Genomic DNA, 72089 nt, shown 5'->3' with positions numbered 1-72089 from the left:
CTAGTGGGCGGAGACAGTTTGTCAGACGACCCCCAAACACTGAATTCAAGCCACAGTACACTGTGAAGACAGTGAAGCATGGTGGTGCAAGCATCATGATATGGGGATGTTGCTCATACTACGGTGTTGGGCCTATTTATCGCATACCAGGGATCATGGATCAGTTTGAATACATCAGAATACTTGAAGAGGTCATGCTGCCTTATGCTGAAGAGGAAATGCCCTTGAAATGGTGTTCCAACAAGACAACGACCCCAAACACACCAGTAAACGTGCAACATCTTGGTTCCAGACCAACAAGATGGACGTTATGGAGTGGCCAGCCCAATCCCCGGATCTTAATCCAATAGAAAACTTGTGGGGTGACATCAAAAATGCAGTTTCTGAGGCAAAACCAAGAAATAGAGAAGAACTGTGGAATGTGGTCCAATCATCCTGGGCTGGAATACCTGATCACAGGGGCCAGAAGTTGGGTGACTCCATGCAACACAGATGTACAGCAGTTCTCAGAAACAGTGCGACTACAACCAAATATTCATGAAGTCATTCAAAGGAAAGCAAAATCTTCAAACATTTCTCAGTTTATATAGTGAATGTTTGAGTTTGTAAAGAAGAATACAAACACTGCCATTTTTTGAACCGTCTAATATTCACTTTTCTTCAATTTTTTTAGAGGAACAACACAAATTTGATGTATTTTTCTTCATGTTTTGATTTGGAATAGAATGTGTCGTGTTCCCAATGCATTTGTGTGATGGAAATAAAAGCTATTAGAAGGATTTTCAGCTTTAGTCACTTTTTTCAACACACTGCTATTATTTTGAACAAAACTGTATATATATATATCTTAGATTGTAAGCTCCCAGGATCAGGGCCCTCCTATCCCTCTTGTATTGAACTGTATTGTTGCTGTATTGTCTCCCGTTATATTGTAAAGCGCTGAGCAAACTGTTGGCCCTATATAAATCCTGTATAATAATAATAATAATAATAATAAATTCCTCCCTGCTCCCATTTACATCTAAACTCCTCGAGCGCCTAGTCTACACCCGCCTATGCTCTCACCTCAACGACAACAACCTCCTCGATCCCCTACAGTCCGGCTTCCGTCCCCTACACTCCACCGAAACTGCCTTACTCAAACTCTCCAACGACCTGCTAACCGCCAAAGCTAATGGCCACTATTCAGTGCTCCTACTCCTTGACCTCTCTGCGGCCTTCGACACAGTCGACCACCCCCTCCTCCTCAAAAAACTACACTCCCTCGGCCTCAGAGATTCTGCTCTCTCCTGGCTCTCATCCTACCTGTCACAACGCTCCTTCAGCGTTACCTATAATGCTACCACCTCCCCCTCACTCCCCCTCTCTGTTGGGGTCCCTCAAGGCTCTGTCCTCGGGCCCCTTCTCTTCTCCATCTATACCTCCTCCCTTGGCCAACTCATACACTCTCACGGCTTCAACTATCACCTCTATGCTGACGACACACAAATCTATCTCTCAACCCCCCACCTCACCCCCTCGGTCTCCGCCCGAATCACACACCTACTGAGCGACATATCAGACTGGATGTCGCTCCACTTCCTTAAATTGAACCTCTCCAAAACCGAGTTTCTTGTCTTCCCCCCAGCCCGGACACCACCCCCCATTGATTTCTCCATCACATCCAACAACGCTACCATCAAACCCGCCCCGCAGGCCAGAGTACTGGGTGTCATTCTGGACTCCAACCTATCCTTCCAGCCCCAAGTCCAATCTTTAACAAACTCGTGCAGACTCCACCTCCGCAACATCGCCAAAATCCGCACGTTCCTAACCCCAGAAACCACTAAACAGCTCATCCACTCCCTCATCATATCACGACTCGACTACTGCAACTCCCTCCTCACTGGCCTGCCTCGCCGCTGGCTATCCCCTCTTCAGTCCATCCTGAACACGGCTGCCAGACTCATTCACCTTTCCAACCGCTCTGTCTCCGCCACCCCCCTCTGCCAATCCCTCCACTGGCTTCCGATTGCGCAACGGATCAAATTCAAAATCCTAACGCTGACGTACAAAGCTGTCCACCATACTGCCCCGAACTACATCACTGACCTAATATCCAAGTACCGCCCAACACGCACACTCCGCTCCTCACAAGACCTCCTTCTCTCTAGTTCCCTGGTCTCCTCCTCCCATGCCCGCCTCCAGGACTTCTCCAGGGTGTCACCCATCCTCTGGAACTCCCTGCCCCAACCCATCAGATTATCACCTACTCTCCTCTCCTTTAGGCGCACCCTGAAAACCCATCTCTTCAGGGAAGCCTACCCCACCCCCTGCTAACTTGCCGACCTCCTCCACTCTTCCAACCACTCCATCCCCCACAGCTATCTCCTCCTGTGCCACCACCCCCTCCCTCCTAGATTGTAAGCTCGAAAGAGCAGGGCCCTCGATCCCCTCATGTTTTGCATTGTATTGGTATTGTTCTGTCACATGTTCTGTCTCCCTTTGTAATGTACAGCGCTGAGCGAACTATTGGCGCTTTATAAATACTGTATAATAATAATAATAATAATAATAAATTCTGTATAATAATAATAATATATAAATCCTGTATAATAATAATAATAATAATAATAAATTCTGTATAATAATAATAATATATAAATCCTGTATAATAATAATAATATATAAATCCTGTATAATAATAATAATAATAATAATAATAATAAATTCTGTATAATAATAATAATATATAAATCCTGTATAATAATAATAATAATAATAATAATAAATTCTGTATAATAATAATAATATATAAATCCTGTATAATAATAATAATATATAAATCCTGTATAATAATAATAATATATAAATCCTGTATAATATAATAATATATAAATCCTGTATAATAATAATAATATATAAATCCTGTATAATAATAATATATATTTTTTTTTAATGTTTGCAAGATTTTAAACGAAAATGTGCAAACTCCATGCAGGATGGAACCCTGTCCTGGCCAAGCCTGATAGGTACCTGTTAACCACTGAGCCACTGCCTGGTTAAAATATTGAACCCAAGTGGTTCCGTCGTACCCGTTCATCCAGAAGAACAGAATAAAACCCGTCAGTACAAGCTGAGCTGTGTCAGCAATGCATTTGTGGTCGGCGGTTTGTGATGCACCAGATTCTGACCTCAAGGTACGGCTTTTGCAAGGAATAAGATGTCTATTTTCTACAGAAGGTTGAAGTAGGTGAATGGAAATCGCAATTTGCTTTAAAATGAGGGCAAAAAGTTGCCAATTCTGCAAGAATTTTAGTTCGATGGTTTGCCTCTGTTCTAAACGCACGATCTACAGTATCATAATATCTAATCATTAGGGTTCTACGGTTGTCTCTCTCAGCCCGGGTTCACATACATGCGGTGCGGTACATCACATGTGATTCGCACAGGAACCGCACCGCATTCCTGTACCAATCACATGCGATTTGTGTGCGGTGCGATTGGAGTCGTACATCTTATATGGCTCTAATTGCACTGCACCAGAAACAAGCAGGACCCTTTTTTGTGTCCGCACTAGAATCGGATCGCACGGTTATTCACACCTATGTGATCCGATTCTGCTCATCGCACTGCGTTTTGCAGACCGCTTTTGGGGTGTTGTTAACACACCCGCCGCGGTTCACATGAACGGGGTGCGATTCTGATGCGGTGCGGAATTGGCACAGAAAACACTGCAAATTCTGCACCGCATCAGTGTGAACCCGGGCTGACCATAGAAGGGCCCATTCACAACCGTTCCGTTAGAAAACGCACATTCCTTTTCCTTAACCTCTTCACGCCGGCCGCATGCAAATGTGCGGCCTCCCGGCGTCTGGGCCTAGACACTGAGCGGCCGCACATTTTCGCTGTATTAAAAAAGGACATATGTGCCGAGCGCGCGCTCCCAGCACACATGTCCGGTACTCACGGAAAGGTCCCGATCTCCTCTTTCAATCGGGACCTTTCCCGATCATGTGACCGCCATGGCGGCGCATCACGGCAGTCACATGTCCCTGAACTCCGCCCCGCCTCCTGAAACTCTTAAAGGGCCAGGAGGTGCCGGCATGAAGGGGTTAAAATGCATTTTCGGCACATTTTTAATGCATGGCATAGGAAGCTTTTTAGGGGGGTGAAGAGGCGACACACAGGGGGTTGATTTACGAAAGGCAAATAGACTGAGCACTTTGCAAGTGCAGTTGCTCCAGAGATTAGTAAATGAGAAGCTCTGCTGACTTCTATCATCCAATCACGTGCAAGCAGAAATACAGTTTTTTTTTTTTATTTTCCTTGCACCTGATTGGGTATTCTTTGTAAAGTGAAGCTTCCCTCCATTTACTAAGCTCTGGAGCAACCGCACTTGCAAAGTGCGCAGTTTATTTGGTTTTAGTAAATCAACCACAATGTCTACTCACTACCTGCCCACATGGAAGAAAAATATATTTTAATATATTTTAAAAATATTCTTCCCAAATATATTGACATATATTTGAAATACTACACTTCTGGCCATATTCAATATATATTAAAAAATATATATATATATATATATATATATAAATAAAAATATATATATATATAATGTATATATATTTATATATATATATATATATATACTGCATGTTGGAGTGCGTTTTTTTTATATTACAAAATATATAAAAAAAATATTTTTTTAAATATATATTTTTTCAATATATTCTTCAGGATTTTTTTAACATATAAAAAAGTAATTTTAACATATGTTTTCACATATATTTGTAAATGCATGGCAAAAAAATGTAGATTAAAATGTACTCTTACAGACATACAGTATATTGTAAAATGTATTTTTTAAAAATATTTTTCATATATTTGTAATATATAAAAAAAGCATTTCAACATACAATATACAGTCATGGCCGAAATTGTTGGCACCCTTGATATTTCTCCAGGAAATCATGTATTTCTCACGAAACGTATTGCATTAACACATGTTTTGCTATACACATGTTTATTCCCTTTGTGTGTATTGGGACAAAACAAAAAAAGGGAGGAAAGAAAGCAAATTCGACATAATGTCACACAAACCTCCAAAAATGGGCTGGACAAAAGTATTGGCACCCTTTCACAACTGCGGATAAATAAGAATGTTACAAGCATGTGATGCTCCTGTAAACTCACCTGGGGCAAGTAACAGGTGTGGGCAATATAGAAATCACACCTGAAAGCAGATAAAAAGGAGAGACGTTCACTTAACCTTTGCATTGTGTGTCTGTCTGTGCCACACTAAGCATGGACAACAGAAAGAGGAGACGAGAACTGTCTGAGGACCTGAGAACCAAAATTGTGGCAAAATATCAACAATCTCAAGGTTACAAGTCCATCTCCAGAGAACTAGATTTGCCTTTGTCCACAGTGCGCAACATTATCAAGAAGTTTGCAACCCATGGCACTGTAGCTAATCTCCCTGGTCGTGGACGGATGAGGAAAATTGATGAAAGATTGCAACGCAGAATAGTCCGGATGGTGGATAAGCAGCCCCAAACATGTTCCAAAGACATTCAAGCTGTCCTGCAGGCTCAGGGAGCATCAGTGTCAGCGCGAACTATCCGTCGACATTTAAATGAAATGAAACGCTATGGCAGGAGACCCAGGAGGACCCCACTGCTGACACAGAGACATAAAAAAGCAAGACTACAGTTTGCCAAAATGTACTTGAGTAAGCCAAAAGCCTTCTGGGAAAACGTCTTGTGGACAGATGAGACCAAGATAGAGCTTTTCGGTAAAGCACATCATTCTACTGTTTACCGAAAACGGAATGAGGCCTACAAAGAACAAAACACAGTACCTACGGTAAAATATGGTGGAGGTTCAATGATGTTTTGGGGTTGTTTTGCTGCCTCTGGCACTGGGTGCCTTGACTGTGTGCAAGGCATCATGAAATCTGAGGATTACCAAAGGATTTTGGGTCGCACTGTAGGGCCCAGTGTCAGAAAGCTGGGTTTGCGTCCAAGATCCTGGGTCTTCCAGCAGGACAATGACCCCAAACATACGTCAAAAAGCACTCAGAAATGGATGGCAAAGAAGCGCTGGAGAGTTCTGAAGTGGCCAGCAATGAGCCCAGATCTAAATCCCATTGAACACCTGTGGAGAGATCTTAAAATTGCTGTTGGGAAAAGGTGTCCTTCCAATAAGAGAGACCTGGAGCTGTTTGCAAAGGAAGAGTGGTCCAAAATTCCGGGTGAGAGGTGTCAGAAGCTTATTGATGGTTATAGGAAGCGACTGATTTCAGTTATGTTTTCCAAAGGGTGTGCAACCAAATATTAAGTTAAGGGTGCCAATACTTTTGTCCAGCCCATTTTTGGGGTTTTGTGTGACATTATGTCATATTTGCTTTTCTGCCTCTGTTTTATATTTGTTCCAATACATACAAAGGGAATAAACATGTGTATAGCAAAACATGTGTTAATGCAATACCTTTTTTGTGTGAAATACTTGATTTTCAGGAAAAATATCAAGGGTGCCAACAATTTCGGCCATGACTGTATATATATATATATATATATATATATATATATATATATATATATATATATACACACACACAAATATATATACATACACATATATATATATATATTGAATACGGCCAAAATTGTAGTATTTCAAATGTATAATATATATGTTAATATATTTGGGAAGGATATTTTTAAAATATATATTTTTCTTCCATGTGGGATGTCAACCCTCTGAAAAGCGATTCACTACTCATCAGAGGGACAACGCTAGTGTAAGGCTAGGTTCACACCGATGCAGTTTGCATTTGATGCGTTTTTGCGGTGGGTTTTTTGCATGCGTTTTTACTTATTTCTGATGTGTTTTTTTTTTTACTTTTTGCTGGGCAGAATAAATTGCAAAATAAATCCAAACCGCATCAGAAACACACCACATGTAGCTCTACAGCATCTCCTGAACCAAAAACGCAATGGTTTGTGTTTAAAAAAGTCCCTGACCCTTTCTAAAAAAAACGCAGCGGGTGAAAACGCAGAGTTGTGAACCTGTCCCATAGGAAATCATGTTAAATGGACTGCTGTGCGCTTCTGCAAAACGCAATGAAAAACGCATCGGTGTGAACCTAGACTAAAGGAGTCCTCCATGTTGAATTGTTCGGGCTATTAGACTCACCCTCTCCATGGCCGTATTATAGTCACAATGGCCATTATGTGGCTGCAAAATAACTTTATCACCAACTGACACCCAGAACAGACCTCTCAGTAGGGGGTCAGGGGCCTTCTTATCTTTTGACAAAAGTCCCTTTCACATAGGAATGGAGCCCCAGAGGGCGATTTCCCCCCCCCCATGTAATACAAAATGTAAATGGCCCCCATTGTCCATGACACACAATGACACTATGCTGGAATGTCTGGGATCCCCCCACCCCCGAGTCATCAGGATGAAATAAAATTAAAAAAAAAAAATTATATATATATATATATATATATATATAAAACAACTGCAGCCAAAACTTTTTTTTTTTTAATTTTGGATAGAGTAAAGGAGAGTTATAACTCCTTCCAGTTTTTCTGGTCACGTGTGTCCCCTGGCGAAATTTCCCTTCACTTCCTGTCCCAGAGCTGAAGCAGGCAGTGAGAGGGAATACCTGGTTATCACCAGAACTAGTGTCCCCATAAGGGAGATTTCCCTTCAATTTCTGTCCCATAGCCAAAACAGGGAGTGAGAGGAAATCACTCCAAAGTGAGAGAATCCCTGGCTGTCACCAGAGGTAATTTCCCCATTAGCAAAATTTCTCTTCACTTCCTGTCCCATAGCCAAAACAGGAAGTGAGAGGGAATCCCTGGTTGTCACCAGAAGTAGTTTCCCCTTTAGGAAATTTTTTCTTCACTTCCTGTCCCATAGCCAAAACAGGAAGTGAGAGGAAATCCCTCCAAAGTGAGGGAATCCCTGGTTGTCACCAGAAGTAGTTTCCCCTTTAGGACATTTTTTCTTCACTTCCTGTCCCATAGCCAAAACAGGAAGTGAGAGGGAATCACTGGAAGTAGTTTCCTCATTAGGGAAATTTATCTTCACTTCCTGCCCCATAGCCAAAACAGGAAGTGAGAGGGAATCACTGGAAGTAGTTTCCTCATTAGGGAAATTTATCTTCACTTCCTGCCCCATAGCCAAAACAGGAAGTGAGAGGAAATCCCTCCAAAGTGAGGGAATCCCTGGTTGTCACCAGAAGTAGTTTCCCCAATAGGAAAATTTCTCTTCACTTCCTGTCCCATATCCAAAACAGGAAGTGAGAGGAAATCCTTTCAAAGTGAGGGAATCTCTGTGTTGTTGCATTAACTAGTGTCCCCATTAAAAAGATTTCTCTTTACTCCCTGTCTCATAGCTAAAACAGAAAGTGAGAGGGAATCCCTGAATGTCACCAGAGCTTGTGTCCCCATTAGGGAGATTTCCCTACACTTCCTGTCCCACAGCCAAAACAGAAAGTGAGAGGGAATCACTGGTTGTCACCAGAATTAGTGTACCCATTGGTTGTTGTAGTAACTAGTAAGAGATTTCTCTTCACTTCCTGTCCCATAGCCAAAACAGGGAAGGAGAGGAAATCCCTTCAAAGTGAGGGAATCCCTGGTTGTTGCAGTAACCAGTGTCCCCATTAGAAAGATTTCTCTTCATTTCCTGTCTCATAGCTAAAACAGGAAGTGAGAGGGAATCCCTGAATGTTACCAGAGCCAGTGTCCCCATTAGGGAGATTTCCCTTCAATTCCTATTCTATAGACAAAACAGGAAGTGATAGGGAATCCCTCCAAAGTGAGGGAATCCCTGGTTGTCACCAGATGTAGTTTCCCCATTAGGGATATTTCTCTTTACTTCCTGTCCCATAGCCCAAACAGGAAATGAAAGGGAATCACTGGCTGTCACCACAACTAATGTCCCCATTGGTTGTTGCAGTAACTAGTGCCCCCATTAGGGAAATTTCTTTTCACTTCCTGTCCCATTGCCAAAACAGGAAGTGAGAGGAAATCACTTTAAAGTGAGGGAATCTCTGGTTGTCGCCATAACTAGTGTCCCCATTAGAAAGATTTTTCTTCACTTCCTGTCTCATAGCCAAAATAAAAAGTGAGAGGGAATCCCTGGTTGTCACCAGAAGTAGTTTTCCCATTAAGGAAATTTCTCTTCACTTCCTGTCCCATAGCCAAAACAGAAAGTGAGAGGGAATTACTGGTTGTCACCAGAACTAGTGTCCCCATTGGTTGTCTCAGTAACTAGTGACCCCATTGGCAAGAGTTCTCTTCACTTCCTGTCTCATAGCCAAAATAAAAAGTGAGAGGGAATCCCTGGTTGTCACCAGAAGTAGTTTTCCAATTAAGGAAATTTATTTTCACTTCCTGTCCCATATCCAAAACAAGAAGTGAGAGGAAACCCCTACAAAGTGAGGGAATCCCTGTTACCAGTAGCGTCCCCTTTAGAGAAATTTTTCTGCACTTCTGGTCCCATCACCAAAACAGGAAGCAAGAGGGAATCCCTGGTTGTCTCAAGATCTAGTGTCCCCATTGGGGAGATTTCTATTCCCTTCCTGTCTCATAACTAAAACAATACATGAGAAGGAATCCCCCATGTATCACCAGAGCTAGTGTCCCCATTGGGGAGATTTCTCTTCACTTCCTGTCCCATAGCTAAAACAAGACGTGAGAAGGAATCCCCGGTTGTCACCAGATCTAGTGTCCCCATTGGGGAGATTTGCTCTCTATTGTGTTTCTGGGCACAACCTGAAATGAGAGACTTTCTTTCACTTCCTGTGATCACAGTCAGAGAGGGGGTGTTTTCTGTGTGCCCTTATGGTGAAAAAGGGCAGTCACAGCACCCGGTGTAAACAAGGCCTCAGAGCTCCTTGGTTGCTATGAAGCCAGTGTCCTAGCAACCAGCCATTCCTAGGACCCATACGGCTGCAGGCTGGGAGATTACTGTTTTATAGCGGAAGGTAGAAAATATTGGGTTTTTTTTATTGTTTTACAGCAGAAAGTAGAAAATATTGTTTTTTTTTGTTTTACAGCAGAACGTATAAAATATTTTTTTTTGTTTTTTTAATTGTTTTATAGCAGAAAATAGAAAATTTTGTTTTACAGCAGAAAGTAGAAAATATTTTTTTTTTTGTTTTACAGCAGAACATATAAAATATTTTTTTTGGTTTTTTTAATTGTTTTATAGCAGAAAGTAGAAAATTTTGTTTTACAGCAGAAAGTAGAAAATGTTGTTTTGTTTTTTTATTTTAATTGTTTTATAGAAGAAAGTAGAAAATATTGTAGTTTTTTTTTTTACAGCAGAATGTAGAATTTTTTTTGTCTTTTTTTATTGTTTTACAGCAGAAAGTAGAACATTAGTTTTTTTTTATTATTTTATAGCAGAAAGTAGAAAATATTGTAGTTTTTTTTTTTACAGTAGAATGTAGAATATTTTTTTGTCTTTTTTAATTGTTTTACAGCAGAAAGTAGAACATTAGTTTTTTTTTATTGTTTTATAGCAGACAGTAGAAAATATTGTAGTTTTTTTTTTTTTTACAGTAGAATGTAGAATATTTTTTTGTCTTTTTTAATTGTTTTACAGCAGAAAGTAGAACATTCGTTTTTTTTTATTCTTTTATAGCAGAAAGTAGAAAATATTGTAGTTTTTTTTTTTACAGTAGAACGTAGAATATTTTTTTGTCTTTTTTAATTGTTTTACAGCAGAAAGTAGAACATTAGTTTTTTTTATTGTTTTATAGCAGACAGTAGAAAATAATGTAGTTTTTTTTTTTTTACAGGAGAATGTAGAATATTTTTTTGTCTTTTTTAATTGTTTTACAGCAGAAAGTAGAACATTAGTTTTTTTTATTGTTTTATAGCAGAAAGTAGAAAATATTGTAGTTTTTTTTTTTTACAGCAGAATGTAGAATTTTTTTTGTCTTTTTTTATTGTTTTATAGCAGGAAGTAGAAAATATGGTTTGTTTATTTTTTAAATTGTTTTACAACAGAAAGTAGAAAATGTTGTTTTTTTTATTTTATAGCAGAAAGTAGAAAATATTATTTGTGTTATTGTTTTAGAGCAGAAAGTAGAAAATATTATTTTAGTTATTGTTTTAGAGCAGAAAGTAGAAAATATTTTTATTTTGTTTTAGAGCAGAAAGTAGAAAATATTTTTATTTTGTTTTATAGCAGAAAGTAGAAAATATTTTTATTTTGTTTTATAGCAGAAAGTAGAAAAATATTTTTATTTTGTTTTATAGAAGAAAGTAGAAAACATTGTGGTTTTGTTTGTTTTACAGTAGAAAGTAGAATTTTTTTTTGTTTCTTTAATTGTTCTATAGCAGAAAGTAGAAATATATAAGTAGATATATATAAATAAAATTTTTTTTTATTCTTTTACATCAAAAAAAAAAATAAAAACCCCAGTGGTGATTAAATACCAATAAAAAAAAGCTCTATTTGTGTGCAAAAAAAAAAAAGATATATTTTGTTTGCGTACAGCGTTGCATGACCGAGCAATTACCAGTTAAAGTAGCGCAGCGTCGCATGGCAAAAAATAGCGCGATCATAATGGCGGGTAAAATCTTACGGCGCTAAAGTGGTTAATAATTAACATTTTCCAGCCTTTGTGTTTCCGGAACGCAAAGATGTGAATGGGGGTCTAATTGTTAACGGCACCCCAAACGCGGGTCAACAAACGCGCTAAAACAGGTGCAGAAGCTTGTTTGGCGCATTTTTTGCGCATAGGGCAGCCCACGCCCGAAGCGTGTTGCGTCAAAATGTGCAAAAAAAGTGCGTAAAATCGCGGTCACGTGACATGGAGGTGAAAATGGGGTCGTAAACTTGGCTTTGGAGTGGACTGGGGAGAATATCTTGCTGGGGGGGAGGGGTCACAGTGCATTCTCCAGCACACAGATGGTTAAAGCAGAGTGCAACCAGCCAATAAGGCATTCCTGAGGCCCTGCGCGGCTTGTGATTGGTCAGCTCGTTTCAGCACTGACAGCTCCTGGCTGACCCCTGCCACTGCTGACCTCCTGCTCCGTCACGTGACGCTGAGCTGACAGCTCCGGGCCCCGCCCCGCAATCTGCCAGGGGGTAGGCGTGGCCCCACCTCGAGGTGACGTCTCTCTTTGTTCTGTGGTGGCGCGCGACCACTAGTAAAAGATTTTTTCTTTTTGGCGCGCTGCTCGTGCACGCGCGCCGGAGCGAGTTCCAAGTCATCACGAATATGAAAGAACTGTAAAAAAAAAAAAAAAGAATTGCGGCTCAATAAAAAATAAAACCTGCCCGCCCGCTCTATTATCGGAAAATATTTTGTACGGAGAGCCCGGCCGCATCAAATGCCCACAGCACCCTAGTTCGTGTTTTGTAATGTCTATATAAAGGCCATTCTAATGAGAGGGAGTCCGTTGAATATTATAGAACGTTCTGTCTCATCTGCTGTTGTCCGGGTTGGGAGAACACCACAGCCAGGTGATATTTTGCCCGCCCGCATATGGATTGAAAACAGAAAACAAAATGATACTTTTTGTTTTTAGGCACCGCCCGCACCAATATTTCTGAGGTATTCACCTTCTTCACAATTTACAAAAGCAGAAAATGTTGCTGGCAGTGATAACTAATGAAGTCCAATGTGAAGTCCAGAAGGAAGAATGTCGGGTTTGTCGTCCATAATAAAGTGTAAAAGGCGGAATTGGAAGGGATTCAACCTCCCGCGTCACTTTGTATTCCAGAACGGAAAGCACGAGAATGATAGCTGATAGTGTGTGTCCGGGGCCCGCCCGTCCCTTATTTGCTCTGGTTGTCGGGCCCGCCCGCTCTAGTCTCGGCGCTGCGCTTGCCAAACCCTCCCGCTGTGGTGTGGTGCGAGGGATCCGCCTGTGTGTGTCGGGCCCGCCCGCTCGTCTGCTCTCCGTCCTAGGCGCGCTCCCGGTGCTCGGTGTGAGCGGTGTGCCCAGTGTGAGGTGTCTCTTCTCCCCGCCTCCCTCCTCACGTGTCCCGGCGGCGGTGCAGGAGAGGCAGGGAAGGGATCTCCTCACATGACCCGTGTGTTTGTCCCCGTGATCAGATCCGCCGGGCCTCCCGCCTCCTCCTCCTCCCCGGGCCGCCCCGGGCCCCCCTGACACCGCCCGACCCACCCCGCCCGGGGGGCCCCCGACACCCCGAACCCCATACACATGGACATGCTGGACCAGAGCCTCGACTCCGCCACCGTCAGGTGAGACACGCCGACCGGGGACACCGCCACAGGGACAGGCCGGGGATGAGGCCTACACTCTACTTCACTGCATATACCCCTACTATACTATACATACCTCATATATACCTCTACTATGCTATATACACCTCATATATACCTCTAATGTCCTATATACACCTCATATATACCTCTACTATGCTATATACACCTCATATATACCTCTACTATACTATACATACCTCATATATACCTATATTATACTATATACACCATATATACCTCTACTGTCCTATATACACCTCATATATACCTCTACTATACTATATACACCTCATATATACCTCTACTATACTATACATACCTCATATATACCTCTACTATGCTATATACACCTCATATATACCTATATTATACTATATATACCTCATATATACCTCTAATGTCCTATATACACCTCATATATACCTATATTATACTATATATACCTCATATATACCTCTAATGTCCTATATACACCTCATATATACCTATATTATACTATATATACCTCATATATACCTCTACTATGCTATATACACCTCATATATACCTCTACTGTACTATATACACCTCATATATACCTATATTATACTATATACACCTCATATATACCTCTACTATGCTATATACACCTCATATATACCTATACTGTACTATATACACCTCATATATACCTCTACTATACTATATACACCTCATATATACCTCTACTATACTATATACACCTCATATATACCTCTATTATACTATATACACCTCATATATACCTCTACTATACTATATACACCTCATATATACCGCTATTATGCTATATACACCTCATATATACCTATATTATACTATATACACCTCATATATACCTCTATTATACTATATACACCTCATATATACCTCTACTATACTATATACACCTCATATATACCTATATTATACTATATACACCTCATATATACCTCTACTGTACTATATATACACCTCATATATACCTCTATTATACTATACATACCTCATATATACCTCTATTATACTATATACACCTCATATATACCTCTACTATCCTATAAATACCTCTATTATACTATATACACTTCATATATACCTCTATTATGCTATATACACCTCATATATACCTCTACTGTACTATATACACTTCATATATACCTCTACTGTACTATATACACCTCATACCTCTACTGTACTATATATACCTCTATTATGCTATATACACCTCATATATACCACTACTATACTTTATACACCACAAATATATGGCTACTATACTATATACACCTCCACATATACCGCTTCCGTACTTTATACACCTCATATATACTGCTATATACACACCACATATACACCTCTAGTATATATACCGCTACTATACTATATACACTGCTTGAGGAGAGGAGGGGGGGACACCACTGTGTACTATTATTTATTATACCATTACTATACTGTATATACACTGCCTGAGGGGGGTGGGGGACCTCACTGAATACAATGTATATACTGCACAGCTGGATTACATACCTCTATTATACTATATGTATATACTGACACCTCACTGTGTGTGTGTAAACTACATGACTGGACTGTATTCATTGTATACATACATGAGTAGACTATATACACTCTATAGATCCCTCTACTATACTATACACAATGTATTTATATGACTTCGCTGGATACAATGAATGTACTCTTCTGCCATACTATATACAAAGTATATATACCTCATAATATATATATATATATATATACACACACCTCTACTATATACAGTGTATATATAATACATGACTAAACTGGTTTAAAATTATTCTTACCAATACTATACTGGCTACAATGTATACACTGAACCCCTACAATGTACATATATGACTATACTATATATATATGTTGACACCCTACTGCTGTGTGTGTGTATATATATATATATATATATATATATATATATATATATAATTTTTTTAATTATTTTTACTATACTGTATACAATGTACCTACACCTCTATACTATATACATTGTATATACTGACACCTTACTGTATACAATGTACGTACACCTCTATACTATATACATTGTATATACTGACACCTTACTGTATACAATGTACGTACACCTCTATACTATATACATTGTATACATTGTATATACTGACTCCTTACTGTATACAATGTATGTACACCTCTATACTATATACATTGTATATACTGACTCCTTACTGTATACAATGTACCTACACCTCTATACTATATACATTGTATATACTGACTCCTTACTGTATACAATGTACCTACACCTCTATACTATATACATTGTACCCTATACTGTCACTATGACCCCTCTATACACAATGTGTGCGCTGAGAAGGAGATGTCCTAGTTTGGTGTGTACCGGCCATGGCTACCGGGGTCCATTGGTGGAGGCGGATATTTCTACAATGACGGCTGACTTTTAGGGGAATTACCGAGCGTAGAGATTATAAATATAAAATCCCCGTCCCCTGCTGCCATACAGACGGCTTACTACAACCATTCCTGCTGATGACAGACATTTACGAACATAATGTAGTCCAGGTAAAGGGATAATTACCAATATTCATTTCCTGAGGATTCTCACCGGAGCCGATTGTTTGTTTATTTTCTAGCACATTTATACCTAAAAGGTAAAACCCGCATTGGTTGTCACAGGTGAGGTCTGCACATATTTTTGGTTTGTTGGACTTGAAATGTATTTCAGTGATTTAGCCTCTTACACATGGGGCTTCCCAGGAGCTGTGCGTCCCTATTGGCGTATCAGTGCTCTCAGCAGGGGTAGGTGCAGGGTCCAGCCGCGCTGCAGGCAGCCTGAGGAGTCTATGGCAGGCCGTGCTGTGCAGAGTAGTACCAGTGTTTAGGGCCCTGTGTGCTCCGGGGTGAAGGTGGATCTTCGTCTCTGGACGTACAGAGCCCTAAGTGTGGATTCGGGTTTGTACAACGTAGACCTTGATAGGCTGCTTGTAGCAGAACAGGACTTCACCACCCATAGACAACCAGTGCGCAGAGGACCTTAAACTGAACGTTTGGCTTTAATCTCGGTTCACACAGGCTAAATTTATACTTGTGGTTGGGGGGGTGGTAAACCACATTTTTGGGACACCCCTTTTGCCGCAGCGGCAGCAGTCACGGGTGTTTACATGCCGCAGTCATGCTGCTTTACACCCGGGACAAAAAAACTGCCCAACTTGTCACGATCGCCTGCTGAATACAAGCTATTCACACAAACAGGGAAGCGCCACAAATGCGTGCAGCGGCACGTTTGTTGGCAAAAATGGAGTTAAAACAGGCAGTAAGGAGGCATCACATTGCCTCCTCACCACCTGTCAATCTGAAAAGCAATCAAAATGTGGATTGCTTTTCAGAGGAGCATCGGATTGAGACGCACGTGCAATTCTAGCCTTAAGCTGCAGTAAGGCACGCAAATGTGTGTGGTGTGTGCCCCAGTGCAACTCATTGTTAACCCCTTTGTGCCCCAGTAACCCGTATGTGTGGCAGCAAAAAGCTAGTCTGTAATACCATCGCTCTGCGCATATGCGTCACTGCTAGGAATGCACTACGAGAACGGAGACTGAGCGTCCGAAAACACTTCTCGGTCCTGAAGAAACATCGGAACCGGCGAGACCAGCTTACCACTATGTGACCACCAATTACAGTGGTCACATGATTGTCGATCCTTCCCGCCCCCTTGGGCATTTAGAACTTTTAAAGGGGACACCAGAGCAGGCGGGAATGGGTTAAGGGCGCTGTGTGGTGATACTCTGCATTGTTATACTCACTGTGGAATCTAAGGGGTTAATCCTCCGCATTGTGTAAAAAGGCTATTTGATCCTGACTTCTCTGATTCTCCCCTTCTTCCAGTGCCCCCCCCCCCTCTTATCTCCTGATAAGACTTATTGTGTGGAGACACTCTGAACATGCTCAGTTTGGTGTGTATTGCTAGAGAGGTTTTTTTTTTCTTGGGAGAGTGCATGTGATCAGCACAGGGTCAATCAGCACTGTCCAGACAGAGGTCTGGGGTTCTGCATCCTCCCAGAGCAGAAAGAAAACTCCTCCTACAAGCTTTAACCAGTACTCTCCTGGACACTGATAGAAGTCACAAGACTGCTCTAACTGCTGGTGAGAAAAGATATTCAGCAGTTTATATTTACTAAAATAATTGCATTTCCATGTTCTGTATACTGTGGGAGACCAGATATAGTGAATGCAGGGTCCGGGGAGAGCGGATATAGTGAATGCAGGGTCCAGGGAGAGCGGATATAGTGAATGCAGGGTCCGGGGAGAGTGGGTATAGTGAATGCAGGGTCCGGGGAGAGCGGATATAGTGAATGCAGGGTCCGGGGAGACCAGATATAGTGAATGCGGGGTCCGGGGAGAGCGGATATAGTGAATGCAGGGTCCGGGGAGAGCGGATATAGTGAATGCGGGGTCCGGGGAGAGCGGATATAGTGAATGCAGGGTCCGGGGAGAGCGGATATAGTGAATGCGGGGTCCAGGGAGAGCGGATATAGTGAATGCAGGGTCCGGGGAGACCAGATATAGTGAATGCAGGGTCCGGGGAGAGCGGATATAGTGAATGCAGGGTCCGGGGAGAGCGGATATAGTGAATGCGGGGTCCGGGGAGACCGGATATAGTGAATGCAAGGTCTGGGGAGACCGGATATAGTGAATGCGGGGTCCGGGGAGAGCGGATATAGTGAATGCAAGGTCTGGGGAGACCGGGTATAGTGAATGCAGGGTCCGGGGAGAGCGGATATAGTGAATGCGGGGTCCGGGGAGACCGGATATAGTGAATGCAAGGTCTGGGGAGACCAGATATAGTGAATGCCGGGTCCGGGGAGACCAGATATAGTGAATGCCGGGTCCGGGGAGACCGGATATAGTGAATGCCGGGTCCGGGGAGACCAGATATAGTGAATGCCGGGTCCGGGGAGACCAGATATAGTGAATGCAGGGTCCGGGGAGAGCGGATATAGTGAATGCAGGGTCCGGGGAGACCGGATATAGTGAATGCAGGGTCCGGGGAGAGCGGATATAGTGAATGCAGGGTCCGGGGAGAGCGGATATAGTGAATGCAGGGTCCGGGGAGAGCGGATATAGTGAATGCGGGGTCCGGGGTTTAGTAACACTTTAGCTGTGTAAAGTCACGTTAAAAACGCAAGTTTTTCAGCGTTTTTGCAGTAGCGTTTTGCTGCATTTTTTTGTGTTTTTTTCTTTTACCAGAAAAAAAAATCTTTTGTTTTTTTTCTTGCTCAAAAAAAGTCCAAAAACTCTGGTTTGCCACGTTTTACCGCATTTTTCAACATTAGAGCATTTTTACAGCTAAACAAAGTCCTTTAGAAACCCGCTAGTTCTGGGAAGTTTTTTTTTCAGCCAAAAAAACGTTGATTCCAGTCTCTGTGTGTACGGGCACATAGGATAACATTCTGGGGAGTTTACTGGCTGTAGAAAAAAAAGCCAAAAGCCAAAAACAGCCGCTGTAAAAACGTCCCGTGTGCATGAGGACTAAGGTGTATTTTCACTTTTGCAGTCTGTTGAGCCCCCCCACCCCCCCACTATGTGTTCTCATTCACACAGAATTTCTTTCCTATTACCGGTACCTTATTGGAAGTGGGATTTGATATAATGGTGTCTTCGTTTTTTATGTCTTCTACAAGAGTCGTATTTTCTCTGGGGAGTACAGGAAGGTACAAATATACGACAAGCTGTGCAGCAATTCAGCAGAATCTGACGATTTATAGTGATTGGGTCATGGAAATTCTGATGACTGTGCACTAAGAAGCGTACCAGAGTGCTGAAAATGGCGTATTTGGACACAGGAATGTTTGAATATATTAGGGAATATCTACTGTACTGAACTCCGGGATCAGCAGATATCGTCTATATCCATTCATCATGTATATTCTTCCTGACTCTCGGTGCGCTTTGTGTGTTTCTTCCAGATCTGTGCACTAATCCAGGGTGAGATTTCCTGTAGTAAAGACCGCTCACTGCTGCTCTCTCTCCTTGTGCAGGGTGACTGGTCTTGTCTCCGCCCCCCTCCTGTAGTTTTCTGCAGGAAGCCTGTAGTGGATGGGGCCTGCTGAGCCCCTCCCACAGCTCTGATCTCCGCACAGACTGCGTACAGCACAGTGATAATGTCATGTTTTACAAGGTAACATCTGGGTTTGTAAAGGCATTGGAGCACACAAAGTGGATTTATATCTTCTGTGGCTATTGAGGGATATAAATAAAAGTTAGTGCCTGGAGTTCAGCTATAAGGCCTCATGCACACTGGACATTTTTAACATGGCTCTTGGGGGCGTCTCGTTTTTTTTTTATGCCTCTATATGCCCCTGCATGTTAGCCTATGTGTCCATGCACACATTGGCGTTTAGAGGCAGAATAAAAAATAAACCCCCCACAGCCAGCTCATCCAAAAGCAGCTGCTTTTTGGCAGAAAAAAAACCGCTTGATGCATGTAAATGCGTCTAAACGCGTATTTCGCTCTTAAAGCGAAGCTCCACCCAAAAGGGGAAGTTCCGCTTTAAGCCTTTGTCCCCCGCTCCCCATTAAGGATTGGCACCTTTGGGGAGCAGGGGGGGCGGATACCCGAATTTGACAGGTACCCGCTCCCACTTCCGCTGCGATCGCCTAGGGAAGCGGAAGTTGTCCTCTCCCTCCCCGTAGTCGTCTGGGACACATGACAGTCCCAGAAGACTACGGGGCCATACACAAAGTGCAGCGCTCCTCGTGCATGTGCAGTGGGTACCTGGCTGTGAAGCCGCAAGCTGTCGCAGCCGGGTGCCCACACTGAAGATGCCGGGAGAGAAGACGGCCGGTGAAACCAGCCTTGGTGAGGACACCGCTGGACCGAGGGACAGGTAAGTGGCTGTATTTTAAAAGTCAGCAGCTACAGTTTTTTGTAGCTGCTTTTTTTTTTTTTTTTTTTTTTCCAGGTGGAACTCTGCTTTAGGCATTAATTCCTTTCAATGGCCAGAATAGATTATTATTAAAAAAGCTGTTAGGAGTGTTTTAGTAGAGTTTAGAATTTTTTTTCTGCTGGAAAAAAACTCTAGAAAAACAATTTTTTGTTTCTGCTCCTAGACTTTGAAGCTCCAGAAATGCTGATAACCTAAAATAGTGTGCATGGACACATAGGATAAACGATTTAGCTTCAGAAGAAAAAAATGCTAATACCAGCTTCTAGGAGCCTAAAAAAGCCCACTAGTGTGCATGGAGCCTTATTCATTATTGTGTGTCTGTGTGTGTGTGTTTGTTTTTCTAGTTAGTTATTATTATTTTTATTTTAGTGTTAGGGGGTTATTTTTGTATTTATTATTACATATTAGTTATTGAACATTTATGATTATTTCTATTTGTTTAACATTTCTCATTATTATTTTTTTATATTGTTAAAATATATATATATACACAGGGAAGGAAATGCGTATTTGATCCCCTGCTGATGTTGAATGTTCGCCCCTCACAAAGAAATGATCGGTCTAAAAATGGAATGTTCAGTGTATTGTAACACTGAGAGACAGAATAGCAACAACAAATTCAGCAGAAATGCGTCTAACAAATGATGACGGATCTGCATGTTCATGAGGGAAATAAGTATTTGATTTGCTATCATTCAGCAGGATTTCTGGCTCCCAGGTGTCTTTCATACAGGTAACAAGCTGAGATTAGAAGCAGTCTCTTAAAGGGAGTGATGCTAATCTCATTTTGTTACCTGTATAAAAGACACCTGTCCACAGGAGCAATCAAACCATCAGATTCCAAACTCTCCACCATGGCAAAGACCAAAGAGCTGTCCAAGGATGTCAGTGACAAGATTGTAGACCTACACAAGGCTGGACTGGGCTACCAAACTATGGCCAAGCAGCTTGGTGAGAAGGTGACAACAGTTGGTGCAATCATTCACAAATGGAAGAAACACAAAACAAGTGTCAGTCTCCCTAGGTCTGGTGCACCATGCAAGATCTCACCTCGTGGAGTGTCAATGATCATGAGAACAGTGAGGAATCATTCCAGAACTACGCGTGAGGATCTTGTCAATGATCTCCAGGCAGATGGGACCACAGTCACCAAGAAAACAATTGGTAACACACTACGCCGACAAGGACTGAAATCCTGCAGTGCCCGCAAGGTCCCTCTGCTCAAGAAAGCACATGACCAGGCCCGTCTGAAGTCTGCCACTGAACATCTGAATGATGCAGAGGAGGACTGGTTGAAATTGTTGTGGTCAGATGGGACCAAAATCCAGCTCTTTGGCATCAACTCAACTCACCGTGTTTGGAGGAGGAGGAGGAGGAATGCTGCCTATGACCCCAAGAACACCATCCCAACTGTGAAACGTGGTGGAAACATTCTGCTTTGGGGGTGTTTTTCTGCTAAGGGGACAGGACAACTGCACCGCATCAAAGGGACGATGGACGGGGCAATGTACCCTCAAATCTTGGGTGAGAACCTTCTTCCCTCAGCCAGGGCATTGAAAATGGGTCGTGGATGGGTGTTCCAGCATGACAATGACCCAAAACACACGGCCAAGGCAACAAAGGAGCTGCCCAAGAAGAAGCACATTAAGGTCCTGGAGTGACCTAGCCAGTCTCCAGACCTTAATCCGATAGAAAATCTGTGGAGGGAGCTGAAAGTTCAAGTTGCCAAACATCAGCCACCAAATCTTAATGACTTGGAGAGGCTCTGCCAAGAGGAGTGGGCCAAAATCCCTCCTGAGATGTGTGCAAACCTGGGGGCCAACTCCAGGAAACGTCTGACCTCTGTGATTGTCAGCAAGGGATTTGCCTTCAAGTACTAAGTCATGTTATGTGAAGGGGATCAAATCCTTCTTTCCCTCATGAACATGCAGATCAGTCATCATTTGTTAGACGCATTTCTGCTGAATTTGTTGTTGTATTCTGTCTCTCAGTGTTACAATACAGCGAACATTCCATTTTTCTTTTTGCGTGGGCAAACATTCAAAATCAGCACGGGAGCAAATACACATTTCATTCACTGTGTGTGTGTATATGTATATATATAATCTAATTATATTGTTTAATTTTAAAAAAAAATTTCATTTGGGCAGAAAAATGCGTGGCTAAACGCGCAAAACCACATGAATCGCGCGTTTACATTTATTTCTATGGAATCAAAAATGCGGAAAACTGCCTGATTTGAGCAACCAAAAAAAAAAAAAGCTACAGAACTTGTTTGAGCTTCAGGCGTTTGGCTTCAGACGACTTGGAGTGGAGATGTGAACCATCTCCATTGAGAATAATTGATTTTTTTTCTCGTCAAGCGTTTTGGAGATTGGAGCTACAAATCGCTCAGGTGCGATTGGGCCTCAATGTGAATCTCAGTTTACCTCTTCTGCGTGCTCTATTGTGCTGCCTTGGTGTGGAAGGCGGTGTGGATTGGATGGGGGTCACATGATGTTTGCTTTGCATGCAGCAATAGTTTGTTTACATAACTTCAGACTCCCATTAAACACTCAGCAGAGGAGATCTGACACTTCACTTTCCTTTTCATCCTGAGGACACGACTTCCCATTTCTGGGTTTGTTTTCTCTCAGATGTTAGTCTCACAGCTGTTTTTTTTCTGTTGGCCTGATTCTGGATTTTAGTGTTTTAGCTGATAGTCTTTATCTTGTGAGTGTGCCGCTTTCCGCTCTGCCTTCTGCTTCGTAATTCTCAGATAAATGGGTCATTCAGCCACATAGGATGCTCTGTTCCAGGATGATTCCTAGGAGTTGCAGTTTGGATGCACTTTCAGGAGAAGGCTTCATATTTTCTTAATTCAGATTTTCTTTTTTGGTATTTATTTTTGACGACGGTAGGGAGGGGTAGCTATCAATTTGACCGCATTAACTCTGGTTTATAAAATTAAAATTGAATTCCATTATGTAGTAAACCATTAAACCCAAAACCAAAAATGTATTGTGTTGCAGCTTACCAGTCATTAGATGTGATGGCTGCATTAGTTTTCTTTTCTTTGTTTTTTTCCACCCTCTGTTGTCACCTGGTGTTCTGGCCACTAACACACCTGCATTAGCGGGACACAACTGCGCACATTATTATTATTATTATACAGGATTTATACATTTTTATTATTATTATACAGGATTTATATATTATTATTATTATACAGGATTTATACATTTTTATTATTATTATACAGGATTTATATATTATTAGTATACAGGATTTATATATTATTATTATTATACAGGATTTATATATTATTATTATTATTATACAGGATTTATATATTATTATTATACAGGATTTATATATTATTATTATACAGGATTTACATATTATTATTATACAGGATTTATATATTATTATTATTATACAGGATTTATATATTATTATAATACAGGATTTATATATTATTATTATATTATTATACAGGATTTATATATTATTATTATTATTATTATTATACAGGATTTATATATTATTATTATTATTATTATTATTATACAGGATTTATATATTATTATTATTATACAGGATTTATATATTATTATTATTATACAGGATTTATGGCGCCAACAGTTTGCTCAGCACTTTACAATATAAAAGGAGACAATACAGCAACAATACAGTTCAATACAAGAGGGATAGGAGGGCCTGAGCCTGGGAGCTTATGAGGCAGTGCAGTAAGCAGCAATGTCAGTCTACGTGGAGGGGAGTGTTAGATGTACTAGCAGATTTGGATACACTTACAAACTGAAGCCAAACTCCAGCTAATATGTTATAATTACAGCAAACTATTTTTTTTTTTTTTTTTTATACTTTTGGGATAAAGGTTTTACATGAATAAATAACAGCTGGTCATTGTAAGCACCCCTGGCAGTGTTAAATGTCTCATCCTTGTAAACTGATACAGTCTGCTGGAGCGCTTGAGCTCCTGAAAAACCACAGACTAGCTGGCTGGATCACCTGATGAAAATAAAGCAAAGAAAGCCTAAAAAAGAAATTAATCAGCTTTCACCTCTAAGAATTGGTAAGCTGCAATTTTATATTGTAAAGCGCTGAGCAAACTGTTGGCGCTATATAAATCCTGTATAATAATAATAATATATAAATCCTGTATAATAATAATAATCAGTGCCAATCAGTGCCGCCTATCCATGCCGCCTATCCATGCCACCTCATCAGTGCCAATCAGTGCCGCCTATCCATGCCACCTCATCAGTGCCCATCAGTGCCGCCTATCCATGCCACCTCATCAGTGCCGCCTATCCATGCCACCTCATCAGTGCCCATCAGTGCAGCCTCATTAACGCACATCAATGAAGGAGAAAGTTGTGTAGTTAGTCTGGTTGAAAAAAAGACACAAGCCCATTTAGTTCAACCAATAAAATAATAATAATAAAAAAAAAAAATTTGTATAATAACAATAATAAATGTTTGCTTTAAAATCCTTTCTATTGCTCTCAACCTCCTCCAAATCTCTCAATTTTTTTTTATTAAATTTTTTTTGCTGCTGTGATCTTACTTTTTGTTATGCAGGGGTGTCAAACTGTCAGCCCTGCAGCTGTGGGGGGACTACAAGTCCCATCATGCCTCTGCCTTTGGGAGTCATGCTTGTAACTGTCAATCCTGCAATGCTTAACCACCCCATGACTGCACCTCAAATCGGCATCTCACCTGACTTTGAAATCGTGAGACTTACAGTGAAGTCGCATGATTTTAAATTTGGGGGAAATGCCGATTTGAGGTGCGATTTGCAAGACATCTGACACCGATGTCTATGCAAATCACACCAAAAGGCGATGTGTTATGTGTCAGAATTAACCTAAATCTGTTGCTTTACATTGCATAGGCAAAGCACAGTTGTACTTTAACCTCTTCCCATCTGGCTCATGCCGATAAACGACCGGATGGGAGCACCGCTGATGCGGGGGGACGTTTCTAAACGTCCCCCCCCCCCGCATCCATTACCTGTACACGCAGCACCGCGATCTGTGTCCGGAAGACACAGCAGAACACCGATCGTTGTACGGGACCTCTGTGTGAGGTCCCGATCATGTGATCACTGATTGGCCAATCAGTGATCACATGAATAGTAGTAAACAAGATATCACTTCCTGACATCATTGCTTACTACTTGTGAAATCTGTGAATGATCACCGAGGTCACATGGCACGAGGCTATTAACAACACACCACAGCCCTGTACCATGTAACAAGCTGCGACCAATACAGTATTTCTCAATACTGCAAGAATGCAGCCAGAGAGAAGGAGAAATGATTGCTTTTGGGAGGCACAGTGGCTTAGTGGTTAGCACTTCCGCCTGGCAGTACTGGGGTTGTTGGTTCGAATCCCAACCACGGCACCACCTGCCTGGAGTTTGCATGTTCTCCCTGTGCCTGCGTGGGTTTCCTCCCACATTCCAAAGACATGCAGGTAGGTTAATTGGCTCCTGTCTAAATTGGCCCTAGTACAATTTACATATATATTGTACATTCACATCAGTCCCCGCCCCCGAGGAGCGTACAATCTAAGGTCCATAACTCACATCCATACATACACAATGTATGGATGTGAGTTATGGACCTTAGATTGTACGCTCCTCGGGGGCGGGGACTGATGTGAATGTACAATATATATGTAAAGCGCTGCGTAAATGGACAGCGCTATATAAGTACCTGAAATAAAATAAATAAATAATAATTGCTTTTACAGCCTTTATGGGTGTAAAAGCAATCGGTGTAAAAAAAGAAGAAAAAAAAAATCTTCATCACCCCCCCCACAAGTAGCGTCACTATGGTGACAGTATGTTAAAAAAAAAAAAAAAACATAAATAATCTAAAAAATGTAAAATCAAAATTTTTTGAAAAATTATAATTTTTGGTTATACACTAATTTTTTTTTTTTTTTTTACTAAAAAGAAAGATATTTTATAAGCAAACTTTTTTTTCAAAATTTTTGGACTTTTTCATTTGTATAGAAGAAAAAAAAAATCCCAGTGATGTATAAATACCACCAAAATAAAGTTTTATCTGGCGCAAAAAGTGCTAAAAATGTCATATGGGTACAGTGTTGCATGACCGCGCAACTGTCATTCAAAGTGTGATAGCGCTGAAGATTGGCTGGGAAGGGGGTGAGATTGTCCAGACTTGAAGTGGTTAAAGCGAGCCTTGCCTGAGCTGAAACGTGCCCACTCCTGCCTTGCTTTGACAATGCCCTAATGAAGTTGTTTCAGATCGCTTTGTTTCTATAGAACGAGTAATTCATTATTTCAATGCCAATAAAACGTTTTGCGCCCACGCGTTGCCGCCGTTTGCGTTCTTTCTTCACGCAGAAGCACAGCGGCGGTACAAAGCCCCGATAAGACACCAGACTGAATGCGGCAATACTCGGGGTCTCAGCTCTGAGCGAGTGACAAATCCTTCTATAAAAGTCTTTGTAACAGTGTCAGAAATAATCCTCTTTGTAATGTCATTCGCCGGCCGCAGTTTGGATCCGCCTCCCGTGTGACATCACTCCAACAATGAGCCCTGTTTGCTCACTTGTTAAATGCCGTCATTGGATTGTTGGCGGAAGCGTTGGTTGTGTTTCTTGGTAACCGGCCGCAAGGAAGAGTTTAACTGCAAAGTAATGAACTGATCGCCGTGTCATTTGTTTCACCGCCATTGTTTGCACGCTAGCTGATCATGTACATCATGTCTGTGTCATTTCACAAAACAATGGCTCGTTACAGGGAGGAGCAATGTTCACGGGGCTTCTGTGCTTTTACCAGCCAGAAATGAAAGGAAGAATACTTAGGTACTTAACCACTTGCCTGCCGGGCACTTCCACCCCCTTCATGTCCAGGCCAGCTTTCAGCGGTGTCGCACTTTGACAATTGCGCGGTCATGCAACACTGTACCCATATGAAGTTTTTAGCATTTGTTTTGAGACGGATAAAGCTTTATTTTGGTGGTATTTATTCACCACTGAGATTATTTTTTTTTTTTTTTTGCTATGTAAATGAAAAAGTCCAAAAAGTTTGAAAAAAAAAGTGTTTTTCTTATAAAATTTTGCAAATAAATAATATTTCATCATAAATCTAGGCCAAAATTTATTCCATTATCTTTTTAGTAAGAAAAAAAACAACAAATTAGTTTATAACCAACAATTTAAATTTTTAAACTTTTTTTTTTACATATTATTTTTTTTTTACATACTGTCACCCTAGCAGTACACTGTCACCATAGTGACACTGTACTACTTGTGGGGGGTTATGAAGATTTTTTTTTTTTGTACGCTGATTGCTTTTACAGCCTTTATGCAATCATTTCTCCTTCTCTGTGGCTGCATTCTTGCAGCCATTGAGAGCTGTGATTGGTCACAGCTTGTCACATGGTATGAGGCTGTTGTGAATAGCCCTGTACCATGTGACCTCTGTGATCATTCACAGATTTCACACGTAGTAAGCAATGATGTCAGAAGTGACATCTTGCTTACAGGGCTGTGGAGTCGGAGGAAATTTTGGGTACCTGGAGTCGGCAAACAATGCTCCGACTCCGATTAAATTTAGATTGGAATTTAAAAAAAAGCAAGTTTAAATGTCCCAATTCACAAAAAGTTATAATTAATGACTTCTCTACTGTAAGAATAAAGACCACTGCATGCAGTGCCTGACGTAACTGCAAAACGAACACGTTAAGTGACCGTGAAGAAGCATGCTTTTCATGCTTAAACTGTTCAATACAGTAGACAGTTGGCTTCCCAGCCAGTAGTCCTGTGGTAATGACATGTATGTTGCCTTTCTTTCCTTCAAGGAATGTATAAAATACATTCGCATATTAATACAGAGGAGTCGGGGAGTCGGAGGTACACAAAACTGAGGAGTCGGAACATTTATCTACCGACTCCACAGCCCTGCTTGCTTACTACTCTGCATGTGATCACTGATTGGCTAATCAGTGATCACATGATCGGGACCTCGCACAGAGGTCCCGTACAACGATCGGCGTTCCACTGTGCCCGGAGGACACCGCGGGCATCGCAGTGCTACGTGCTCCCAGGGCGCGCGCACAAGCAGGGGGCGGGGAGGCCGTTTATATACAACGGCCGGACGGGAAGTGGTTAATGCATTTTAATACACGATATAATAAGAAATACACTGTAAAGTAGCATTACAGCTTCAAACAATATATAAAAACAGACACAAGGCACAACTGAAATGTGCATGTCAGGAAGTACAATCATGTAAGATAAAAGAAAAAGAAGACAGAATAAAAAACATAAGTACACGGGCAATATGAATAGAAAGGTACACAGAATTATTCAGCTACTGACAGAGTAACTCAAGCAATCCAAACATGGGTGTTTCTTAATCCTGTATTAAATGCCTATGAGTCTTCCAAATTTCCCATTTTCTATCAAATAAGTGCATCTTGTCCACCCATATGACATTTTTATCAATTGAAATATCACTGGAAAAACTAAAAGTAACCCCCTGCCCTCCTGAGGATTTTCCCTTGTTCCAGGCCATTTTTTTGAGTTACGGCGCTGCGTTACTTTAACTGACAATTACACGGTCATGCAACATTGTACCCATATGACATTTTTTTTAATTTTTTTTTTCACACATGTAGAGCTTTCTTTTGGTGGTATTTAATCGCCGCTTTTTTTGTTTATTTTTTGCACTATAAACAAAAAATAAACAAAAACATTTTTGTTTGTTTCTATTATAAATTTTGCAAACAGGTAATTTTTCTCCTTCATTGATGTGCGTTAATGAGGCTGCACTGATGGGCACTGATGAGGTGGCATTGATAGGCAGCACTGATGGGCACCGATGAGGTGGCATTGATAGGCAGCACTGATGGGCACCGATGAGGTGGCATGGATAGGCAGCGCTGATGGGCACCGATGAGGTGGCATGGATAGGCAGCGCTGATGGGCACCGATGAGGTGGCATGGATAGGCAGCACTGATGGGCACCGATGAGGTGGCATGGATAGGCAGCGCTGATGGGCACCGATGAGGTGGCATGGATAGGCAGCACTGATGGGCACCGATGAGGTGGCATGGATAGGCAGCACTGATGGGCACCGATGAGGTGGCATGGATAGGCAGCACTGATGGGCACCGATGAGGTGGCGATGATAGGCAGCGCTGATGGGCACTGATGAGGTGGCATGGATAGGCAGCACTGATGGGCACCGATGAGGTGGCACGGATAGGCAGCACTGATGGGCACCGATGAGGTGGCATGGATAGGCAGCACTGATGGGCACCGATGAGGTGGCATGGATAGGCAGCACTGATGAGGCGGCACTGGTGGGCATTGAGGAGGCACTGATGATGCACTGCTGGGCAGCTCTGGTGTTTGGCACTGCTGGGCACTGATCATCAGTGCCCTGATGATCAGTGCTGATGTTCTCTGTGTCATTTGCCGATTATCAGCAGTACTTTCCTCACTTTCCTGACAGCATGAGCAAAGTTCTGCCGATAACTGGCAATTGTATTTACATTGTGATCTTCTGTGTCATTGGACACAGCTGATCACGTGATAAAAGGCCGCTGTGATTGACCTTTTACCTCACCACATGAACAGCTGTGCCCATTGGACACAGCGATCACAGAGAGTACTGGGGGCGCGTGGGAGGGCACGTTCTGGGAGGATATCATATGACGCCAGGGGCGGACTGACCATTTGGCACTGCCCGAGGGCCCGGGGTCAGTAGGGGGCCCCATGAGATGCCCCTGGTACCTTTTTCATAGGCTTTTTTGAGTTTGGGCAAGGACACAGGGGCCCCATGATCCCCTATTGCCGGGGGCCCTATGAGTTGTCAGTCCGCCCCTGTATGGCGTCCTCCAAAACTGGACAACCGCGCTGTAGCCATCGTTCAGCTATAGCGCGGTTGGCCAGCGGTTAATGGTTAGGGTCGAACATGTAACATGTCTCCATCGCTGCAGCCGCGCCTGCCGCCCCCCCCCCCCCCCTCTGGCACAGAGTACGGGAAACTTCTATCCGTACTTCAGTGAATAAACCCCTAACTGTCATTTCTCTCTGATCATTCAATCCTCTGCTATATGCACGAGTCATTTCTGATGAGATTTCCTGACACCAAGAGAAAAATGGTGACGGGGATTGACAGCCTCAGCTCTGTAGCTGTGTGAAGGGGGGGGTGTCTCTTCCCTCCAATCAGCTTCCAGAGCTCTCCTCACTGATGTATCTTCAGCTCTCCGCCCCCTGATTTTCACGTTTGATAGATCCTTTGTAAATGATGTACTTTGAATGGATATAGGGGACAGATGGCTACAGATTAAAATGTGCAACTTATGTAGGAGGATTTGTTTAATCTCTGTCACTTCACCGGGTATATGTGAGGATTTTCAACCACTTTAAACCACTTTCATTTATTTAATTAAATTAACCCCTCGCCCTCCGGAGGATTCCCCCCCCCTCCCCCCCCCGTTCCTGACCAGGCCATTTTTTGCGTTACGGTGCTGTGTTACTTTAACTGACAATTGCGCGGTCATGCAACACTGCGCCCAAATGAAATTTACGTTCTTTTTTCCCCCACAAATAGAGCTTACTTCCTGTGGTATTTGATCACCTTTGCATTTTTTATTTTTTACGCTATAAGCAAAAAGAGACTGACTATTTTGAGAAAAAAAATTATATTTTGGACTTTTTGCTATTAAACATGTCCAGTAAAAAAATTTAAAAAATGTCATAAATTTAGGCCAAAATGTATTCTGCTCCCAATAGGTGTAAATTAATTGGTTTACCTGAAAGTTCTAGCATTTAAAAATGGTGGTATAGATACTGGGATTTTTTTTTTCTTCTACTAGTAATGGTGGCGATCAGCAACTTTTAGCAGGACTTTGGCAGATATTCTGACACTGGGGGGGGAACTAACTTGGTGTCGCTGACATCCCCAGTGACACCAATACAGTGATCAGTGCTAAAAAAAAAAAAAGCACTGACACTGTACTAATGGCACTGGGCAGGAAGGAGTTAATGTGAGGGGCGATCAAAGGGTTAACTATGTGCTGGGAGTGTTTTACTAGGGGGCAGGGTGTGTGTGCTTTACTGTAAGCACACTGATTGAGATGGCTGTGCTGTCCACAGCCATCCCCAGTAGTGTGCTCGAGCTGACAGGGAGGAAGACTGTCTGTAAATAAAACAGTCTTCCTCCCCGTTGGTGATTGTCAGTAATCACTGGGCGTTGGTGGGTAATTACCGGCCGCGACCCGGTGATTGATATCTGTGGCTGGAAATGCAAAGTCACGTGTGTGTGTATATGTATGTATATATGTATGTATATGTATATATATGTGTGTGTATATATGTGTATGTATATATATATATATATGTGTATATATGTGTATGTATATATATATATATATGTGTATATATGTGTGTGTATATATGTATATATATATGTGTGTGTATATATATATGTGTATATATATATATATATGTGTGTATATATATATATGTGTGTGATTTTGCGCACAGGTGCCGCCCTGTAGCAGTATATCTGCTGTAGGGCAGTCCTTAAGCGGTTAAAATAAAAAAGATGTGCTCTGTGTAATGGTTTTGCACAGAACAGCCCCAATCCTCCTCTTCTCCAATCCTCCGCTGGCACTCCTGGCTTCTCCCTTCCTGCCCAGTGCCCCCATAGAAAGCTGTTTGCTCTGGGGGCATTCCCGCGTGCTCGCTCCTGAGCCGGCTCTGAGTGTCCGTTGACACACAGAGCATGGCTCAGCCCCTCCCGAAGCTCCCTCCTCGCTGGGTGTGATTGACAGCAACGGGAGTTAATGGCTCCCCTTCAGACTTGGGTGTCACGGTGCGTCAGGGTGGATTTTTCGCACGTTAACATGCGTTGCATTAAAGCAGATCATTCCAATGGATTGATTCACAAAGCACCATATTGGTGAAAAAAAAAAAAGGCATGTACCTTTTTTTGGCACCGCAGCACATCACAAGGCTCCGTAGGTGCAGTGCAATGCTTGAACGTTGTAGCTGCATTGCCTTTTCGCCTTGGGGTGCCATTCAAAATGAATGACGCTGCAATGCTCTTCATTCATTCACATTTGATAAAACGTCTGGGCTCTTTTATGTTTTTTATGTTTCTATTGGAGACTGATTCCCCACATTCACCTGACTTGTGGAATCAAAGAGATGGGAAATCTCTCCAATGGGGAGAGAGGCAGCAAACATTTTTTTTTTTTTTTTTTACCATTCAGCTGTAAGGGGCCAGTTGTTTTTTGTTTTTTTGTCATTTATTGTTCATTTATGTCCTTTACTGCTAAACTCAGTTCCTGGAGAGTAAATACCTCTGTATGTAATGAATGGGTCAGCTGTCTTATGGCTGCTTGGACAAAGCACAGCACGGATTATTTTCATCCCTGGGTGCACAGATATCTGTCTATTTTTGTCAGGATCATGTGATTATGTTTATGTGCAGTTTTATGTATGGTGTGGCAGACAGTTGGTCACATGATCTGTCTTCTAGAAATCGGAGATCTAGTTATATAATGAGGGCAGTCAAGTTATTATTAAGATTTATGGTCTCCTCCCAGGAGTCAGGTTTTTGGTGTTCCCAAAATATTAAAGCCGTTGATCAACTTTGTTATTTTTATTTATTTCAGGTACTTATATAGCGCCGTCAGTTTGCACAGCACTTTACATGTATATTATACATTCATATCAGTCCCTAACCAGGGGCGGACTGACAACTCATGGGGCCCCCGGGCAATAGGGGATCATGGGGCCCCTGTGTCCTCGCCCACACTCAAACCACACCCAAAAAAGCCTATGAAAGGTACCAGGGGCATCTCATGGGGCCCCCTACTGACCCCGGGCCCTCGGCAGTGCCCGAGTTCCCAAATGGTCAGTCCGCCCCTGTCCCTAACCCTCAAGGGGCGTACAATCTAAGGTCCCTAACCCTCAAGGGGCGTACAATCTAAGGTCCCTAACCCTCAAGGGGCGTACAATCTAAGGTCCCTAACCCTCAAGGAGCGTACAATCTAAGGTCCCTAACCCTCAAGGGGTGTACAATCTAAGGTCCCTAACTCACATTCATACATACACATACTAGGGACAATTTAGACAGGAGCCGATTCACCTACCAGCATGTCTTTGGAGTTTGGGAGGAAACCAGAGTACCCGGAGGAAACCCACGCAGGCACAGTGAGAACATGCAAACTCCAGGCAGGTGGTGCTGTGGTTGGGATTCAAATCTGCAACCCAGTACTGCCAGGCAGAAGTGCTTACCATTTAGCCACTGTGCTGGCCTACTTTATTAACTCTTTATACTGATGTCATGATAATATTGTGCTTCCTGGCTGCTAAAACCACTTCTATCATTGGCTGAATCCTCCCTGCTTTAGCAAGTTGCCATTGGCCCAGCATTATAATGGTAGCTTTCCTGGCCAAGAGGAATATGGGAAGGAAAGCGGAGCTATTGTTTATTTAACCACTTCCCGTCCGGCCCGTGTACATAGATGGCCGGACGGGAGCAGTGCCGTTTATAAACGTCCTCCCGCATTGTATGCCTGGGAGCGCGCGGCACCACGATCCTCCGGACACAGTATGGGACCTCTGTACGAGGTCCCGATCATGTGATCACTGACTGGCCAATCAGTGATCACATGAATAGTAGTAAGCAAAATGTCACTTCTGACATCATTGCTTACTACGTGTGAAATCGGTGAATGATCACAGAGGTCACATGGTACAGGGCTATTCACAACAGCCTAGTACCATGTGACAAGCTGTGACTAATCACATCTCACACAGTATTGCTCAATGGCTGCAAGAATGCAGCCAGAGAGAAGGAGAAATGATTGCTGTTACAGCCTTCATGGGTGTAAAAGCAGTCACTGTAAAAAAAAAACAAAAAAACATTCTTCATCACCCCCAAGTAGTGTCACCATAAAAAAAAGAAAAAAATTTTTAAATTTAGAAAAATTATAATTTTTGGTTATAAACTAATTTGGGTTATTATTTTTTTTTTTTTAATTAAAAAGATAGATGAATAAGATAGATGGCCAAGATTTATGAAGAAAGATTATTTATTTGCAAAATTTTATAAGAAAAACACTTTTTTTTTTCCAAAATGTTTTTACTTTTTCATTTATATAGCAAAAAAATACAAATCCCAGCGGTGAATAAATACCACCAAAATAAAGTTTTATCCGTCTCAAAAAAATGCTAAAAATTCATATGGGTACAGTGTTGTATGACCGCGCAATTGTCATTCAGAGTGTGACAGCACTGAAAGCTGAAAATTGGCCTGGACAGGAAGGGGGTGAAAGTGTCTGGACTGGAAGGGGGGGAAAGTGTCCGGACTGGAAGGGGGGAGAAGTGTCCGGACTGGAAGGGGGGGAAAGTGTCCGGACTGGAAGGGGGGAGAAGTGTCCGGACTGGAAGGGGGGGAAAGTGTCCGGACTGGAAGGGGGTGAAAGTGTCCGGACTGGAAGGGGGGGAAAGTGTCCGGACTGGAAGGGGGGGGAAAGCGTCCGGACTGGAAGGGGGTGAAAGCGTCCGGACTGGAAGGGGGGGGAAGCGTCCGGACTGGAAGGGGGGGGAAGCGTCCGGACTGGAAGAGGGGGAAGCGTCCGGACTGGAAGGGGGGGGGAAGCGTCCGGACTGAAAGGGGGGGGGAAGCGTCCGGACTGAAAGGGGGGGGGAAGCGTCCGGACTGAAAGGGGGGGGGAAGCGTCCGGACTGAAAGGGGGGGGGAAGCGTCCGGACTGAAAGGGGGGGGGAAGCGTCCGGACTGAAAGGGGGGGGGAAGCGTCCGGACTGAAAGGGGGGGGGAAGCGTCCGGACTGAAAGGGGGGGGGAAGCGTCCGGACTGAAAGGGGGGGGAAGCGTCCGGACTGAAAGGGGGTGAAAGCGTCCGGACTGGAAGGGGGTGAAAGCGTCAGGACTGGAAGGGGGAGAAAGCGTCCGGACTGGAAGGGGGGGAAAGCGTCCGGACTGGAAGGGGGGGAAAGCGTCCGGACTGGAAGGGGGGGAAAGCGTCCGGACTGGAAGGGGGTGAAAGCGTCCGGACTGGAAGGGGGGGAAAGCGTCCGGACTGGAAGGGGATGAAAGCGTCCGGACTGGAAGGGGGGGAAAGCGTCCGGACTGGAAGGGGGGGAAAGCGTCCGGACTGGAAGGGGGGGAAAGCGTCCGGACTGGAAGGGGGTGAAAGCGTCCGGACTGGAAGGGGGGGAAAGCGTCCGGACTGGAAGGGGGGGAAAGCGTCCGGACTGGAAGGGGATGAAAGCGTCCGGACTGGAAGGGGGGGAAAGCGTCCGGACTGGAAGGGGGGGAAAGCGTCCGGACTGGAAGGGGGGGAAAGCGTCCGGACTGGAAGGGGGGGAAAGCGTCCGGACTGGAAGGGGGGGAAAGCGTCCGGACTGGAAGGGGGGGAAAGCGTCCGGACTGGAAGGGGGGGAAAGCGTCCGGACTGGAAGTGGTTAAAGGAAGCACCAAACTGCAGGGTGTAGCAGCCAAACACATTTTTGCCTTTAGGAATGATCGCACTGCATTGCACCAACACATCTCACCACACCAGTGTGGATGGGCCCTTAGGGTACAGACGTAATGGGGCTGCACTTTTTGCTGATCTTCTTTTCTCACTGATTGTCTGATTCCCTGCAGTCTCTAATTATTTCAAATACCCATGATGCACATGCCAACCACAGACCATGTCATCTTTGCCTAGGCTGCAATATCCCGATGGAGCGCAGAGCAGAATTTTGTATTCAGAGGAACAAAGAGGATTTTTTTTTAAATTTGAAAATATATTATTTAGTAGCACATTCATTATTGATGGATATAAAGCGTGATAACAGGTCTGTATTAAAATGTATGTATTCAGTGTTTTCTATGCAGTTTCTATGGGATAGACTTTGAAAAGTCATGCAAATGGCATTTTGGACAAAGAGCTCAGTGAATGGACGTGCATAGAGGAGACATTAGAGGGGCACAGAGGGATGAGAGATGGTAATCTGTCTGCAACTAAGAATCATAGAAACGGTTAAAAGTCTTAACCACCTCCCGTCCGGCTGTTGTATATAAACGGCTGGACGGTGGCAGTGCAGGCTCGGGTGACTGTTTATAAACGGCCTCCCAGCACCCTGCTTGTGCGCGGTCCCTGAGAGCGCACAGCACCGCGATCCGGTGCCCGCTGTGTAACACTGACCGTCGTACGGGACCTCTATGCGAGGTCCCGATCATGTGATCACTGATTGGCCAATCAGTGATCACATGCAGAGTAGTAAGCAAGATGTCACTTCTGACATCATTGCTTACTACGTGTGAAATCTGTGAATGATCACAGAGGTCACATGATACAGGGCCACTCACAACAGCCTTGTACCATGTGACAAGCTGTGACCAATCACAGCTCTCACAGTATTTCTCAATGGCTGCAAGAATGCAGCCAGAGAGAAGGAGAAATGATTGCTTTTACAGCCTGTATGGGTTTAAAAGCAATCGGTGTTAAAAAAAAAAACATTCTTGATCACCCCCCACAAGTAGTACAGTGTCACCATGGTATTGCTAGGATGACAGTATGTAAAAATAAATAAATAATAATATAAAAATGTAAAAAAAAATTTTCTTAAATTATAATTTTTGATTCTAAACTAATTTGGGTTATTTTTTTTTTTTTTTACTAGAAAGATAACGGAATAAATTTTGGCCAAGATTTATGATGAAATATTATTTATTTACAAAATTTTATGTGAAAAACACTTTTTTTGCAAAATTTTTGGACATTTTCATTTATATAGCAAAAAAAATAAAAATCCCAGGTGGTGAATAAATACCACCAAAATAAAGTTTTATCTGTCTCAAAAAAATACTAAAAAAATTCATATGGGTACAGTGTTGCATGACCGCGCAATTGTCATTCAAAGTGTGATAGCGCTGAAAGCTGGAAATTGGCCTGGACAAGAAGGGGGGGAAAGTGTCCGGACTGGAAGGGGGGGAAAGTGTCCGGACTGGAAGGGGGTGAAAGTGTCCGGACTGGAAGGGGGTGAAAGTGTCCGGACTGGAAGGGGGTGAAAGTGTCGACTGGAAGGGGGGGAAGTGTCGACTGGAAGGGGGTGAAAGTGTCGACTGGAAGGGGGTGAAAGTGTCGACTGGAAGTGGTTAAAAATGCCATTGCGCTGCAAATGTCAGTCAAACAGGCATGTGCAATCTAGCGACCGCAATGTTTTTCCATAAGGAAGACTCTCTTATGCTGGCAATACTCTGAAAAAGCATTCAAACTTGTTTTCGAATAGCGAACACTTGGTTGTGAGAGCGAACGATAGAGGCATCACATAACCCTTTTCTGCCCAGTGCCATTAGTACAGTGTCAGTGCTTTTTTTTTTTTGTTTTAGCACTGATCACTGTATTGGTGTCACTGGGGATGTCAGTGACACCAAGTCAGTTCTAAAGCTCTAGATTGAAGGTGAATATTGCTGCAGAATCAAGTGAATCGAGCCCACTGTGTCCTGAAGCTCTAGATTGAAGGTGAATATTGCAGCAGAATCGGGTGAATGGAGCCCACTGTGTGCTAAAGCTCTTGATTGAAGGTGAATATGGCAGCAGCATCGAGTGAATCGAGGCCACTGTGTCCTGAAGCTCTAGAATGAAGGTGAATATTGCCGCAGAATCGAGTGAATCTAACCCACTGTGTGCTAAAGCTCTTGATTGAAGGTGAATATGGCAGCAGCATCGAGTGAATCGAGGCCACAGTGTGCTAAAGCTCTAGAATAAAGGTGAATATTGCAGCAGAATCGAGTGAATCGAGCCCGTTGTGTGCTGAAGCTCTAGAATGAAGGTGAATATTGCAGCAGAATCGAGTGAATCGAGCCCACTGTGTGCTAAAGCTCTAGATTGAAGGTGAATATTGCATCAGAATCGAGTGAATCGAGGCCACTGTGTGCTGAAGCTGTAGAATGAAGGTGAATATTGCAGCAGAAGCTGTTGTATCATTTTATCTGTTAGCGTCCTAATAACGTTTATCGTGTTGTTTTGGATGGAGTTCTGCTTCCCATTCCAGCACAGAATGTTTTACTTTTTATGCAGTGCGGTCTGTCAGCCTGTTTGCTCAGAAGACGCTCTGCCACGGGATTGTTAACCTGCATTCTCAGGCTGATTTCTATGCAAGGAGAGCGCCGCTCATTAATTGGGAAAGCTGACAGTGAATAGAATGAGAAGTGAAATGACTTCAAAGGCGCAGTATGAGCGCAATTACTGGGAGCAGGCACCTGTACGTCTCTGTGTGACGTCTGCCCGGCGCAGCCAATAACCGCACCACTCGGGATATCGGCGGGGGAATCCCCGCAGACACTCCGCTCTGCACCTCACTGCTATAGGTGTGTACAATCACACAAAGATCTGACGGATTCATTAACCTCCCTAAATTGTAGTCCATGCTTCCCGTATCATTCCCACATTCATTACACCTCCCGCCTATCAACAATGTATACACAGGGAATGCCAATAGAAAAGAATACTTTTGCACAAATATATTGTTTTAGGTATAAATCATTTTTTTTTTTTAAGTACAAAGGCAAAGTTTTTGTTTTTGTTTTTTTTCTTTTTGGAGTGTAGAGGGATTAGTTGTTGCTTCCCATATCATTTCCACATTCATTACACCTCCTGCCTATCAACATTGTATACACAGGGAATGTCAATAGAAAAGAATACTTTTGCACAAATATATTGTTTTAGGTATACATCTTTCTTTTTTTTTTTGGTACAAAGGCAAAGTTTTTTGGGGTTTTTTTTTTTTTTTTTTTTTTTTTTTGGAGTGTAGAGGGATTAGTTGATGCTTCCCATATCATTCCCACATTCATTACACCTCCCGGCTATCAACATTGTATACGTAGGGAATGTTAATAGAAAAGAATACTTTTGCACAAATATATTCTTTTAGGTATACGTCATTTTTTTTATTTTTTTTTTTGGTACAAAGGCAAAGTTTTTTGTTTTTGTTTTTTTTTTCGTTTTGGAGTGTAGAGGGATTAGTTGATGCTTCCCATATCATTTCCACATTCATTACACCTCCTGCCTATCAACAATGTATATGTAGGGAATGTCAATAGAAAAGAATACTTTTGCACAAATATATTGTTTTAGGTATACGTCTTTTTTTTTTTTTTTGGTACAAAGTTGTTTTTTTTTTGTTTATTTTTTTTTTTTTTAATTTTTAGCATGTAGAGGGATTAGTTGATGCTTCCCATATCATTTCCACATTCATTACACCTCCCGCCTATCAACATTGTATACGTAGGGAATGTCAATAGAAAAGAATACTTTTGCACAAATATATTGTTTTAGGTATACGTCATTTTTTTTTTTTGGTACAAAGGCAAAGTTTTTTTTTTTTGGTTTTTTGTTTTTTTGTTGCATGAAGGTGAAAACCCTTCAGGCTTTAGAACCACTTTAAAGCGGAGCTTCAGTCTCCTGTGAAAAAAAATCATTCAGCAACTATAAAAACTGTAGCTGCTGACTTTTAAAAAACAGAAACTTAGCCGTCTCATGATCCAGCGGTGTGCTCACTGCAGCCGTGTTCATAGGCTGTCTTCTCTACCCAGCACTGAGATCTTGAGTGTGGGCAACCAGCTTTCAGAGCCGGATGGCCACTGCGCATACGCAAGCAGTGATGCGCATTGTGAATTGGTCCTGCAGTCTTCTGGGACCTGATATGTGTCCCAGAAAGCTGTACGGGGGGGGGGAACTTCCGATCGTCTAGGGTAGGCAGAGCGAAAGTGGGAGTTGGTTCCTGTCAACATCGGGTACCCGCTCCCTATAGGTTCCGATCATCAATGGTGAGTGGGGGGGACGAGTCCTTAAGACGGCGCTTCCACTTTTGGCTGGAACTCTGCTTTAAGGTGAACATATATTTTCACATTCTGATAGCATGCCGAGTACCAGATTCAAAGGTGTTTCCAGCGCACACATTAGGTTTTAATTGTATTGGATTTCGTCAGGTTTCCTTTAAAGTGATATTAAAGACATCATTTTTAAATAATAAACATGTCATACTTACCTGCTCTATGTAATGGCTTTGCACAGAGTAGCCCCAATCCACCTCTTGTCGGGTTCCGCGCCGGCGCTGTTGGCCCCTCCTTATTACTGAGTCCCCCCAGAGCAAACCGCTTGCTATGGGGGCACCTGAGCAGGCATGCTCCTGAGCCGCAGCTCTGTGTGTCCATTCACACACACAGCTGTATCTCAGTCCCTCCCCTCCCTCCTGATTGGCTCGCTGGCTGTGATATCCGGCAGCGGGAGCCTTGCTATGGGGGCACCTGAGCAGGCATGCTCCTGAACCGCAGCTCTGTCTGTCCATTCACACACAGAGCTGTATCTCGGTCCCTCCCCTCCCTCTCCTGATTGGCTCACTGGCTGTGATTGCCAGCAGCGGGAGCCTTGCTATGGGGGCACCTGAGCAGGCATGTTCCTGAGCCGCAGCTCTGTGTGTCCATTCACACACTGAGCTGTATCTCAGTCCCTCCCCTCCCTCTCCTGATTGGCTCACTGGCTGTGATTGCCAGCAGCAGGAGCCTTGCTATTGGGTCACCCAAGCTCTTGAGCCTCTGTGTGTCCATTCACACACAGAGCGCGCCTTGGCTCCACCCCACCAACCACTCTTTCCTCTTTGGCTCACTGGCTGTGATTGACAGGTAGCCAGTGGCTCCTGCTGCTGTCTCAGCCAATAAGGAAGGAGAGTTCCAGGAGAAATGCTGCTTCTTGTGCACAACGCTGGATTGATAGGGGGCTCAGGTAAGTATTGGGGGGGGGCTGGGGATGCTGCCCACAGAAAGTTTTACTTTCATGCATAGAATGAATGAAGGTAACTTTACAAAAACTTTACTTTTTTTTTTTTTTTTTTTTCTGGAATTTTGCCTTTGTGTAGGTGAATTGCTGTGTGTCAGTAGTGAGAACACAAAATATTCATTACAGTGAAGTTTACATTTTATCACAGTCTACCGCTGCATCCTTCCTGTGAGATTCTCTGTCTGGTTATGTCACATTTTTTGGCAGCAGAAAATGAAATCCCTTCAAAACAAAGACTCTCTGAGTGGAGCTGAGTCATGAGATACGTTCCACAACACGCCAAAATATTATGAAGAAACGCCCACCGTACAATAATATTTAGACCCGGGAGAGATTCCTCTCCATAATCAGAAGCCAGGTTGGTGGAGTATAGAAGAAGCAGATCAGAGGCACTGGGGAGCTGCGGGTGAAACGAGACCTCGGATGTTCAGTCATTCTCAGGGTCTCTTGGTTGAAGTGTTGTAATTAGGGCTCATTCACACAGGCATGAAAGTCGCCACATGCAGGGTATAGTGTCGTGTGTATCCGTACGCAGCCATTATAGAAGTCTGTGGGCCCATCACACAGCTGTGCCTGGTAGCAAAAAGTAGATTTGTATTTATTATCAGAATTATGATAATTGATGACAATTATAATTGTTGCATAATTTCTGCATGTAAATGGATGTACTAATATTTACATGCATACAGCGTACATGGACCCTATTGGCCACCGCTCAGATCCGATTAACCTACCAGCATGCCTAGGTGATCGGAAGCAGAAGGTGTCCTCCCTCCCTGTAGTCTTTTGGGACACGTGACAGGTCACAGAAGACTACAGGACCATTCATGAAGTGCGGCGCTACTCGCACATGTGCAGTGGGTACCCGGCTGTGAAGCTGCAAGCTGCACAGCCGGGTGCCCACACTGAAGATGCCGGCCTCCTGGAATACAGGACGGTTGGTGAAACAGGCTGGGGGGGACACACCGCGGGATCGAGGGACAGGTAAGTGGCTGTTTTTTTAACCACTTGAGCTCCAGAGGATTTACCCCCCTTAATGACCAGGCCTCTTTTTGCTACTCGGCGCTGCACTAATTCAACTGATAATTGCGCGGTCATGCAATGCTGCACCCAAACGAAATTTACATCCTTTTTTTCACACAAATAGAGCTTTCTTTCGGTGGTATTTGATCACCTGTGCGCTTTTTATTTTTCACGCTATAAACAAAAAAAGGCCAAAAATTTTGAAGAAAAACAATATTTTTTACTTTCAGCTATAAAAAATATATAGTAAACTCAAAGTTGTTTATAAATTTAGGCCAAAATGTATTCTGCTCCATGTTTTTGGTAAAAAAAAATCCCAATGAGTGTATATTGATTGCTTTGTGTGGAAGTTATAGCATCTACAACTATGGTATAGATACTGCAATTTACGCCATTTTTCTGCTATACAGCGCTGTGCTAGTTTAACGGACAATTGCGCGGTCATGCAATACGGTACATAAATGAAATTTACATCCTTTTTTTCCCCACAAATTGAGCTTTCTTTTGGTGGTATTTGATCACCTGTGCGGTTTTTATATTTTGCGCTATAAAAAAAAAGGCTGACAATTTTGAGGAAAAAAAAAAACAATATTTTGGACTTTTTTGCTATAAAACATGTCCAGTTAAAAAAAAAATGCAAAAATCAAATTTAGTCAAATGTCTGCCAAAATGCATTCTGCGACATGTCTTTGGTAAAAAAAAAACCCAATACGTGTAAATTAATTGGTTTACGTGAAAGTTATAGCGTTTACAAATGGCGGGAAAGATACTGGGATTTTTAGGGTTTTTTTTATACTAATAATGGCAGCGATCAGCGAATTATGGCAGCGAACAGTGACTTATGGCGGGACTGCGGCGGACATTCTGACATTGGGGGGTACTGACTTGGGGTCACTGACATCCCCAAAAACACTAATACAGTGATCAGTGCAAAAAAAAAGAAAACTGACACTGTACTAATGGCACTGGGGAGGAAGGGGTTAACTTTATTTTGCAGGGAAGGGTTATAGGAGTGAGGGGGAGTGTTTTACTAGGGGGCGGGGTGTGTACTGGGCGGGACAAGGCTGATCGAGAAAGAGAAACTATTCTTTCTCGATCAGCTCATCCTCGAGCTGACAGGGAAGTGACAGACAGCACAGCTACTGCAGCTGTGCTCTCTGTCACTGTTTGCCGCCGATCGCCGGGACATAGCCACTAAGGAGCGGCTGTGACCTGGCGACTGACATCTGCGGCGGTGATCCGCGGGACAGATAGGGCGGCGGCACGCCTCGTGCGCGTCCCCTATTTGTTTACAAAACACACGTTTTAAAACGTGGTTTTGCCTGCGAGTGCCGCCCTGCCGCCGTATATCTACAGTGGCTGGGCGGCATGTAGTTAAGTCAGCAGCTACAGTTTTTGTAGCTGCTGACTTTTATTTTTTGACAGGGTGAGCGGAACTCCGCTTTTAAGGGTCGTCTCCCAAACTGAGATGGACCTAGATCCCTTACGTATATTATCCACCATAGGTTCCCAGTCCTCTTCCGAAAATGTAGTACCGCAGTCTCCTTCCCATTTCTGTCAACAACCACATTCATAGAAAAGAAAAGACAGATTGGCATTCATTATCTCCTTTTTACTGACTGCTCCTCACCAGCATCCCTGGGACCTTCTGAATCTGCTGTGCGTACTGTGACGTTTGCACATGAGAACATAGACATGCGTTGGTCACACTCCTATAGCAAGGATCGGACTAGCCAAGAGGTTGCCATAGCCCACGGTCAAGATTAAGCCTCTTGCGTGATTTTTAGAAAGTCTCCATATGTAGAACACTTTCCCATTAAGAAACCACATCTGTGACTGTTTTTGTATGTGCAGATTTGTATATTAAATCTTTCTTTTTTTTCTTTTTTTTTTTTCAGTCATGACAAAGGACAGGACACAGATGATGTGGTAGAGTTACATGACGGTAAGTCTCTCTGGCATTACAGTTGCTTGTCAAACTAACTTTCCAGGCTGACAACAGAATAGTATAACACAGAGAATACAGTATATAATCCGGCTTGTTATTGCCACCCTGAGACTAGCCAACAGCCAGAGCTGCGGTATGTGAGTCGGCCTATCGCAGCGATCGATGGCTCACATTATATTCTGGGTTAATTTGCAGCTGCCTGAAATACATGTGTAGTCATAGACTGCTGGTGTGACCGTTCTTAGCAGCTGCATTGCTTTACACGAGTAACCAGTGATGCTGGTGCGTTTGGACGCATCTCTAAAAACACGGGTAAACTTGCTGCATGTCTGTGCTAGGAATCTCTAGAGCAGCCTTTCTCAACTGTTCTTTTTTTAACCCCTTCACGCCGGCGTCTCCCGGCCCTTTAAGAGTGCCAGGAGGCGGGGTTTAGGGTCACGGCGGTCACATGATCGGGAAAGGTCCCGATCGAAAGAGGAGATCGGGACCTTTCCGTGAGCACCAGACATGTGCTGGGAGCGCGCAGGGCGCGCACTCTCGGCACATATGTCCTTTTTTAATAGAAAGCAAATGTGCGGCTGCTCGGCGTCTAGGCCCAGACGCTGGGAGGCTGCACATTTGCGTTCGGCCGGCGTGAAGAGGTTAAGCAGAATATCCTTTGACTCAGGGAACCCCTGCCAATAATTACTATATCTACAGATCATGGTGCATATAGCATGGTGATCCATAGGAAGAATGTTTCTTTCATTGGGGGTCAGTGGGAAGAATGTTCCTTACATTGGAGGTCAGTGGGGAAGAATGTCTGTTACATTGGGGGTCAGTGGGAAGAATGTCCCTTACATTGGTGATCAGTGGGAAGAATGTCCCTTACATTGGAGGTCAGTGGGGAAGAATGTCTGTTACATTGGGGGTCAGTGGGAAGAATGTCCCTTACATTGGTGATCAGTGGGAAGAATGTCCCTTACATTGGTGGTCAGTGGGAAGAATGCTCCTTACATTGGTGGTCAGTGGGAAGAATGCTCCTTACATTGGTGGTCAGTGGGAAGAATGCTCCTTACATTGGGGGTCAGTGGGAAGAATGCCCCTTACATTGGGGGTCAGTGGGAAGAATGTCCCTTACATTGGTGGTCAGTGGGAAGAATGTCCCTTACATTGGTGGTCAGTGGGAAGTATGTCTCTTACATTGGTGGTCAGTGGGAAGAATGTCTCTTACATTGGTGATCAGTGGGAAGAATGTCCCTTACATTGGGGGTCAGTAGGAAGAATGCCCCTTACATTGGTGATCAGTGGGAAGAATGCTCCTTACATTGGTGATCAGTGGGAAGAATGTCCCTTACATTGGTGGTCAGTGGGAAGAATGTCCCTTACATTGGTGGTCAGTGGGAAGAATGTCCCTTACATTGGTGATCAGTGGGAAGAATGTCCCTTACATTGGGGGTCAGTGGAAAGAATGCTCCTTACATTGGTGACCATTGGGGAAAATGCTCCTTACATTGGTGATCTGTAGAAATAATGCTTCTTACATTGGTGATCTGTAGAAATAATGCTCCTTACATTGGTGACCAGTGGGAAGAATGCTCCTTACATTGGTGATCTGTAGGAAGAATGCCCCTTACATTGGTGACCAGTGGGATGCATGCCTTCCTTACACTGGTGGCCATTGGAAAGAATGCCCCATTTACTGATAGCTTAAAAGATCATTGGTGTCAGTACTTACATTTGTGAGAGGCAGAAATTTCTCATTGCTCAAGGAACCCCACAGCAACCTCTGAAGGAGTCCCCAGGATTCCGCGGAGCCTTGGTAGAGAGAGTCTGCTCTAGACACAACCCTCCATTGGCTGCTATATATTCCTCGCAGCATAAGCACTCTGAGGGATTGTGAATCTGATGCAGAATGACTCTGCCTGAATCTCTTCCTGATTTCTATACTAAGACTAGGTCACCATACATGTAGACCGTGTACATAGTCCTCCATGACTAATGTAAAGCATGTTTTTGTTTGTCTGCAGGTGATGAGACGAGTGCTGATGAACATACCGCGGTGGCCATTGCTACTGTCCAGCAAGCAGCATTCGCAGACCACAACATTCAGTATCAGTTCCGCACAGAGAACAATGGAGGTCAGGTATGTCAATTACGCTACCCTGGAACAATGGAGGGTCCACATCATCACTTGTTCTGCTAATGGTTCTAAGTGGTCAGGTGGACATGACATACCAGCCAGTTGTATTCACCACCAGTTACTTAGCCCGTAACATTTTGGCGCCAGCTCTGAGGACACCTGCATTCTTCTGGTTTTTATAAGTCTGTACACTGACCCCCGGTTCACACCTATGCGGCCGCGTGGGCCGCGTTTTCCTTGGGCACGAGAGCCCATTCATTTGAATGGACGCCCGTGACAGGCAGGGAAAGAAGTCCCTGCACTACTTTGGAAAATGCAGCCCGCACAGGAACCTCGGTTCCCAGTACGGTTGCATTTCCCAGTGCGGGCAGCATGCCATCAGAACTAATGGCACCCGCCCGCGGGTCCGCAAGTCTCTGTGCGTGTTATGCGGCTGCACGGATTTTCGTGCGGATCCGCAGCAGCACCACCCGCACAGATGTGAACCGGGGGTAAAGTCTGCCTCCACCGCAGCGGACTGAGCATTTTATAGGAATGTAAGGATTTAGGGGAGCGTCTGTATCAAAAACGACAGGGATCTTCCAGTTGTAAATTGACAGTGACGGTCTATAGCAGGGCTGAAAATTTCAAGTCCTGAGCTACTAGCCAGGCCTTAGAGTTACTTGCCACCAACAAACACACAAACAGAGACACCTGTACACACACACAGACATGTACATACACACACACAGAAACATGTACACGCACGCACAGAGACACGTACACAGACATGTACATACACACAGAAACATGTACACACAAGCACAGAGACACATGTGTACACACACACACACACACACACACACAGAAACATGTACACATAAGCACAGAGACACATGTGTACACACACACACACACACACAGAAACATGTACACACAAGCACAGAGACACATGTATACACACAGAAACATGTACACACGCACAGAGACATGTACACACGCACAGAGACACATGTACACATACACAGACACATGTATACACACACAGGCACATACAGACACACAGATACATGTACATACAAAGAAATACATATGCACAGACACGTGTACATACATACACATGTACACACACACACACACATGTACTAACACGCAGACACATGTACAGATACACACATGTACATACACACAGACACATGTACAATTGTACATGCATACACACACACCAACCCACCCCCATAAAAGTTGCAGTACTTCGTTGTTCACTCACAGATCCGGGTACTGCACTCCTTGCTTTGCTTTCACTGCGCTCAGCTATTGAGCAGTCGGACGGCTCCCAGTGCCAATGACAGATCCGGCCTGAGCTCCGAGCCTGCTCAGCAAGACAGCCCTGGGGGAGGACACACTCGCCCCCACCATAATTTCCACTCGCCATTGGCGAGCAGGCGAGTGGAAGTTTCAAGCCCTGGTCTATAGAATGTGATTATGTCTGTACAGTATATCATTCTTCTGTTCAGGCTCTGCTCTTGTTCCCTTTGATTTATGTTGTGCTGTCTTGTCTTCTCCAGGTGACATACAGAGTAGTCCAGGTGACAGATGGTCAGCTGGACGGTCAGGGTGATACGACTGGAGCAGTGAGTGTGGTTTCTACTGCAGCCTTTGCTGGCACCCAACAAGCTGTAGCACAGGTGAGAGTCAAAGATGCAGTGGTGTACCTTGTGTACAAAACATCTGCTTTAGTTTAAAGTCCAACTCCGGCCTTCCCTTCCGTCTCGCACAGTTGTACAGGCTGGTCTTCTGTGCTCAGACTGCTTACTCTGATTTCACTGCACACTGTGAGCTTCTCGCAGTGTGCATTCAAATCTGTAGCAGGTCAGATAGAGCCTGCCTTACAGCATCTAGCTCTTTCCTCTCCAGTCTTGCTGTCCCTGGCCCCACCCCTATTCATTCATTGGATTTCAGTTCTTTCAATCATAGAGGCTCAGCGTCACATGTGGGTGTTGTACGCAAACGCAGCCGGTCTAGGAATGCCCTCTCCTCAGACCAGCATCCACCCACCAAAGCATTTTGATATTTGCAAAGAGCCAGCCCACCGCTTTCATCAGGACTGAAGGTTTCTAAGAGGAGTATTGAGGCAGGGTGCTGTGATGTGTTCAGGAAGCTATGTACAGCAGCCCTCCGCTTTCTCCCACCATCCATGATCTGCCTGCATTTCCTAGAGCAGCACAGAGGCTCAGTGATCATTCTAGATGTAAAATAAACATGTAATGAAAACAGGTTTTATTGAAACATTTTATTAGCATGTTGATGAGGGAGACAGGGAAATACAATACAAGCGGAATACATTTCATCTTTAAAGTGTTACTAAACCCACAACAGTACAATCAGTCTGTAGATGCAGTAAAGCATGCTTGTTATACTCACTGTGGAACCTAAGGGGTTAATCCTCTGCATTGTGTGATCCTGTCTTCTCTGCCCCTCCTCTTGTTGAAATGACCACCTGATACAGTGGTCACGTGCACATGCTCAGTTTGGTGTGTATTGCTAGAGAGGTTTTTTTTTTTCTTCTTGGGAGGGTGCATGTGATTAGCACAGGGCCATTCAGCACTGTCCAGACAGAGGGTCAGGGGTTTCACATCCTCCTAGAGCAGAAAGAAAACGCCTACAATCTATAACCAGTGCTCTGTTGAAGTCACAAGACTGCCCTAACTGCTGATGAGAAAAGGTATTTAGCAGTTTATATTTACTAAAATAATTGCATTCCCATGTTCTGTGTACTGTGGGGGACCAGATATAGTGAATGCAGGGTCCGGGGAGAGCGGATATAGTGAATGCAGGGTCTGGGGAGACCAAATATAGTGAATGCGGGGTCCAGGGAGAGCGGATATAGTGAATGCGGGGTCCGGGGAGAGGGGATATAGTGAATGCGGGGTCTGGGGAGAGCGGATATAGTGAATGCAGGGTCCGGGGAGAGCGGATATAGTGAATGCGGGGTCCGGGGAGAGCGGATATAGTGAATGCGGGGTCCGGGGAGACCAGATATAGTGAATGCAGGTTCTGGGAAGAGCGGATATAGTGAATGCAGGGTCCGGGGAGACCGGATATAGTGAATGCGGGGTCCGGGGAGAGCGGATATAGTGAATGCAGGTTCCGGGGGGGGGCGGATATAGGGAATGCAGGTTCCGGGGAGACCGGATATAGTGAATGCGGGGTCCAGGGAGACCGGATATAGTGAATGCGGGGTCCAGGGAGAGCGGATATAGTGAATGCGGGGTCCAGGGAGACCAGATATAGTGAATGCAGGGTCCAGGGAGACCAGATATAGTGAATGCAGGGTCCAGGGAGACCAGATATAGTGAATGCAGGGTCCGGGGAGAGCGGATATAGTGAATGCAGGGTCCGGGGAGACAAGATATAGTGAATGCAGGTTCCGGGGGAGCGGATATAGTGAATGCAGGGTCCGGGAGACAAGATATAGTGAATGCAGGTTACGGGGAGAGCGGATATAGTGAATGCAGAATAGTTTTTCACATTTTAGAATGGGGTGCCTCGGGAATGTCCATCATTTTAAAGTGTGCCTTGACTGAAAAATGGTTGAGAAACACTGGCACAAACAATGTTAGCGATCGTCTGTAAACTATTCCCTCCGCCATGTAATGGAGATGAAGATAGATATGTTTGAAGCCCGGTCTATGTGGCCACCATGGCTCCCTCCATACATACAGTCAGTGAGTCTAGCCTCTGTAGGACAGGAAATGTGCTATTTTCATGATTACCAGGTGAAAATAAAGGAATAAAAGCCTGAAAGAAGGAAATGAATGCAACCACCACATCTAAGGGCCAGTTAGCTGCAATATGTTACATTTTTATTTTTGGGTTGAGATATGCTTTAGTTTGTACAGAGGCTGATCGTTCAGCTACAGCAATAGCCTGGGACACAGACCTAAGTGCAGGGAAACGGGTTTCTCTGGGTGTTTCCAGCAAAGAACACGGGTAAGGATATTATTTTCTCTGCTTTGTGGAAAACAACTTTGCAGAATTATCCTTTTAACCCCCCTGGAGGTATTCCCGAGTGTAGCTCCGGGTAAGGTTTCAGCACCAATAGCGGTAACCCCCCCGAGCTACACTCAGGAATACACTGCAGCGTTGCTCCGGGATCTCTTCTTCACTTACCTTGTCCTGCGCTCCCGCGATGTCCCTCCTGCAGTGTTCCCCGCCATGTCCTCCGGCCGATCCCGGGTTCCGTTCTCTGCGACGTCGGGACGTACGGGGGCGGAACTGGCGGGAAATTTAAAAATGTTAAAAAGTGACATTCACTAAATACACTAAAATCACATAGTATAACATTCCTGTATCAAACCATTTCACATACATTTTGTCCCGAGTGCTTTGTCCGGCGCCCTGCCTGCATTTTTACTGTTCTTTCTGCCTGGAAACTGAGAATCGTCCATGGCGTCCAAAAAGCATCCCTTTAGGTCAAAAGCGGCTTTAGACCGGCTAGAGAACAGCGATAGTAAATCAGAACCACTTGCAGAATTGAGTGATAATGATTCGTGGGGGAAATTCCTCATCAGACACTGAAAACGATTCTGCGACTGAGCTCAGCGATGTGCGAACTTGGCGCTCTATTTCACATTTCAGTGTTTTTGGTTTGATTATATTATTGAATTAAATTTATTATATTATTATTTTTTATGATTATTTATTATATTATAATTTATGATTTCGTGTTTCAAATTGTAACATATCCGGAATGTTTACTAGACTCTTGTTCGGACAGATTTCAGTGAGTTATTCCTAAGAATTACAGGCCTACAATAAAAAAATACATATTTCCATGCAAAAAAATGTACCGCTTTGAGCACAGAAATATGGACATAATCAGACCGCTAGGGAGGTTACAGGCATTCGAGTTGCTTATGTTTTTACAAACAGGTATAGATTTAGGGCTCTATAATTGACAGTTTGCAGGAAGATATTACCGTGATTTTATTTCTGTCTGTCACAGGCCGTCATCCAGAACCCTTTCAGTAATGGCGGAAGTCCTTCAACAGATGCAGTCAGCGGGGAGACGCGGTTTGCGTACTTCCCGGCTTCCACGGTGGGGGACACCACTGCAGTATCTGTACAGACAGCTGACTCGCAACTGGCCCAGGCTGGAGGTAATGGGGGAAAATATTTGTTGATTCTTCTGCTCTCTATTCAGGATTTAAATATGACTTTAATCTTTCTTTTGCATTCAAGCGAAGTTTTGCTTTTTACAGCACAATAAATATTTTTTCCTTTTAAACATTTTAAGGGCCACATTGCTCCAAACTGATTTTTGTTACCTATGGGTGGACAGCGGTGGAATGATTCACTTGCTGGCTTTCTATCTGTTGTGTGCCTCAGCAGTGAGATCTTCTTTTCTGGGTCACTGCCTCATGATATGAAATAAAGGATCAAGGATGACATGTGAGATTTCCTCGCAGTGACCCTGATAGGTCGGGGGGATGGGATAATGCAAAGTGCTCCCATCAGTACCTTCCTAAAGGACATTAGAAATGTTTAGATTGGAGTGCCAGAAAACCCAAATAAAAATGTATTTAAAGTTTCCATATATACGAAGGCCCCTTTCACACGAGGGGCAACTACATTTTGATCAGCATCTGTCCGCTGATCCCCTGCTAAGCAGAGCAGAGCGGGCAGACGACAGGTCCGTGTCCGACCAGTTTCAGAGCCCTTTTTGCTGTATGGGTTGCCATGTGGACTCCATTTACACCCGATTGCCCTCTGATCTGATCCGTCTAGACCAGTGGTCGGCAAGCCACGGCTCGCGAGCCACATGCGGCTCTTTACACACTTTAATGCGGCTCTTCTGTGTGCCGGGCACCCGCTCCCCTCCCTCCTCTCGGGCGGCCGCCCCAAAAGTCAGGACTCAGCAGCTAGCCCAGCAATGGGCAAACTACGGCCCGGCGGACCTTTTAATCCGGCCCGCGGAGCGTGGCAAACAATGGCTGTCAGGATGTAGGCGGGGCAGCATGACGAACTCCTCTCCTCTCACAGTCCGCCCTGAAGACCGGAACGGCGCGGGAACACGGCGAGAGGAACGCGCGGAGCAAAGGTAAGTGAATTGACACAATATGGGGAATGAATTACTATAGGGGGGATAAATTACTATAGGGGGGATGAATTACTATATGGGGGATGAATTACTATATAGGGATGAATTACTATGGGGGATGAATTACTATAGGGGGGATGAATTACTATGGGGGATGAATTACTATGGGGGATGAATTACTATATAGGGATGAATTACTATGGGGGATGAATTACTATAGGGGGGATGAATTACTATGGGGGATGAATTACTATGGGGGATGAATTACTATGGGGGATGAATTACTATAGGGGGGATGAATTACTATAGGGGGGATGAATTACTATAGGGGGGATGAATTACTATAGGGGGGATGAATTACTATATGGGGGATAAATTACTATAGGATGGATGAATTACTATGGGGGATGAATTACTATGGGGGATTAATTACTATATGGGGGATGAATTACTATGGGGGATGAATTACTATATGGGGGATAAATTACTATAGGATGGATGAATTACTATGGGGGATGAATTACTATATGGGGGATGAATTACTATATGGGGGATGAATTACTATGGGGGATGAATTACTATATGGGGGATGAATTACTATATGGGGGATGAATTACTATGGGGGATGAATTACTATATGGGGGATGAATTACTATGGGGGATGAATTACTATATGGGGGATGAATTACTATATGGGGGATGAATTACTATGGGGGATGAATTACTATATGGGGGATGTATTTTCAGTTTTAAAAATGTGGCTCTCAAAATAAATTTCAATCGTGGTTTTGGCGAGATTTGGCTCAGTTGAAAAAAAAGGTTGCCCACCACTGGTCTAGACCAGTGGTCGGCAAGCCGCGGCTCGCGAGCCACATGCGGCTCTTTACCCACTCTAATGCGGCTCTTCTGTGTGCCGGGCGCCCGCTCCCCTCCCTCCTCTCGGTCGGCCGCTCCCCTGCCTTCTCTCGGTTGGCAGCCCCAAAAGTCCGCGCGGACCTTTTAATCCGGCCCGCGGATGTGGCTGTCAGGATGTGTGTAGGCGGGGCAGCATGCCGAACGTGAGGGGAGGGGAGCTAGGCTCCTCTCACAGTCCGCCCTGAAGACCTGAACGGCGCGGGAAGACAGCGAGAGGAACGCAAAAGGTAAGTGAATTGACACGGGGGACTTGGCTTACTAGAAGGGGGGGATAGTACTGTGGGGGATGAAATACTATATGAGGGATGAAATACTATATGAGGGATGAAATACTTTATGAGGGATGAAATACTATATGGGGGATGAAATACTATATGGGGGGATGAAATACTATATGGGGGGATGAAATACTATATGGGGGGATGAAATACTATATGGGGGGATGAAATACTATATGAGGGATGAAATACTATATGAGGGATGAATTACTATATGAGGGATGAAATACTATATGAGGGATGAATTACTATATGGGGGGATGAAATACTATATGAGGGATGAAATACTATATGGGGGGATGAAATACTATATGAGGGATGAAATACTATATGGGGGGATGAAATACTATATGAGGGATGAAATACTATATGGGGGGATGAAATACTATATGAGGGATGAAATACTATATGAGGGATGAATTACTATATGAGGGATGAATTACTATATGAGGGATGAAATACTATATGAGGGATGAATTACTATATGGGGGGATGAAATACTATATGAGGGATGAAATACTATATGGGGGGATGAAATACTATATGGGGGGATGAAATACTATATGAGGGATGAAATACTATATGAGGGATGAAATACTATATGGGGGATGAATTACTATATGGGGGATGAAATACTATATGAGGGATGAAATACTATATGGGGGATGAAATACTATACGAGGGAAGAAATACTATACGGGGGATGAATTGCTATGAGGGATGAATTACTATATGGGGCATGAATTACTATGGGGGATGAATTACTATATGGGGGATGAATTACTATGGGGGATGAATTACTATGGGGGGATGAATTACTATGGGGGATGAATTACTATGGGGGATGAATTACTATGGGGGATGAATTACTATGGGGGATGAATTACTATGGGGGATGAATTACTATGGGGGATGAATTACGATGGGGGATGAATTACTATATGGGGGATGAATTACACTATGGGGGATGAATTACTATATGGGGGATGAATTACTATATGGGGGATGTATTTTCAGTTTTAAAAATGTGGCTCTCAAAATAAATTTCAATCATGGTTTTGGCGAGATTTGGCTCAGTTGAAAAAAAAGGTTGCCCACCGCTGGTCTAGACCACAGGTGTCAAATTGGCGGCCCTCCTGCTGTTGCCAAACTACAAGTCCCATGAGGCATTGCAAGACTGACAGTTACAAGCAGGACTCCCAAAGGCAGAGGCATGATGGGACTTGTAGTTTTGCTACAGCTGGAGGGCCCGCCAGTTTGACACCCCTGGGCTAGACGGAGCAGGATGGATCCCCTTCTGTTTTTTTTTTTTGTTTTTTTAAGCGGACAAGATCGGATCAGAGGTAGGTGGGTGTAAATGGGCACAAGTCCGTTTACATCCACCAGTCCATAGGGGTGAATGGACTGTTCAGTCAGGTCTGCCTGAATAACTGACAGCCATGCCCATTGGCCTGCCCCTAACTGCAGATTGACAGCAGCCTCCATGGGGAGGGTTCCTGTCTGGACTCTACAGAGCAGCGCTTCCTTCTTCTTCGGTGGGGGGGGGGGGGGGGGGAGGCAGAAGAAGAAGAGACCAAGCGATCACATGGCCACCCAAAGGAAAACTAGGTATTTATAGCTATCTTTTTAAAACATACGCTACAGGGCATGCTTAGGTAATGTGTAAGTGTTTGCATTAGACATTTCCTAGCATTCCACTCTTCACCCACTGTAACTTCTGCACTTTCTTGATACTGTGTGTGCTATTCCAGTCCTAAATAAAGCCGCTCTAGCAGTTTTGTGTAACAAAAATTCAAATTGAAATGCTTCGCCACTGCTAAGAGGTCCAGGTTCAACTTTATTCTAATGAAAGTCAGGGGGTACAGTCCTAAAAGTGTTTTGGGTGTTCAAGAGTGCCCTCTTCAATAGGGCTTGAATGACGACAATGTAAATAGACTAGAAGTGAACTGTACCTTTTTAACCGCTTCCCTGCCGCCCTATAGAAGATATACTGCTACAGGGCGGCAGGGGTGCGCAAAATCGCATATCTATATATTCTTGATTTTGGAATTTTTGGGTAGGAGGCGAGCGCGAGCACCCTACCTGCACCGCCTTTCGCGGCTGTCAATCACCGGGTCCCATCCGGTGATTACCGAGGATCTCTGACGGGGAGGAGGGCTGCTTTGTTTACGAACAGTCCTCCTCCCTGTCGGCTCAGGCACACTGCACAGCACAGCCATCCAAAGCAGTGTGCTTCCAGTGAAGCACCAACACACCACCCCCCTAGTAAAACACTCCCTCCACACAGTTAACCCTTTGATTGCCCCTCATATTAACCCCTTCCTGCCCAGTGCCATTAGTACAGTGTCAGTGCTTTTTTTTTTTTTTTTTTTTTTAGCACTGATCACTGTATTGATGTCATTGGGGATGTCAGTGACACCAAGTCAGTCCCCCCCCCCAGTGTCAGAATGCCCGCTTCAGTTCCGCTATGAGTCGCTGATCGCCGCCATTATTAGTATAAAAAAAATAATTCCAGTATCTATACCGCCATTTGTAAACGCTATAACCTTCACGTAAACCAAGAAATTTACACTTATTTTTTTTTTTTTTTAGCAAAGACACGCAAATTTTGTCCTAAATTTATGACAAAATTTGATTTTATAAATTTTTTTACTGGACATGTTTAATAGCAAAAAGTAATATTGTTTTTTTTTTTCTCAAAATTGTTTTTTTTTTTTGTTTTGTTTTATAGTGCAAAATATAAAAAATGCACAGGCGATCAAATACCAGCAAAAGAAAGCTCAATTCTTGGGGAAAAAAAAGAAGTAAATTTCATTTGGGTGCAGCGTTGCATGACCGTGCAATTATCAGTTAAAGTAACGCAGCGCCGTAACGCAAAAAATGGCCTGGTCAGATACAGGGGGGTAAATCCTCAGGAGGGCAAGGGGTTCATTTTAGTTTTTCCATTGTGATCTTGTCAGCAGCTGGTCTGGCAGCCGGCAATTAACAATTTTATGTTCGTTTTTTTTTTTTTAGGGCAATTTTACGTCATGATGACCCCTCAAGATGTGATTCCCGCTGGAACACAGAGGACTATAGCGCCACGCACTCATCCTTACTCTCCGTACGTACCAGTAACTGTCTTAAGCTCTGATATGTTCCTGTTTCACCCTTTTTTTTTTTTTTTCTTCTATGCGGCCCACCCCTTTCCCCATTAGTCCTTTTTAAGGGGCTGTAGGGGCACAAATTTGGAAGCATTCATTTGTAAAGGGGCTGTAATAACCATGATCTCTAGCAGTCTCATGTAAAATGGACCCATTCCATGACTGCTAAGGTATGTCTCCAGTATCCAACAACTCTTCTAGCATGTTCACAGTTTACTGCATTCTGTTTGCAGCCCTTAGTGATGGCAAGGGCCATACATGAGGCCCCCTGTATCAAGTACGTTGGCCAGTGCTTACCTAGAGCTTGGTTTAAAAGCCGAACTCCAGTGAAGAGTCATGTGTGCCAAATTATTATTATTATTATACAGTATTTATAAAGCGCCAATAGTTCGCTCAGCGCTGTACATTACAAAGGGGGACAGAACATGTGACAGAACAATACCAATACAATGCAAAACATGAGGGGATTGAGGGCTCTGCTCTTTCGAGCTTACAATCTAAGAAAGAGGGGATGGTGGCACAGGAGGAGATAGCTGTGGGGGATGGAGTGGTAGGAAGAGTGGAGGAGGTCGGCAGGTTAGGAGGGGGTGGGGTAGGCTTCCCTGAAGAGAGGGGTTTTCAGGGTGCGCCTAAAGGAGAGGAGAGTAGGTGATAATCTGATGGGTTGGGGCAGGGAGTTCCAGAGGATGGGTGACACCCTGGAGAAGTCCTGGAGGCGGGCATGGGAGGAGGAGACCAGGGAACTAGAGAGAAGGAGGTCTTGTGAGGAGCGGAGTGTGCGTGTGGGGTGGTACTTGGATATTAGGTCAGTGATGTAGTTCGGGGCAGTATGGTGGACGGCTTTGTATGTCAGTGTTAGGATTTTAATTTGATCCGTTGCACAATCGGAAGCCAGTGGAGGGATTGGCAGAGGGGGGTGGCGGAGATGGAGCGGTTGGAAAGGTGAATGAGTCTGGCAGCCGTATTCAGGATGGACTGAAGCGGGGATAGCCAGCGGCGAGGCAGGCCAGTGAGGAGGGAGTTGCAGTAGTCGAGTCGTGATATGATGAGGGAGTGGATGAGCTGTATCAAATGGTTCACAGTCTCTTCAGGCAGCTCTTAGGTTGATTTGATTTGAAGATTGCTTGTGTTGCTGTGTCATTGGTTACAGTACAATGATGTCCAGATCTTTCATGGTCTCATAAAACTTTCCATTCCTGTCCTCGTGGCATTGTGCTGCCGTTTTTCACACACATTCTAATCTAATGTTCATGTATCTTATCTAGAATAAAGTAGCTGGTTCATTTTTGTCTGTTTCTTATCAGGAAAATGGATGGAAACAGAACTCCGCGTGATGAGAGGCGCCGAGCGCAACACAATGAAGGTACATGGTTGGCTGTGACATTGCTGCATCTACTTATATAAAGAAAATGCAGCGCTGTGTGATGTTACTATATTGCGGGCAGATATAAATAATAAATGAAACCAAAGCAAATGAATAAATCAATAAATCACAGTCCAGTAATGGTGCTCGCTGATTCCAAGTGCAAAGGTTAGAAATGCGCACTAACCAGAAACGTATTAATAATACGCATGTGTATATGATATCATGGAGATTCCCCTCTCTTTTCTGGTCTGGTAATGGGCAGGAGCTGAAGATAGTAGAGATGAAGCGCCCTCGTGTGGCGAAATGGAGGTCCAGCAGGTCACAGAAATCCTTACAGAAGTGTGTGAAGTGGAAAATTCCTCCTCTCAAAGGCTGGTGCAGGGATCAATCTGGGTCTGCAGAAGCTGAAAAGGCCTTTAAGATTAAAGATGGCCGCCGGGCCTCCACGTGGCACCGGCGGCGTAGTTTCAATGGCGTACTGGGCTCCAACTGACGCGTTTCATGCGCACGCACTTCTTCAGAGGTAGAGCTGATCTACTGATCATGGGTGCAATGCTCATTGGAAAAAAGTAATAAATGCACATTTTTTTTCCTGCAAAGAGATGTGCATTTATTTAATTATTTTTTTCTTAACCACTTAGCGCCTACTCACCAGCCCGCAACGTACTGCGGATGGGCGACCGCTAATGGCAAAGCGACGTACTTGCAAGTCGATGCCTACTTCAGAGTTTCGGGCGTGCACATGCACCATCTGTGATTGTACAAAGCGGGAGCCTGTCAGCGAATCCTGGCCAATGATTCACGGCTGGGACCTGCTGATCGGCTGTGTACAATCACAGCCCAGAACTCTGTGTTGATAATTAACACAGCGCTCTGTACAGGGGGAAAGATCTCTGTGTCTTGCAGGGATTTTCCCTTGCTTTGCAAGGATGAGAAACTTAGATCTCTTAGTAAAGCACACATTACACATAGGCACACATTTAACCCCTTGATAGCCCTAAATTTTACCCTTTTCTAGCCAGTTAGTATAGCAACAGTTTATAAAATCAGTGATCACTGTATTAGTGTCACTGGTGATGTCAGTGGCTGGTAGTCAGTGTCAGATTGCCCTCCTCATTAATGCAGTCGCATGTCCCATTGTTGAGCAACGCCATTAATAGTATTAACAAAAAAAAAAATTCCAGTGTGTGTGTATATATATATATGTATGTATGTGTATATACAGTGGGGATCAAAAGTTTGGGCACCCCAGCTAAAAATTTGTATTAATGTGCATAAAGAAGCCAAGGAAAGATGGAAAAATCTCCAAAAGGCATCAAATTACAGATTAGACATTCTTATAATATGTCAACAAAAGTTAGATTTTATTTCCATCATTTACACTTTCAAAATAACAGAAAACAAAAAAATGACGTCTGCAAAAGTTTGGGCACCCTGCAGAATTTATAGCATGCACTGCCCCCTTTGCCAAGCTGAGACCTGCCAGTGTCATGGATTGTTCTCAATCATCGTCTGGGAAGACCAGGTGATGTCAATCTCAAAGGTTTTAAATGCCCAGACTCATCTGACCTTGCCCCAACAATCAGCACCATGGGTTCTTCTAAGCAGTTGTCTAGAAAACTGAAACTGAAAATAGTTGACGCTCACAAAGCTGGAGAAGGCTATAAGAGGATAGCAAAGCGTTTTCAGATGTCAATATCCTCTGTTCGGAATGTAATTAAGAAATGGCAGTCATCAGGAACAGTGGAAGTTAAAGCAAGATCTGGAAGACCAAGAAAAATATCAGACAGAACAGCTCGCAGGATTGTGAGAAAAACAATTCAAAACCCACGTTTGACTGCACGATCCCTCCAGAAAAATCTGACAGACACTGGAGTTGTGGTACACTATTCCACTATAAAGAGTTACTTGTACAAATATGGTCTTCATGGAAGAGTCATCAGAAGAAAACGCCTTCTACGTCCTCACCACAAAAATCATTGTTTGAACTTTGCAAATGAACATATAGACAAGCCTGATGCATTTTGGAAACAAGTTCTATGGACTGATGAGGTTAAAATTGAACGTTTTGGCCGGAATGAGCAAAGGTACGTTTGGAGAAGAAGGGGCACAGAATTTACTGAAAAGAACCTCTGTCCAACTATTAAGCATGGGGTTGGATCAATCATGCTTTGGGGTTGTGTTGCAGCCAGTGGCACAGGGAATATCTCACGAGTAAAAGGAAAAATGGATTCAATAAAATTTCAGCAAATTTTGGATGGTAACTTGATGCCATCTGTGAAAAAGCTGAAGTTAAAGAGAGGATGGCTTCTACAAATGGATAATGATCCTAAACACACCTCGAAATCCACGGGGGATTACATCAAGAGGCGTAAACTGAAGGTTTTGCCATGGCCTTCACAATCTCCTGACCTCAACATAATTGAAAATCTCTGGATAGACCGTAAAAGAGCCGTGCGTGACAGACAGCCCAGAAATCTCAAAGAACTGGAAGACTTTTGTAAGGAAGAATGGGCAAAGATACCTCAAACAAGAATTGAAAGACTCTTGGCTGGCTACAAAAAGCGTTTACAAGCTGTGATACTTGCCAAAGGGGGCAGTACAAGATATTAACTCTGCAGGGTGCCCAAACTTTTGCAGACGCCATTTTTATGTTTTCTGTTATTTTGAAAGTGTAAATGATGGAAATAAAATCTAACTTTTGTTGACATATTATAAGAATGTCTAATCTGTAATTTGATGCCTTTTGGAGATTTTTCCATCTTTCCTTGGCTTCTTTATGCACATTAATACAAATTTTTAGCTGGGGTGCCCAAACTTTCGATCCCCACTGTATGTATGTATGTGTATATATGTATGTATGTATGTGTATATATGTATGTGTATATATGTATGTATGTGTGTATATATGTATGTATGTATATGTATGTATGTATGTGTGTATATGTATGTATGTATGTATGTGTGTATATGTATGTATGTATGTGTGTGTATATATATGTATGTATGTGTATATGTGTGTATGTATATGTGTATATACAGTCAGGTCCATAAATATTGGGACATGGACACAATTCTAACATTTTTGGCTCTATACACCACCACAATGGATTTGAAATGAAACGAACAAGATGTGCTTTAACTGCAGACTGTCAGCTTTAATTTGAGGGTATTTACATTCAAATCAGGTGAACGGTGTAGGAATTACAACAGTTTTCATATGTGCCTCCCACTTGTTAAGGGACCAAAAATAATGGGACAATTGGCTTCTCAGCTGTTCCATGGCCAGGTGTGTGTTATTCCCTCATTATCCCAATTACAATGAGCAGATAAAAGGTCCAGAGTTCATTTCAAGTGTGCTATTTGCATTTGGAATCTGTTGCTGTCAACTCTCAAGATGAGATCCAAAGAGCTGTCACTATCAGTGAAGCAAGCCATCATTAGGCTGAAAAAACAAAACAAACCCATCAGAGAGATAGCAAAAACATTAGGCGTGGCCAAAACAACTGTTTCGAACATTCTTAAAAAGAAGGAACGCACCGGTGAGCTCAGCAACACCAAAAGACCTGGAAGACCACGGAAAACAACTGTGGTGGATGACCAAAGAATTCTTTCCCTGGTGAAGAAAACACCCTTCACAACAGTTGGCCAGATCAAGAACACTCTCCAGGAGGTAGGTGTATGTGTGTCAAAGTCACCAATCAAGAGAAGACTTCACCAGAGTGAATACAGAGGGTTCACCACAAGATGTAAACCATTGGTGAGCCCCAAAAACAGGAAGGCCAGATTAGAGTTTGCCAAACGACATCTAAAAAAGCCTTCACAGTTCTGGAACAACATCCTATGGACAGATGAGACCGACATCAACTTGTACCAGAGTGATGGGAAGAGAAGAGTATGGAGAAGGAAAGGAACTGCTCATGATCCTAAGCATACCACCTCATCAGTGAAGCATGGTGGTGGTAGTGTCATGGCGTGGGCATGTATGGCTGCCAATGGAACTGGTTCTCTTGTATTTATTGATGATGTGACTGCTGACAAAAGCAGCCGGATGAATTGTGAAGTGTTTCGGGAATATTATCTGCTCATATTCAGCCAAATGCTTCACAACTCATTGGACGCTTCACAGTGCAGATGGACAATGACCCAAAGCAGACTGCAAAAGCAACCAAAGAGTTTTTTAGGGGAAAGAAGTGGAATGTTATGCAATGGCCAAGTCCATCACCTGACCTGAATCCGATTGAGCATGCATTTCACTTGCTGAAGACAAAACTGAAGGGAAAATGCCCCAAGAACAAGCAGGAACTGAGACAGTTGCAGTAGAGGCCTGGCAGAGCATCACCAGGGATGACACCCAGCGTCTGGTGATGTCTATGCGTTCCACACTTCAGGCTGTAATTGACTGCAAAGGATTTGCAATCAAGTATTAAAAAGTGAAAGTTTGATTTATGATTATCATTAAGTCCCATTACTTTTGGTCCCTTAACAAGTGGGAGGCACATATGCAAATTGTTGTAATTCCTACACCGTTCACCTGATTTGGATGTAAATACCCTCAAATTAAAGCTGACAGTCTGCAGTTAAAGCACATCTTGTTCGTTTCATTTCAAATCCATTGTGGTGGTGTATAGAGCCAAAAATGTTAGAATTGTGTCGATGTCCCAATATTTATGGACCTGACTGTATATATATATATATATATATATATACACTATAGTTTGTAGGCGCTATAACTTTCACGCAAACCAATCAATATACACATATTTGGATTTTTTTTAAATCTAAGATATGTGGCAGAATAAATTATGGCCAAATTTTATGAACACTTTTTTTATTTTTTTTTTCTGGATGTTTTTTAGCAGAAAGTAAAAAAAAATATTGTTTTGGTTTTTCTTTCAAAATTTTCAGTCCATTTATATCTCAATTAATAAAAAGACCCAGTGATGATCAAATACCACCAAAAAATCCCCCTCTATTTGTGTGAAAAAATTTGCATCAATTTAATTTAGGTACAGCGTTGCATGACCCAGCAATTACCAGTTAAATTAGCGCAGTGCAGTATAGCAAAAAATGGCCTGGTAAGAGGGGGGTAAGATCTTCTGGAGCTTAAAGCGGAGTTCCACTCACTGTGTAAAAAAATAAAAGTCAACAGCTACAAAAACTGTAGCTGCTGACTTTTAAAAAACAGCCACTCACCTGTCCCAGTGTGAGCACCCGGCTGTGACAGCTTGCGGCTTCACAGCCGGGTACCCACTGCGCATGTGCGAGAAGCGCTGCACTTCATGAATGGTCCTGTAGTCTTCTGGGACCTGTCACGTGTCCCAAAAGACTACAGGGAGGGAGGGAGGACACCTTCTGTTTCCGATCACCTAGGGGATTGGACCGGAAGTGGGAGTGGGTACCTGTCAAATTTGGGTACCCGCTCCTCAAAGGTGCCAATCCTTAATGGGGAGCGGGAAAGCAGTCCTTAAAGCAGAATGCGCGAGTAGTGCTGTGCTTCCTGAATGGCCCCATCGTCTTCTGGCACCTGTCACGTGTCCCACAAGACTTCGGGGAGGGAGGGTAGGAGGACAACTTCCACTTCCGATCACCTAGGCGAACGCAGCGGAAGTGGGAGCGGGGACCTGTCAATTTCGGGTACTCGCTCCCCAAAGGTGCCAATCTTTAATGGGGAGCGAGGGACCAATCTTTAAAGCAGAACATCCCCTTTTGGGTGCAACTCCGCTTTAAGTGATTAAAGGGGAACTTAGCTGTTAATGACTTTTCTGTGTCTGAAGAATTTGATTCTGACAGTTTGTTCTTCCCCACAGTGGAGAGAAGGCGAAGAGACAAGATTAACAATTGGATTGTCCAGCTGTCCAAAATCATTCCAGATTGCAACACAGAGAGCAGCAAAACGGGAGCAGTAAGACCTGTCACTCTATAATGTCTGTTTTCAAAAATGACAAATCCATCTAATCTCAATAACTAAATACTTGTCATATGTCCATTTCCAGCAAAGTAAAGGTGGGATTCTGTCCAAAGCTTGTGACTACATCCGAGAGCTGCGCCAGACTGGCCAGCGTATGCAGGAGACATTTAAGGAGGTGGAGAGGCTGCAGATGGACAATGAGCTGTTACGTCAGCAGGTCAGTTATACCCCTTGTAGGGTTCCGCTCAGGTTTTTTTTCATTGAGTTGGTACATTTTCAGGACTTGGCACTTTTTTTCCAGGTCGCTGTAGTAAGGGCTTTGCTTCTTGGCTTTGTTGCGACAGCTACTTGAATCATGCAAAGAGGAGGCAAAATATATTTAAAGATGAAGCATGTTCCTTGATGGTCACAAAGGACATACCTCTTCTTCAGGGCGATGTGTTCTGTTGTCCGGCACAGGGCTGATAACACTGCTTGAGATTTACAGGATTGTTGGCAGATCAACTGGTGTTTTGCTGTATTTGCAGCATTTCTAATCCTTTACTGCCAACCCTTGGAGATCGTAACCCCGTGGACTTTTTGGTAATGTGGTGATTGTTATTGGATGTCACAGTAATCACATGATCAGGAGCCTGTCCTATGGACTCCAGATCATTGCTAATTGACCGGGAGCTGTTGGTGACGATGATTGAGCAAGCTCCCAGCACAAAACAGCGACACCAGACTACACATATACACTGTATTGCCAAAAGTATACACATTTACCTCCTTAACCTGTTGCTGTAACACAGATGTGCGATGGCATAAGGGTGAGCTTTAATGCCTAAACACTGCACATACAGGGGTGTATTTACCACAAGGCAACAAGGCATTTGCCTAGGGTGGCATTTTTCAGGGGGGGCAGCAATGCCCCTTGGAAGAAGGGACGCACGCAGCATGGGGATCTGGTGGGTTCCAAGAGATATTGTGGGTTTCATGACGGTGTATGCTTAGCCCGACTCTCGTTACTGGGGATGTCCGGAGCTGTGAAGGTGAGTGTTGTACTCTCTCTCTTGTCATGGGGGATGGTGTGGGGGGCAGTGGTAGTGAAAGGCTTGGGTGGAGCGCAGGGGTGCTCTTTGTCAATGTCAGGCTCTTTCTGTGGCGGGGGGTGTTCTCCAATTTTTGTGTTGCCCAGGGCAGCACAAAACCTAAATACACCACTGTGCACATATACTATATTGCCATATGTATTGGGCCCGCCCTCCCAATCATGTGATTCAGGTGTTCCAATCCCCTCCATGGACACAGGTGTATACAATCAAGCCCCTAGGCATGCAGACTGCTTCTACAAACATTGGTGAAAGAATGGGTCGCTCTCAGGAGCTCAGTGACTCCAAGCGTGGTCCCGTGATAGGTGGTCACCTGTGCAATAAGTCCATCCGTGACATTTCCTGGATACTAAAGATGTACCAAGTGGTAGGCCACGCCACATGACAGAGTGGGGTCAGCGCATGCTGAAGCGCACAATGCACAGAAGTCGCCAACTGTCTGCAGAGTCTATAGCTACAGAACTCAGCCCCGCCCCCTGCTCCCTCGTCACTGCCTTTTGATTGACAGCAGCAGGAGCCAATGGCTTGTGCTGCCTCAGCAAAGTGGGACCAGGAATTGGGGGGAGAGGAGAGTTACAGATATGCGCAGCGCTGCATTGAAAGAGGGCCCGTTGCGATTGGAACCTTTTTCTGATCTTGTGACCACCTTGACAGCGAATCACGGCAGTCACATGACCCTAAAACCCCGCCTCCTGGCTTCTGAAACCTCTTAAAGGGCAGGGAAGCGCCATCGCAAAGGGGTTAATGCAAGGAATGCATTTAGGTACAAAATGTTTAGGCTTTATAACTACTTTAAAATGAGAGTTTAATGCTACTTGAAGTGGTTAACCCCTTCACGCCGGTGCCTCCAGGCCCTTTAAGGGTTTCAGAAGCCAGGAGGCGGGGCGGGGTTTAGGGTCATGTGACCGCCGTCACTGAAGTCACATGATCAGGAAAGGTCCCGATCGAAAGAGAAGATCGGGACCTTTCCTTGAGTACCAGACTCGTGTGCTGGGAGCGTGCGCTCTCAGCACATATGTTCTTTTTTTAATAGAACACAAATGTGTGGCCGCTCGGCGTCTAGGCCCAGACGCCGGAAGGCCACACATTTGCATTCGGCCGGCGTGAAGTGGTTCATGTATGTGCGTGTTCATTTGTACGAAGCCTAAGCTCGATCGTGCTGTAATCGCCCCGCAATATGTATATACTAGCTACCTTCGTCGGGTGATTTGCATTGTATTGATGGAGGTTCCCTGTCTTTAGTGTGGATTCTGACTCTCTGCATCGTCAGTCACAGCCGCCACATTGATATCTTCTAACTTTTACAGATCGAAGAACAGAAGGACGAAAACACACTTCTGAGAGCGCAGCTGCAGCAGCACAGCATCAAGATCGTGGAAGAGACTCCGAGGTCGTAGATCCGTCACCGAGCCACATCGTGGGGATTTTTTTTTTGTTTAGGGATTGAAATTGCCACGGAGAAACTTGTACATTAGCACCCCTCTCCTTTTACCGTTGCCACCACCCCGCCTCTTACCCGGCCTCCCACTCCCTTTTAATGTATCGTGTCAAAGATCTTTTTGTCGATCCTCAAAAAAAGGACATCTGGGCATGTGAACACAGAAAGGTGGAGGGGGTGGGTGTGAGGGACAAACATTGGGTCTTCCTTGCAGGAGGCAGAACCCTCCACTTCCTGGACTAACGAACTCGAGCACCTCGAAGAACGGCCAGGCCTCTTCACTGCCAGCGGGACCTGAATTTGACTTTTTTTTTTTTTTGTGGGGGGAGGAATTTTGGAGTTAGAAGGTTAAGAAACGCATTGCATTGCTCTTCTTCTTCTTTTTTTTTTTTTTTTTTTTTTTTTTTTTATAAATATATAAATACGAACCTACCTTTAGACTTTTAGCAATGAAAACTTAGGTAAAGTAACTTCCTTTCACCCCTCGATCCCTTTTTTTGTTTTTTTTGCTTTCTTTTAAAGAAAAAAAATACAAAAAAAAACAGCAGTTGTGACTGTCTAGCATGTGTGGAAGGATGGAAGAATCACATGTAGTTTTAGAATAAACTTTGCGGGGATGAATAATTATTGTAAGCTAAGAGCGCATCTGCTGCTAGAGGCACAAGTTATTTGCCTGCGAGCTTTGGATTTTTTTTTTCCTTTTTTTTTTAAGGTATGTAAACGTCCACTAAAAACCTGATCAATACCCCCAACTCAACCTTCTTTTTGCAGCAACCTAAAACTACCATGAGGTGGCGATAGAGAGCTATGTATCAAGCAGGTCATGACAAGCCTTTGCATCAATATCGGTCCGTTTTGTGTTTTTTTTTTTTTTTCTTTTTTTTTGTTTGTTTGTTTTTTTGCTTTCCAAGTCCTGTAAGGATATTCGCTATAAAAGCAATATTTAATCGGATTGCCATCAGGTGTATCTATGCACTTTATCCATCTCTCAGCAGCTTCATACAGTCCATCGCCATCTGTAAATAGGTTTTTCTTTAAAAACGTCTTTAAACTGAAATCTGGGGAGCTGCAAAAAAAAAAAACTCCCCTTTCAGTGGGGCTCCCCCCACCCCCGCAAAGGACATGCTAATTTTTTGCCTAGGTTACCAGGAGAAAAGGATCCCTGGCAGCCGGCGCTCTCCTCTTCCTTCCTATGGTCCCAGCTGTGGGTTGGCTGTCAGTGTCCTCACATGACTGCTGGTCCTGCATTGTACATAATGATGCCAGAGCGCCCAAGAGAAGAGGCTTCGAGGCAGGGGCGGACTGACCATTTGGAAACTCGGGCGCTGCCCTGGGGACAGTAGTGGGCCCCATGAGATGTCCCTGGTACCTTTTTCATAGGCTTTTTTGAGTTTTGGGCAAGGACACAGGGGCCCCATGTTCCCCTATTGCCTGGGGGCCCCATGAGTTGTCAGTCCGCCCCTGCTTCGAGGAACTGGTCACATTGCTGGCTGGTACTTTGGTGGTTAAGGCAGGGTTTTTTGTTTTTTTTTATTATTATTTTAATGCGTTATTTTCTTCAAGGTAAAAAAATGTCCCAGCAGTTGTATCACCCCCCTGAGTCCTTTGTTCGATCCAGCTCTGTGCCCGTCTCCTCTCTTACCCCCGGTTCACATCTATGCAGCCGTGCGGGCCGCGTTTTGCACGGGAGCCCATTCATTTAAATGGACTTCCATGCCGTGACACTTCTTTGGAAAACGCAGCCGAGGTTCCCAGTACGGTTGCGTTTACCAGTGCGGGCGGCGTGCCATCAGAACTAATGGCACCCACCCGCGGATCCACATTCCTCTGTGCGGATTTTCGTGCGGATCCGCAGCGGCACCACCCGCACAGATGTGAACCTAGGGCAGGGGTAGGCAACCTGAGAGCCGCAGGACTACAAGTTCCATCATGTCTCTGCAAGTCATAGCTGTAACTGTCAGTTTTGTAATCTTTGCAATGCCTCATGGGAAATGTAGTTCCACAACAGCTAGAGAGCCACAGGTTGCCTACCCCTGACCTAGGGTCACTCAACAAGACATGAAGGCAGCAGCTCCTGCTGCTGTCCACCAAATCCTGTGAGCTCCCCTGGCAGCCGGCACTTTCCTCCAATGGTCCCAGTTATGGGTGGGCTCCCTGTGCATTCTCACTTACAACACGGGACTGCTGGTCCTGCATTGTCCATGATGATGCCAGAGCTGTGCCTACCAGACCAGCTGTTGAAGAGAAGCGGCTTCAGGGAATTGGTCACATTGAAAGGAGGAAGCCGGGGGGGTGGGCGAAGGATACGTAATTAAAACATTTTAACCCCTTCCCGCCTCCACCTCCCAACCCTTTAAAACAGGGGTGGGCAACTGTGGCCCTCCAGCTGTTGTAGAACTACAAGTCCCATGAGGCATTGCAAAACTGACAGTTACAAGCATGTCTCCCAAAGGCAGAGGCATGATGGGACTTGTAGTTCACCAAGAGCTGGAGGGCCACAGTTGCCCATCCCCTGCTTTAAGAGGATCTAAATTCCAGGAGGCGGGCATTCCAAAAGTGAACGCTGTGAATGGCAGTTACAGAAGTCACATGATTAGAAAGCTCCTGATCCCAAGTATGCTTTCTGACATCCGCTTGTTGCAGCGCTCTCAGCAAAGTGTTCACCTAGGACAGGAAGTGGTTAATGGTACCCTAAGCAAAAAAAAAAAGTTCATTTAACCCTTGGAGCATTTTGGGAAGCCCCATTACAAGAGCAGTTTTTTTCCCATTTCCCTGGAGATCAGCTTTGAATGATTTGGTAGTTTGGTACAGATGCCTACATCCAGGTCTGCTTGCTGCATAGCTCTTGTAAATGTACAAAATTGGCATGGTGTAATGAGTTTTTTTATCTTGTTTTTTTTTTTTTTAAACTTTGTTTTGTTGTATTATTATTTCATGCACAGAGCTGGATAAGTGAATTTTGGATCCCTTTAAAAGTTGCTAGCATACAAATTATGTCAATCTCTTATTAAAAAACAAAAAGACTGTTTATTATTTACTTTTTTAATGGCCGATTCCTAATTGACAAAACTGGATCATTTAAAAAAAAAAAAAAAAAATCACTTCGTTCATTAAAGTGTATGTCAGGGCAAAATAAAACCCCCCACATGATCGGTACATCTCCATAAAACATGCATGTTTTTCTCATGTTTTATCCCTTCAACCTGTTGATGCCGGCGGTACGTACATATTCGGCCTCTTGGTATGTTGGGCCTTACTGGCGAGAGGCCACATATATGCTGTAACGGACCCAGACCGCACTTGGGTATTTCCGTTAGACTCCAGCTTCCCTGTCCGAACACAGATCCCTGGACACCACCACTGATCATGCAGGAAATAGACAGCACCAGACTCTTCTTAAGACAGGAAGTCAACTGCTTTATTTTAACACAAACAAGATATATACACAGGGCAGGGAAATACAACCAGGAACAGGAAACACATCAGCAGGCCGTCCCATCAGGGGGAAGGGCTGCCAGAAACACCCCCCACCAAACCAAGACAATAGAACAAAGGGATATACACCACATGGCAGTAGACAATAGGGGAACACATGCATCCCATAATAGTTTGCTAGAACAATGGGATGCAGCTCCATGGCAGAGAACAATGGAACAACCACATGGCAGTGAACAATGGACAACACCGCACCTATACAGTGAGGAACAGAAGTATTTGAACCCCCTGCAATTTTGCAAGTTCTCCCACTTAGAAAGCACGGAGGGGTCTGAAATTCACATTGTAGGTGCATTGCCACTCTGAGAGACAGAATTTAAAAACAAAAATCCAGGAAATCACATTGTATGATTTTTAAAGAATGTATTTGTCTCGCACTGCTGAACATAAGTATTTGAACACCTGAGAAAATCAGTGTTAATATTTGGTACAGAAGCCTTTGTTTGCAATTACAGAGGTCAGACGTTTCCTGTAGTTCTTGACCAGGTTTGCACTGCAACAGGGATTTTGGCCCCCTCCTCCACACAGATTTCCTCTAAATCTGTCAGGTTTCGGGGCTGTCGCTGAGCAACATGGAGTTTCAGCTCCCTCCAAAGATGTTCTATTGGGTTTAGGTCTGGAGACTGGCTAGGCCACTCCAGAACCTTGATATGCTTCTTACGGAGCCACTCCTTGGTTATCCTGGCTGTGTGCTTCGGGTCGTTGTCATGTTGGAAGACCCAGCCACGACCCATCTTCAATGCTCTGACTGAGGGAAGGAGGTTGTTGCTCAAAATCTCACCATAAATGGCCCCATTCATCCTCTCCTTAATACAGTGCAGTCGTCCTGTCCCCTTCGCAGAAAAGCACCCCCACAGCATGATGTTTCCACCCCCATGCTTCACAGTAGGGATGGTGTTCTTGGGATTCAAATCTTCCTTCTTTTTCCTTCAAACACGACGAGTGAAGTTTAGACCAAAAAATTCTAATTTGGTCTCCTCTGACCACATGACTTTCTCCCATGCCTCCTCTGGATCATCCAGATGGTCATTGGCAAACTTCAGACTGACAGTCGTCTTTAGCCTCTTCCATTTTCTAATAGTTGATCTATTTTCACCAAGCTATTTGGCAATTGCCCCGTAGCCCTTTCCAGCCTTGTGGAGGGCCACAATTTTTTCTCTGGTGTCTTTTGACAGCTCTTTGGTCTTGCCCATGGTAGTAGTTGTCATCTGACTGACTGTGGGGTGGACAGGTGTCTTTAAAGAGCTCAGACAGGTGCTACTAAGTTAGATGAATGAGTGGAGTAGAGGTGGACTTTTAAAGGCACAGCAACAGGTCTTTGAGAGCCAGAATTCTTGCTGTTTCTTAGGTGTTCAAATACTTCTGTTCAGCAGTGCGAGACAAATACATTCTTTACAAATCATACAATGGGATTTCCTGGATTTTTTTTTTAAATTCTGTCTCTCAGAGTGGGAATTCACCTACAATGTGAATTTCAGACCCCTCCATGATTTCTAAGTGGGAGAACTTGCAAAATCCTAGGGGGTTGAAATACTTCTGTTCCTCACTGTACATGTCTACACAATATCCGGACAGCACCCTGCGCCCTTTACAGGCACAGGGTGCCTTTACACATAAGAGGGATTTGGGGAGATGATAGAGGGGTCCCCCCACCCCCAAAAGTCACTCCCATCACATATGCATACCAGAATGTAAACACATCTGTGCCGAGAGCGCACGCTCAATGTGCTACTGGCAGCTAATGGAAATCTGATCTCTACTGGCGATCGGGAGCTTTCTGAGCCAATGACAGCGGTCACATGATCAGAAACCCTGGCCTGCCTCCCGGTATCAGAAACCTCTTAAAGGACTGTGAGACGTCGGCGTTAATTAAAAAAAAAAACTGCAAGCACCAAAAGTGGATTTGTCAGAAATCTTAACTTCCTGTTTAGGCTGACAACACAGTGCTGTTGCTGCACTGACCTGCCTCCCTGCTGGGCTATTATACAGGATTTGTATAACGCCAACAGTTTGCTCAGTGCTTTATAATATAAAGGGCGACAGTACAGGTGCAATACAAGAGGACCTTGCTCATAAGAGCTTACAATCTAATAGGGAAGGGCAAGTGGTACAAAAGGTTATAACTGTGGGGGATGAGTTGATGGAGGTGATAAATGTGGAGTTGGAGGTGTGATCGGCTTCCCTGAAGAGGTAAGTTTTCAGGGATTTCCT

General features: G+C 43.8%; 1 protein-coding gene across 1 annotated transcript; it reads left to right on the top strand.

Moving 5' to 3' along the window:
- The first annotated feature begins 12773 nt into the window (after positions 1-12773).
- USF2 (upstream transcription factor 2, c-fos interacting) lies at positions 12774-69411 on the top strand. Its single transcript, XM_089665010.1, has 10 exons — positions 12774-13225; positions 43988-44034; positions 46047-46162; positions 47707-47826; positions 51147-51300; positions 56450-56537; positions 57882-57940; positions 63754-63848; positions 63940-64071; positions 66253-69411. The coding sequence occupies exons 1-10, from the start codon at positions 13185-13187 to the stop codon at positions 66340-66342; spliced, it is 942 nt and encodes a 313-aa protein (XP_089521136.1). The 5' UTR covers positions 12774-13184; the 3' UTR covers positions 66343-69411.
- Positions 69412-72089: the final 2678 nt, after the last annotated feature.

Source organism: Staurois parvus, unplaced genomic scaffold (assembly GCF_062004578.1).
Source record: "Staurois parvus isolate SC_StPar_1 unplaced genomic scaffold, SC_StPar_1.0 ptg002113l, whole genome shotgun sequence".
Classification (NCBI taxonomy): domain Eukaryota; kingdom Metazoa; phylum Chordata; class Amphibia; order Anura; family Ranidae; genus Staurois; species Staurois parvus.
The sequence above is the reverse complement of the archived record's forward strand: the minus strand, read 5'-3'. Positions and strand labels throughout refer to the sequence as shown.

Excerpts from the sequence above, each read along its gene's own strand:
- USF2 (XM_089665010.1), top strand. The coding sequence starts at position 13,185 with ATGGACATGCTGGACCAGAGCCTCGACTCCGCCACCGTCAG. Across the intron at positions 46,163-47,706 it reads CAGAGAACAATGGAGGTCAG|GTGACATACAGAGTAGTCCA; the intron begins GTATGTCAATTA and ends TGTCTTCTCCAG. Across the intron at positions 64,072-66,252 it reads ATGAGCTGTTACGTCAGCAG|ATCGAAGAACAGAAGGACGA; the intron begins GTCAGTTATACC and ends TAACTTTTACAG.